A 59,321-nucleotide genomic window follows, 5' to 3' on the forward strand; every position below is an offset into this window, starting at 1 on the left:
AAGGCCCAGAGTGCTGATATTGGGCCTGTAGGATGCTGGCATATAGGCTACCAACTTTGTTAAAATGAATGACCTTGACCCACAGGGGTCAAATGTGCTGAAATCTTTTAACAACTTCGCAATAACGAAAAGGCCGAAAGTGTTGATATTGGGCCTGTATTATGCTGGCATGAAGGGCTACCAGGTTTGTTCATGTTATTGACCTACTAGACCTACTTTCAAGGTCTTTTGTTTCAAAAATGCCAGACTCTCTTAAATGATTTCTTGATAACCAAAAGACCAAGAGTGTTAATATTTGGCCTGTAGCATACTAAAATGAAGGGCTATCAATAATAATATGTTCATATCATTGGCCTTAACCGTTTTTCAAGGTCACATATGTCAAATACGTCAAAATCTTTAACCAATTCTTTTAAATAACCACAAGGTGTAGGACGCTTACCAATTTTGCCCCTATGGTTGACCATTTCTCTTTTTGAAGGTCACAAGTGTTAAAATCTTCAAACGACTTCTTCTCAATAATTAAGTGGTCCAGGCAGTTTAAATTGGTTCTTTAAAATAGGTGTACATGAAGGGCTTGCAAATTTATTAAAATAATTGACCTTGACCTATATTCAAGGTATCTTGTGCCAAATAAGTTGATATCTTAAAAGTATCTTTTTCAACAAGCAATGATATTTGAGAATATATGAACCAACAATGCCATCTTTGTTAACTGTAGAGTAGTTGAGCATTTTAGACCTGTTTGGACTCTTGCAAATATAAATATATATATTTCAATGTTTTCAAAACTTTAAATGTTATCCTCAGGTCCTTGATACCAGAAGATCACTGAATGAACACTTCAGCTGGAGTGTAACAGAAAGATATTTAACTTTCAATGAGGATTGAAAATTCTGTTGACAATACCTCGCCTAAGGGATTAAGGAGTTCCAGTTCTTGAAATAAGAAAGATTTTCATATAGAAAAGATGCTTTGAAAATTTTCATTCGGAGATGTGAAACTACTCAGCTGTCAATGCTGAATAACTCCCTCCACTACCTCATGAATGCAGCAAACGGGTGTTCAATCAGATGTAGTTTATCGTAAACCAGATTGGTGTTGAGCCCAATCCAATATATCATCTCTGTGCCATTGGACTGAACTGAACTGACTAATATCTATGAAATTAAAAAAAGACCTTTTAAATTGTTCAATTAATGTAAACAACAGAAACCAGAGAAACATTAATATCGCGATGTAAAAGAATTCAACTTTAAATTTCAAAAGGAGGCCTGCGTGATGTCTTAATATTATACGATGTAGTAGTGCCCACATAGTCGGGAACGGATGAATATCGAAATCTCGACCCAGTGGGACAAAGCCGAGTGCCGTAACTAAACACGTTTGAACATTTAAAGAGGCTTTATGGTTTATTAGTACTATCTATATAGCATATTTATTTAATATGGAGACCTAGATCGATAAATGGAACATTTCTCGTGGTAAACGTGTTCACACTATAAACGACAGTGCGGTTTTCACCTGGGGCCGAGGATGACAGAGTTCCGTGCGATGACGCCGCAGTGCCGTTTACCTTGCATTTGTCATACCCGTCACTGATTTTGATACAACTGAAATTGACTTCAACGTCCTTTATCGTGGAATAAAAATGAATGAACAGTTTTCAGTGATCGACTACTTCATACGATCATAATTGATCAGGATGTATAAGGAGAGTGATTAATTAATCGTAACACAAAGTATTGTTATCGTTCTTCATTGGTTTTATTTTATATGGAATCAACACAGAAACATTCTTTGTAAATATATGCTGTATACGTTCCCGCTGAAGTCAGTGGAGCGATGATAAAGATCGTCACGTACAAAAGGTTCCGTTTTATATGTAGAGAACGTGTCTAGCCTTGACATGATGAATCTAAGACGGCCAAAGAATCGGAGTAAACCGGTTTGATCTAGTAAGGCTAGTGGTTTAATGTGATACACTGTATGTATGTTTATGTATGATGTCAAGTAAATCGTTTTCATGGTCATTACCGAGTTCAAACCATGATCCTCCGTGACTTTGAAAGTATTTAGACCGGGAGCGCGATGTATAATACGTATGTCTGCTTTCTATTGGGCAGCAAATACTTTAGAGGTTTACATTCATTTTATGAATTAACAAATTGACAAAAGTAGCGTATGATTTAGGATTTTTGCTGCTTGCAAAACAATGCTTTTTTCGCATGACTTATAATAAAACAGTTGTCACGTGTTTATCTAATATGATTACCGTAAACAGTCACATGCGTTGTCAAGCTCCTGGTTAATATACGTGTCAACTGGTTTAAACTGGTCACCACTGGATCCAACATACAACCTTGATATTATGTAAATTAGCTACAGTACATAACAATAGGACATAAGTGATTCGGTTCTTGTTTAATCTCGGACATTGTATAAGATACAGTACTGGAACTTTATGTACCATGGTATGTACCCGGATGTCAACGAATTACTCTTAATAGAAGTGTGTTCCATTATTTCCTCTCTGGTCCGTTAAAAGGTACATTCCTTGACATTTTATACAGTTTACAATCTACGAGCTTCAAATCAAAGAGAGCTTCCAACATTCTTAGATGAAGAAATGGCCGCGGATGAGGTAAAACCGTTACTGCAAGCGAAGCCGAGGACGTACGCCCGTCGCTGGTGGGTTCTCTGTTACGTCAGTTTGGCAAGCATGTTTGTTACATGCAGCTGGAATGCCTGGGGCCCAATCACTGCATCTGTTGAATATGGCTTCGGTTGGAACGACTCGGTCATAGCGGATATTCTCAATGTGGGACGACTTGCAATGTTCGCAAGCATAGTTCCCCTCAGTTACTTAGTAGATAAAAAAGGTAAGTCCTTCTTAACCTGTATAGGATGTATATAAAAGCTGAATTATCAAGTATACCCAAAGACGATACATTACCCGGCTTTCAAATACTTTTCATTCTTCACTTGATAACGAATATGTTGTTTAAAATTCTAGACCTTTTCGTACATACAACTCTTGCAATTATAAGCAGTAAACTTCGTGATGAATGTTTCGATTTCATATTTTTGTTTTATTTATTCTTTACCCTTACATATCTTTTCGTATATTCGTTTCCCCGGCTAATATATATTTATGTTTATTCTTTTCCCTGGCTTACATATATATTCGTTTATTCTTTACCCAATGAAATACAAGATAATTCGGAGGTATTTTTGTGACAAGCGTAGTATAAATGATTGCAATATATAAATTTGTATTTAACTTATCAGTCTGACGTATAGAAATACATTCCATGACGACAATAATTTTGTTATGAATAGGGATCCGTATTGCTATGATAACGAGCAATACTCTGCTACTAGTGGGATATATACTGCGCTGCTTAACTAACCTAACGACTTCCACATGGTACGTATATATATATTTCCATAGAAATCGAATTAAATGTATGCGCTATTTTGTTAAATGGTCAATACTGCTTTCATTCATACAATATATTATATGGAATTCTAAATATTGTAGACCATCTGTAGAATATACCGAATCATGCACACATCACAAATCAGAGAAACAGAGTTGCCACTTGCTGAAATTTGAAAACATATACAGTACAACTTAGTCAGAGGCTGTCCCTGGTGGTTAGTTGTAAGTGTGGTGATCCAGGAAGAAGGCTGATATGTTCTTCAATGTAAATTCAGATGAATATACATGTATATAATAAAACAGTGTGTCAGTTGTTACTTTGCTATATTCAGAACGTATCTGTTGTTGGTTTATAATGAGGATTCATCGTGTTATGAATATGATTTATGAAGATTTGGAGGCCAAAATTTCTAACATTAAACTTCTGTTCTTGTGGCGGTTAGTGAAATGATTCAGATTCGAAAACTATGGTAACATATTGATACATGCCAACTTAAGCTGGTATCGTGACTTAATCAGCTGAAGCTGTTGTGTGACATTATTACTATGGTAACATATTGATACAAGCCAATTTAAGCTGGTATCGTGACTTAATCAGCTGAAGCTGTTGTGTGACATTATTACTATGGTAACATATTGATACATGCCAACTTAAGCTGGTATCGTGACTTAATCAGCTGAAGCTGTTGTGTGACATTATTACTATGGTAACATATTGATACAAGCCAATTTAAGCTGGTATCGTGACTTAATCAGCTGAAGCTGTTGTGTGACATTATTACTATGATAACATATTGATACAAGCCAACTTAAGCTGGTATCGTGACTTAATCAGCTGAAGCTGTTGTGTGACTTTATTACTATGGTAATATATTGATGCAAGTCAGCTTTAGCTGGTATCGTGACTTTATCGGCTGAAGCTGTTGTGTGATATTATTAATGTGACAATAAATTTGATATTTGATCAATATCAAATTTATAATTTTTATAATTTTATTCAATACAATGACAATATTACACAAATATCCATTATATTTGGGATGGGAAAACAAGCTTAAAGCGTATATTATTCCCGTCCAGAAATGATCGCCGATCTGTCAAATTAGATGATAATCTATTGTTAACTCGTTAAGTTACTTTTTCATTACTTAGGCCGCCCTTGCTGGGACAATTGTTTATCGGTTTCGGCAATGTCGTCGCTTACAACGGACCAGCTGCAATGTCAGTGGCGTGGTTTCCACAAAACGAGCGTGCTACAGCCACGTCTATAGGAGTTATGAGTACATACATCGGTTTGGGGATCGCTTACGTCATCAGTATGTATCATAGTTTAATGTTTAAAACTGAAATCAAATGATTTTGATTTTTAATGTGACCTATTGCCTTATTGTACTAACGTTTTGGAATGTGTTGTATACCTTAACAGAAGTTAAAAAACCTGGCCAACATGGATGATTGTTCTGTTTTAATCGTGATAGAAAAAATAACGTTTTTCGTTTAAACGTCACCGACTAATCAGATTACGCTTACGTTGTACCTTTTCAGGGGAATCCGTTTAAATCTTCCTTCATATTTTGTCCTCACCTCATCGATTTTGAGTTTGAAATAAGATTATGTTGACAAGTTTATCATATCATTATATCTCGAAGTAGCATGTGTTATTCATGGTTTTTCTTAAAACATACTTGCGTATCAACAAAGACGTTTACAGCATTTCTGTTTGGTACTAATGTTATAGTGACATTTTTCAAACTTTAAACCTTCCGTTCTTAGATCCGCTCACGGTGTCAACACCTATGTTTGGCAAGGAGTCGACCTCGTACGAATATTTTAATGAAAGGTAAGTAATTAAATACAGTAAACTACTTTATATTGTTATTACACAAAAAAGAAAACAAAATACAACAGGGCGTCTCAAACCTTGAACCAGTCGATACTTTGTGTTTGCTACGACGTTTTTGATTGGATGAACTGAAGCTGAAATAAACGAAGGTCGTATACCAAATTTCGTATATACAAGTGTTAGCAGTGGACCATTAGAGTTTGATTTGTTCTAATAATAAAGAAACACATCCGATTATTGTTTTCTGTTTTGAAGGCTGACCACTTTGATTTATTCCTAGATTTTTATGTCGTGTGTTGCGTCATAGACTAAGGTGCATACTGATATTACGTAATCCTTAATGTGTTTGGAGATCAGAGACCTTTAGTTAAAATGGCTATCTCTGCAGCATGAATGTAAGGGAGAAAGGATGTATGTACGTGTACATTTCAGCAAAAGGATTTTTGAATATTGATCCTTGGTGCAAACATTTCTGGTGACTTGAAAGACCATGACGATACAAAATGTAAGGACATAGGGTAAATGACAGTAAGGGTGTGTGAATGTCTTTCTTTATTCTGTACCAGATAAAAATTCTGAAAAATAAAGTATAAGAAAAAAACCCCCAAAAAACGCAAACGCCCTACCAAAGTTTTCTGGCTCTGTTGCTCCCAAGAAAATTGGAAGCAACAATAGTTTACAAGGGTTAACTACTCTTTGAACAGAAAAAAATGGACTTACCAAGCACCTACGTAACATCGTATTTTCTTATTGACTCTGCTTGCAATTGAATCTTGGACATCTGGTTTAACAGACTAACGCTAAAAGGAAATTCTGCTTTAACAAGTCGGTAGGAAGCGGCTAGCATGTTACTAGTGTTATAGATACTCATTTATATGAAGAATCCGCCCAAAACAAAAAGGTAGTAGCCTAAATTGGGAAAACAAAATTAGAGATTTGGTATGCTATATCACAGAGATTTATGTGTGAAGCGAGTTGATATAGTATTCCTGCTTCGGTAGAAGTTTATATATTACACGGATTCACATGAACTACTTCTCACTTCAGGTAACACCATAAGCGCTACAGAGAAAGGAAGAAACGTTTAATGTAAATGCACTATTTATACCCGTGACGCAACACTTGTTTGTAAACAAACGAGAAGAAAATGTAGTAAATTTGAATGGTGTAGATCTTTAGAGTATTTTTCTTCAATACAGAAACAAAATAGCTTACTTTTGTTATCATGTTTCATCTCTACGGTGCGCACTAAATGTATATCAAATGAAAAAAAAAGATGATGATTGATGATAATCATGTTCTACATTAAAAAGAGTACAATGAATATATAATGACAGTGGTATCAATCGTTACAATTTCGTCATTTTTATCGGTTTGCTTTTCATTATGAGGCTCGCGACACTATTACAACTGCTTCAGTTCATTCAATCAAAGGCGCCGTTATGAATACTATCCAGCTTTGCACATACTTACTCCACATAATCGATTATGTATTTCCATATTATACCCTATACATAGATTTATATAGAAATGATAGAACATGAATTTACAATTAGTTATCGTACTTTGTATTTACGATTATTCATTAATGGTAATAAACTGATATAAAGTGATTAAATATAAACGAGAAATAATTACAACATTTGTTATGTCATAGAGTTAATATACAGAAAGTTTAGATTTCTCCTTCTGCCCAACGGTTTTTTTATTCTTTAATGTAAGAGACAAGACAATTTGTTTGAAGAACAAAAAATGAATCATTCACACTAAAAGATAGTATTAGAAACTGTGATATGAATAAAACACTATTGTTAAGTATGTCCCACTTTGAATGAAAGGAGACCAGTTGCTGTTGTCGTTCTTTTCCTTATCTAATACAATCTTGCATATGATATACACCATTGGTTAAGATTGTGGATCTTACATCAAAGTTGAATCGTTTCTCTCTTTTATTGGTCAGTATCTTGTAAAGAACAGGGGCTATGTTCTTTACCAATGCGGGGAGACAAATGTTTTTATCAAAAAGATATATAAAATAAAACAAATATTCTTGTTACATTCTGAATAACTCTTCACTGATATTTTCTTTTTACTTATTCATATTTCTCCACAAACTGTAAATAAGTTTTCAAACGATATTCATTTTGAACAATATTTGAATACACTAGTACTTTAACGTAACTATTGATGTAATAACCTAAGGCTATTACTAGATGTTATGTCCATCTGAATTACAGCAATCTCGCCAACTATACCGATCATGATTTTAATCTGGCTGCTAATATGACCAATGGTAGTGCAGGTAATATTGGTATGTATCCGTATTAAGTTTGACACGAATACGTTAAGTTATCAAATATGTTATACATTACATCACGCTTTTCGAATAATTTTGCGTGTTTAAAGACAATGATTATATAACATGTGGTGGGTTTTAGTGAGACAAAAATGATGAAAGGAATAGGTTATCGAACCAGCCAACCAGAAATAATGGAAACATGATATTGGATAAAGCACAAAACTGTATAATGAAAGAAGTGAATCTTTCTGTTTCTTCCTGTTTCCTGTCCTGGAATTAAATAATTGTTTAGGTAGACTGTGTTTTCCTCAGTCGCCTCCTAGGCTTCAAAATTTAAGCCCTTAACTGATGAATCCTAGAAGGACTAAACAGTTTCCTCAGTCGTCTTCCTAGGCTTCGAAATTTAGCATTCCGGACGAGTCCTAGAAAGACGAAACAATTGTATGTTGCAGTGTAATACATTGTTTGGCTCTACTGTACTTTAAATTTGTATTAAAAGGTGATATTAACGTGTGCTTCTTTTATACAATCTTAGATGACATAAAAGGCGATCATGGAATAGGGAAAGGTATCAATTTTATAAAGAAAATCGAGCAACGTTGTAGTTCTATGTCACATCATTTTGTGAACAATACTCCGGTGTGATTTGCGTCGTGTTATCTTGTGTACAACCACTCAGTGTCGTATCGCCAACGAATAAAGCTCTTTCGTTACTGCTGACGATAAGAATAGGCAATGGTAAAAACCCGAAGGAATTATCAATTTAATTTACTGACTTCAGTTTATGTATATTTTTACCATATTTGCGTTTTCCCCTATTATTTGTGCTGATGAACCTTCATTATAATGATCTGAAAAGAGAGAGAGAGAGAGAGAGAGAGAGAGAGAGAGAGAGAGAGAGAGAGAGAGAGAGAGAGAGAGAGAGAGAGAGAGAGAGAGAGAGAGAGAGAGAGAGAGAGAGAGAGAGATTGGAATACATAAAAAATATGATTATAACTTCGGAAGAAGAGCAGAAAATCAGCCATGCTTTGAAAGTTTCACATTACACGTATGCGTGTTTATTACATCATTCTCGATCAAAAATATCCAGCATGCGTTTAAGCGTTTGGATTTCAATGAGTCCTAGAAAGTAATTTTTATTACGGGATCTTCTTGTACCAAGCTATAGTCTGATCCCCATTTTATTATTGATAGTACAGTACAGTACTATATATTTAAGTACTGTGCGTAGACTCTCGATAACAAAATGACCTTAAACGTTTTTGAGAACCTAGAATATCAGTTTCCGGAGAAATTCAATATGAACGATTGTCTTTCCCACTCTTTACACAGCTTAATTTGATGCCGATAGAAAGGAGAATTTCGTTCTAATTTATTATTAGATTCGGGACTTACAGATTTTACTGAGTTTTATGGCAATAATTAAACGAGACTAGCGTTGATCATTGATCAAGGGAACAGAGTGTAAGGTGTTTCTTGCTCTGACACATGTTTAATGTTAAAACAAATTAATGTTATCGACTACTTTGACGTGATACCAGTCCTATATCCGACGTGCAGCACAGACAGCTTAAAACGACTTCAATTTTTGTGGCATTTTATTTCCTTGTTTTGATTTTGGTAATCCAATTGCTGTAAATTGTCTTATAATAATAATAAGTATCCCATCATCGTGGTCGACTGATATCCGATAAAACCCGCGGTGGCATGTCATATACATTGTATGTTGAGTTTTGTACCATAAAGATGCTCTCTTAATTCTCTAGTGCACCTGGTATTCATTTCGATTTCCTTCTTGTTTTGGATCTAATATTTATTCTAATATAATATGGCTTGTATTTGGCAATGCTTAATTATTTTTCAGTTTTGAACAAAGACATCATGCAAGAGGAGATAATGACCTTGTTTTATATAGGTAAATATTTGTTTACAAATAACCAAGAAATACATTAAAACACATTCATACTAGTTTTTTTGGAAATAGACTTATATACATATGTTTAACTTTCAGCGCAAATTAGTCTCACTGCCTAATACAAGTGATAGTATGAAATCACCACAGAAATGTAAATGTATCTTTTGTACGATTTTTGAAAAGTTTGCCTTTTACCTTCAGTACGACTTGCCTAATCACATTATGAAGTCGGCAAATTGAAGATTCCATTTTATCATAACAAGATTTCGAAGACGTAAATCAATCCATTTGATTAAATTTTATATGTCCCTGTTATGGGAACTTTTTTTTATTTCTTAAACAGGTATATATGTATACATGCATACCCTATACACTAGAGAGTATATCGTCTTTATATTTATTATGTACAGATAACACGGATATCTTCAGCATCATAATTTATCTCAAAAGATATGATGAGTATTGAGATTTACTTGGACATGGTTGTATATTTGTTTATAGAGACAGGGATTACTGCAGCCTTTGTGATAGTGGGCGTAGCTCTTGTTCCAAACTCCCCGCCTACACCTCCATCTCATAGTGCCGTCGCTATCAGGATGGGATACACCCGGGTATTTCTACATCTCGTAAGGTAACGAAGAAAGATTACGATTTAAACCTATCAATATTAAACTATGTTTTTTCTGTGACTTTTTAAAAAGTCTGTTCTGCCTTTTTCCTGATTTTACTGAAGTGTTTGGGAATGTTTCTAACCTCGAAAACTTTCTTTCAATCTTGCATAGACATGGCAACATAATCATAATTAAACACAAATTCCATAAAACTAGGGCAACCCATGAACAAAAAAAAAGATTTACACGGAGACTACTGGAAAAAAGGTCATGGAGAATAGGACCATGTGCTCCGGAAGATTAAGCATCTTCTGCTTCATCGACAACACCCGCAATGTAAAACTTGGTCAATCCGTCTAAGTAATGTCACGTTCTCAAAAGAGAACAAGGTATACAACAACGGATCCAATGGGCAAACTAACGAGCATCAAATACTTCTTGTCACACAAAGAAATGAAACATTTCTCAATGAGATCTCTATGGCGACCATAAAACTTCCCTATAATGTTCATCAACCTGCATCGTTTGAAACCGTGTGTTACAAGTTTGTCAGTCAGTTGACGACTTCTTGCCCGAAAATAACGGTACATTTAGAACAGACCCTTCGATATCGAATTAACTATGACATGTAAATTCCATAGGCTGGAGATGCTATCAAGAAATTTGAAATTGACAATAGGGAAATTGAGTCATCACGTTTATCATACAGCTTGATGGAAAGCTTTCCATTGTAGTTTCGTTACAGGAAAGGATAGAGATAAGCAACTAGTGTAGAAGAGTCTGTCTTCTATCTGAAGGTGAAAGTAAACTTCACCGTCTAAGCATGACAAGAAGCATCTTTGATCTTACTTCCGTGCAGATTGCTAGCTCTGGTTAAGCATGAATCATCTGCTATTATTTAATGGAATTGAGTTTAAATTCCTCGTATATGCTTGACCTTTAACCTGATTCATACTTATTATTATTATTAAGGAATGGATTCTTGTGTCTACTTGTTCTGTTTACCGGAGTAATGATTGGCATGTATTCCACATGGGTTACCATATTTGGAATAACGTTCGAACATCTCGGTATTGCTCAGGTAAGGTACTTTTATATATTAAACTGTGTTGGTCATGTTCTTCACACTTGGTTCATCTCCTTTCAAGTGTCGTGCATCAATGACAGTTCCTTCTTAATCATTTCAATAAGCCATTCTAGGTACGTTATGTGAATTAAAATATCATTTCATCGAAACATCGGTTGATGTAACGGATTCTTTTATTTCTATGACTTTATGCTGTGAAGTATTTGTTGTGTAAAAAGTGTCAATGCTTTCATACATACGGACAAATCATGAAAGTAAAACAAATAAGACTTCTTATAAAATGTATCAAGTGATAAATTATGTTATATTTAAGGCAGTTGCTACCCTTTGCAGTTGATCATGATTTTAGCACCCACTAAACTTTCCTGTGATGCATACAGTATGTGATTTATTCAATGGGTAGGTTTCTGAATGTTGATACTAGATTCAACAGTAGACAACATGACTCTGGTACGGTAGAATGTACTATTGTTTTTGTGGCTATAGATCTTACTTAATTTGTTAAATACTTTGCAGACAGAAGCTGGATGGCTTGGGTTTTCTTGTCTGATAGCCAGCAGTGTTGTGGGATTTATATCTGCAAGGTAATGTAGAGCTTATCTGTAACTTACTATGTATCACTTTAACATGCAACATGATATAACTAGTAATGTCAGTTAGCCCAGCTATCATTCGATCAATGTTACATTAGATTCATGGAAGCATTTATTTGTAATTCCTTACGTATGCTATATGTTATATCTCCAGGTTTTCTGATATCTGCGCTCGGAGATTGAAGACCATCTTGATGATAATGTTGATTATTGCCAGTCTTATGTTCCTGTGGGTTTCCTTGTTATGTAGTCAGTACATTGAATACAGTGAAGGTATGATTATAACCCCCATGTAGTATAAATCACAGTTGGTGTGCAAAACAAGTAGCAGATACTTGTGAAACGAGTTCAGTAATATGAAATTATTATTACTTAATATGATTTCAAGAGCATAAGTAACAAATAACGTATAGGGACAGGCGCTTGATATCATTCCGTTAAACATCTTTTAAATGATACTCATCGTCATTTAAATGAAGACTACTCATATCCCAATCAGCTTGAATTTTCTTTGATATAAAAAACATTTTGTTAAGTGTATCTACAAATAAGTTGTTCCTACAAGTTCTTATAGTTTTCGTTGATCACATACGCTTGAATGATCATTATTTTCTTTTTAAATTATTTCACTCGATACCAAACCTTTGGTCGTCCACATTTACAGGTATTTAGTTGGATATGGAACTGCAAGAGTAGAAAAAAACAAGGTCTCCAATGAAGGTTTTCCTCTAAATTTCACGAAACCACTAACTCTTGGCAATTACAAAGGTCGAAAACATTTGAAATCATCTCTTTCATAAAGCTTAGTTTTTATCACGATCAAAGCTATTTTTCTAACATTAATAAACTTTTCGTATTTTGCTATAGATAGGTAATATGTTATTTAAGTGAGTCCTATTTTTGTTTTAGAACAACTGTATGCATCGACAGTTATTGCCTGTGCCTTCCTCAACGGTTGTGTACCGTTACTATATGAACAGATGTGTGATGCCGCTTTTCCTATTCCAGAGGGTATCATTGTTGGAATATCTGGACTTATAACAATGCTAGGAGGCATATTTTACATACTGCCAATCTCCCTCGTCGAGTTTGAAGGCACGTGTATTTTAATTGACCAGGTTTGACTGACGCCTTTCAATGTATCCTTAAAACCAATCCCATATGAAATGGATGAAGTATGATACTTTATTGAAATATACGGTAATGCGCTCTATTTGCCCAATCTGTTATTAGATTCGTGGTTAGCGATTGTAATTAAAACCAAACAATAGGTCCAAATCCAGAAACATTTGCTAAGAGGAAACTGTGTACATGAAACTGATTATAAGTTAAACAAGTAACATATGTACATCAGTAACAAAAATTATAAACATAAGGTCATTGCCTTTCGCTCATTTAACACTATGAACGTGTACACACTGAACTCACATAGTTATGAAAAATGTTGCCAGATATTAGCAGAAATGCTTGAACAAGATATGATGTGTAGTACATGTTTCACATTTGCTGATTGGTTTTGAAAATTCAAAAATATTGGAATTTACATGTACCGAACTACAAAGATACACGTTTTGAGAGAGGCTATTGATATATATCGTCGAAAGGTTCAATGACCAGGTGATAGTAGTGTGAGTCTTCAGATTTAAGTAGACCCCCACTCCACCAAGAAAAAAAAATAAAATAATAATAAAAAAAAAAAACAAACAAACAAATAAAAAAAAAACAAAAAACAAAAAAACCAAAAAAACCAAAAAAAAAAAAAAAACCAAAACACTCAAAACTTTTCTTTTTGGTAATCTATTCAGAGGACAAATTATAAAAGATATTTACTTTTGCTGTTTTCAGATAACTCATGGTTGGAATGGTCAATACTAGTGATATGTGTGATTGGTTGTCTCGTAGTGCTGATCACCCCCCAGAGGAATGGACGGAGCGATCTCGATTTGTCCATTCATGTGACTAAGACCACTCACTATAAAAGATTCGGAGAAGATCAGAATAACTTCCTTGTTACAGAGAAAAAAGATACTGAAAATGCCTGATAAAAGCTAAAATTTTGTTCTCTGTTGATAAGTAGGACATTAGACATTTATATTGAAATAGACCCTACATCATTATGTGTTGAGCCGTAAAATATGTTATATTTCGAAGTAAGAATTAGTAATTTATGTAACTCATTTTTTCTCATGCTATGTTTTAAGACATTGTTGTAATTGGTTGCTATGATTGTTTTGTTAATGTTTTTGTTAAATTACTTTTTTTTTCATTATCATACGTGTATTTTCATAGTTTTTATTGCTATCTTTTTTAAATTGTTTGCGTCAATATGTTGAACTACATGCTATTTGTTTTACTTGTTATTTTGTAAACTTTCGTCAAAGTGTTTAAATACATGATGTGTTGTTGTCAGAGATCTTGTCTATGTTTTCATTGCATGATTCTAATTCCGACGAAGAAACTTTAGAACGAATTATTGGTTATTAATTAATGTTCTGTAATTTAGCATTTACTTCAACTCACCTGGACAATATGTAGCGACGCACGTTTAAATTAGTACTACTTTACAATTTTGATGCTTTGCCTGTTTTTCACAACCTCTACGTGTAATCTTGTCACACTTAACTTTACATGACAACTAAAAGATACACTGACCAGGAACCTGTTTGACAAACGTTTTCGTTCCGTCAGTCGAGAAGAATAACTGGTTTGTGGAAAAGAGGTAAGGAGGTATCGCTATATCAGAAACATACAACTGAAAAAAAAACGTTGGCATATTACCACGTTACGTTGATAAATTGATACTACTGCACTATAGTGCTATTGCTAGTTTGAAGTTGACCAAGCAATGACAGGAGGAAAGATATGTTCCACTAGGGCATTAACGCGCTCTAAACATTTGGATAGATATGTGTTATTCACAAACTAGTCATACGAAACCTGATGAATATTCCACACCAACTACAACAAACGTGAATTGCGTAAATATATGATAAACAGGTTTTCAGCGCCTTTTGTATTTCTTGTCTCTGATATCTTAATCAATTAAACCCGTTTACTTAAATCACATATGAGTCACCATGATCGTTTGTCTGCTTATTCAAATTCCGTTTCAAATTGTCATACTGCACTGTTAGCATGTAAACAAAGATGACCTTGGCTTTTGTGCCAATAAACTGAGCCTTTCAACAGATGACTGTTGACATTTTATTCTTTCATTCATTCATTTAACTTTCAATTTGTTTAGGACACTTCTCAAACCTACATACTTATACTGATTTATAGTGTTTAACAGTTCACTATTTATAAATGAATTTTGTTCGATTACGAAACTCACATCTGCAAATCACATGATAAAAGGAACCCTCCCCCCTTTACAAAACCTTGAATGGCCAATTAAATAAATAGAAATGATAAATATCGACAAACGAGATATACAAGGAATACATTAATAAACGTAATAAACAATCACTTCATCGACATTCAAATTCTGTCGCCTTAAGAGTTTTATATACCTGAGCTACGCAGGTCAGCTTAGTTAAAACATATAGTCATATGCAATATGTGTAAGAGTATACAAAAAGGAAAATAGGAAGAACATTGTCGGCAACATTTTCTCCCTCAATGTCCATTCAAAGACAGTCATTATAATAGATAAAGATAACATATTCTTCCCTTAGTGGTTGGAAGCATACACGCTCAAGCGGTGAAGCACTATCAACTATTTGACCCTGTCTCTTTGCTCTGATCTTCATTTCTGTATTTTTTTGTTTACAGTTCACTGTTCCTCTTTTGATATTTTGTTTCAATATATATATGGATATATGGAACAACACTAACCGTGACTTAAGCATGATATATACACCGGTATCTATACGCACGTGTGTAATTATAAATATAAATAAAAGGTTCAGTATTAACCTGTTTTGCCGCAACATGCCAGGATGAACACAATTTTTTTCCACTCTTTCATGTGACTTCAGTGAAAATCTTTATATTTCTGAAAGATGTCTTCATATAAGATTGACCAAGAATCAAGATACTATGCCTGCAACGAGTGCTTTCAAATGAATGACACTGATACCCTTTCACAGAGTAACGTCAGCTATCTTTTTAAACATCAAATTATTTCTCTGTAAATAAGAGACAAAGATAAAAGATATTTATTTACGATTGTAGCATGCTTGGTTAAAGAGCTGAAAAGCTTGCGCAAATGAATTACATTAACCACTTTCACTCATAGTATAATCTTTAAACAACTAAATCATTTAAAATCCAAGTGTCTTGCTATTATAATGAGATGGCAAAATGAAGGTTTTTCAAATGTTGTTCAAACTTTATTTGTCATTTGTGGTAAACATTTTTTCATACAAGTTGGTCTACTATTGACATGTTTGTTCAGCAGCGTGTTTGAATGGATTAAAGTAAAAGTTCTTGCAAGCTTGTATGGCCAGATGCTAAAAGTATGTATGAGTTGTACCTTTTTTGATATAGCACACCTGTGCCTTCATGTAAAGTAAAACACGTTTATAACGAACACGCTTATAACGAATTAACGGTTATAAAGTAGTCTTTTTCATTCCCCGTCAATCGCCCTATCATTTATATGTTATAACCAACATATGTAACGATTTTCACATAGCGAATTAATGTCTATAAAGTAGCAGCTTTTGGGTCTGCTCAGGTGAATATCAGTGCTAATTAATAACCATATAACGTAGCGGCCTCGGCCAGTCGTGACACCTGAGTGAAGTAAGTCGTGTGTCCTGTATCGACACCCGTGTCCAGGTAAGTTTCAATTACGTACATGTAAGATTGACGAATAAAGTGAGTTGTTATTATACGTACCAGCGTTCTATTGTTTTTTGAGTTTTGAGTTACTGAACTGATTTTTTTTATTCAAGTTTTTCTCCATAATCACATACAACTATACAATCTCACCTCACAATGATCCAAATTTGTGTACACACATACTTTGTAATAGTGTTAAAAATTGGAACCAAATACCAAATTATTTGTGAAGTAGACAATAGAGAAAAGGCTAAAAAGGATATTGCAGATAGCTTCGAAATTCCAGCAACAAAACTGAGCACAATTTTAATTGAATGCATTACATACCATTCAAAAGACCCTTAACAAGATCTCAGACAGTAACAAAAAACAAACTGTTATTTGTGATTTTTTCAAGTAACTATTCGAGTTTTTCCGAAGAAATGTGAATTGTTGTTTATGTGGACATAGTATACATGTAATGAAATATAATAATGAAATAAGACTCCTTTATTTTTATTGCATGTACAATTCCTATAACGAATTATGCGTGACTGTTTGCCAAAGTTCGTTATATGTGTCCCTAGAGGTTCGTTATAAACGTGTTGTAGTTTGACAAGGTAAGGGTCGGACAGAACCAACGGAAATAACCGATTACTTAAAAGAATGGCAAAGTTGTAGGAACAAAAGAGAAGAAGACAATTGAATCATTTTAGTGAAGCGGTAGCCTACAGGAATAATTATTTGTTTGTTTTGTTTATTTGTTTTTGGTGTTTTGCTTTTATAGTAAACTTTCTCTTATAATTCTTACTCTGTTAAAAACATTCCCGTTACAAGAACATATGATTTTCCTACCCTACTATCATACTCCATTCTTTGCTGAAAGAACACATTCGTTCTGTCTGTTGTAATATATCGAAAATATAATCAAAACATGTCACAACGACTTGAAAAGTGGTTTACTATCAATTTCAGATATATTGATGACGTCTTGTCTTTAATAGGAAGGAATGTATTGACCACACCTGTCGTATATATCCACTAGAACTTGAAATCATCCGCTTATCGCGATCTTTTCCTACAAGGAACCAAAATGGACAGCTTTCCACCAAGCTGTATGAGAAGCGTGATGATTTCAATTTCCTTATTGTAATTTTTTCATGTCGGAATAACATTATCCCTACGCCTCCAACCTATGGTATTTACATGTCACTGTTCATTCTGTATTCAAGGGCCTGTCCCCATTATCACGATTATCACGGTCGTCATAGTAATCGCATTAAGAAATATTATATTTCTTTGAGCGATATGAAGTTGGACGTGCTTGATGCGCGTTAGTTTGTCTGTTGGTTCTGTTGTATACCTTGTTCCAATTTAAGAACGTTGAATTACTAACTTGGATTGATCGAGGTTTATAGGGCAGGTTTCATCGAAGAAAACGCTTACTTTTCGGAACTCCTGGTTTCATTCTCCTTGTACTTTTTTCGGGAGTCTCCATGTCTTTCTTTTGTTCATGTTTTGCCCCGGTTTTGTTGAATTTGAGTTTGGATTGTGGTTGTGTTGACATGTTGGTTTTTTCTTGTTTTTCTTAAACGATAAGTAAGAATTTATGTTTATGATATGGGGAGCACAGAAGACACAAAACTGAATTGCACCTTTTTTTATACAAGTTTATATTTAGGTACAGCAGAGCCAAAAAAGGAATAAAATTTCATCACACAACTGTTTCGTCCCTCTAGAACTCATCAATGATGCTTATGGTCTAAATTATGAAGCCTTAAAGATATGACTTACAATAATCCCAAAATGATAAAAAAATGTCAATATCTAGATTGGGATTAATAGATTTATATTATGGAATTAATATTTTTCCTCTTGTTTTAACGAAACCACGACGATAATGATTGGATGATTATTCTAAGCACCCTCGATCATTTTGTATCAAGAAATATAACGTGACAACTAATATTAAAAAAAAAGCATCCGAACTGAAGGTTAAACTATACATGCAATCACTTGTAAGATGTCATTTGACGCAATGTCACGTGGCTAGATGCGGGAGATATCATGGTACTAGAACGAACGTGCCATACAATATGTATAGGGGCACGATTCTCATCATTACATGAAGGATAGGCCACAAATCTTGACGAATCAAAACATATTCGGTATAAACCAGTTTCGTCTGGACCTTGGTAAATGCAAAGCGGGTTGTAGGCACAACCTATATTTAGGGTTAAACCCCGTGACTTTGAAAGTCATTAAAACTACATGGATGTATTTGTTCAAATAAGAGCTGTGATTGGAAAACATTTGCGTTGGCTGTAAAATTTTATTCGAGCAGTATGTCTATATAAGTAATGCTTGTCAAGACTGCAAATGCTACTGTTTTATTCACGTGTTTGTACAAACGCGAATATAGAAAAGACTATCGTTTTGATAAATATACACACAAGTACATGACATGGAACTATTTAAACATCGTATTAGGGGTTTTGGCTGAAAGCAAATATTTCAGTCAATATGTGTTGTCCTCTAATTTGTAAAAAAAAAAACCACTTAATAAAATAAAATCCAAATTTCTATTTTCAGTGTGCCTTAAGACCCAATATGTATCTGTATATCATATCTCACACTGGCATGTATTTTATGCTACAGCGCAGTTGATGTGCGCTTCAAAACCAGAAACTTATTGAACTTTATCTACACCTTTCATGCAATCACACTTGATAACATATTTCAGAACGTCTAAGAAAAGCAAGGTGTTTCTTTTGAAAACGCTTAAGCGTGATAGACCACTTCTCAGGAACAGATTATGTACATTACGTTGGTTCTTGTTCTCATCCTTATTGTTTTAAGCAATCGAAAAAAATCAATTGCCCTGCGGGCTTGCATATCAATCATTTGTTCACCTCGATGAAACAACTTAACACTTACAAATGCACCATTATAAAAATGATTGGGTGGTTTTAAGGCTATTAAAAGAGAGGAAACCATCCTCTGATATTCATTAAGTAAAATAGATGGGCAAGGCATTTCTATAATTTCCAGGAACCAATATTTATATATAATATTCAGGATATTTTCCGACCAGTTTCAGACAAAACACTTAATAACGTAGACTTACTTGTTAATACATCTCAAAAAGAAATTATTGGCCAGAATACGACGAAAACCTTAATAAAATGCACGTACTTAATATTTTTCACTTCAACGATATCAGCAAATGGGTTAAATTTGAGATGACATGATACTTGTACTTTTGCTTTACAATTTTATTATCTTTAATATTGTTTCTCCAATATGGAACTTAACTAACAACGTTTAGGAGATTTTAACATGAAAAGTCTTCTTTTTTCAGTATAATTAATATCTTAACATTGCCTTAATTATCGAATCCATACTCCATATATGATGAATCTATTTATGCACTTGTAAAAAGAAGTTTTAAGTAATCCCAAAACAGAGAATTGTATCTCTAGAGAGCTACCACATCACGCAGTATCAAGGTCACATGTTCAGATGTCTGATTACAGATAAAACAACCTCATATACATAATCTCTCATTGTTATTGTTGAGGTATATGGCTATCCTGTTTTTGCGTAACCAGTTATAACTGCTCTTCTCCTGTTCCAGCAAAGACTTGGGCTAATAATAACTAACACTATTCTGTAGAGAAGTCTTAGTATAAATAGATCCACGAAAAATCAGTTGAGTAGTTTTTAAGTAACTTGTCATTCAAATAACCACGTTTGTACCTGAGGGATAAATCAGAGTAAGTATTTCGACAAGGTACATGTTTATCATTGTAAAGACCATTGATGTCATGCAAATAGAATACTGCCAGGTTGATTTGACAACGTTACTGTTAACATATTTACTTATTTTAAAACGATAGAACAAACGTCAGTTGTCAACGATGTCCTTTAGGCTTGTCGATTAAAGCATAAGTCATTTACATGTCTTACGCCTTAATATCGAATAATTCATTCTTGCATTAGTTACAATAGAATACTTCAATTTGATTGTCTCAATCTTATCCTCCCTTTAATTGATTTGAAATTTCACATTTCACCCCGACCGATGATTCATAGTTACAACAATGTAACAATAACATGGTAAATAACCGAAAGTAATCTACGTTTTTCAGAATTCATAGCAATGGATGAGGTGAAGCCATTACTGCTCCTGAAACCAAAGGCGTACGCCCGCCGTTGGTGGGTTCTTATGTACGTCAGCCTGGTGATGGTATTCATCGTACTCAGTTGGAATACATGGGGCCCTATCAGTCAGTCAGTAGAGTATGGTTTTGGCTGGGACAATTCCATTATAGCAGATATCCTCACGGTTGGACGAATAGGGGCTTTTTGTAGTATCATTCCATTAAGTTACCTGGCAGATATGAAAGGTAAGTGGAACTTGTAGTAATACTGATTAATTCATCACAATTTTCTCATTTTTTTCAGTCAAAACATGGAGAGTTGCTTTCTACGATAGTTCTTTTTGGCATTAATGTTTAGGTCATCCTGACCCATTGTGTTTCGTCCATCGTCGTGCGCTGTTCGCCATGCGTAAACTTTTCATTAAAATGATTTCTTTTAATAACCAAAAGGGCAAGGGTGCTGATATTGCGCTAATAAATGATATTGATCCACTTTCAAGGTCAAAGGGACTAAATGTTTTTTAAAAGTTTTTTAAACGATTTCTTTTCAATGACCAGTAGTCCCAGTGTGCTGAACATGTAGAATTCTGAGATGAAGTTCTACCAAGGTTTTTCTTATTGTCGACCCTAACCCACAAGAGATATGCACATATTAAAAACAAATATGTTTTCATTTATAAATTCCGGTTGACCTGTATGTTTGAAATCTACATCTATCTTATATCATTATGTTTACTTACTACCTGATTTCACCAACTTCGTACAATGCTTAGCATAAGTTGGATATAAGATCTGCTCACTACTGGAATAATCATGATACATGAAATTAATTATTTGGTGTGATAATATGTCTGTGTAACGTTTCCTCATTATTGAAAGTCTCCCACGTACGCAATTATCTTTCTTGTTTAACTTTTGACGTGGAATTTTATTCGCTTGACCTAAAATTCCAAATTATATATACCAGTGATGGGTCTTAAGTGGACAGCGTCATCACATTGTCTTGCATTTACACAAAGAAATATCTTGCGATGTCAATGAAACAAAGGGCAAATATTTCACACTAAAATATTTCATCATCGCAAAAAAAGCAGTTAGAAACATCATGAATTAAGAACGAATTCCTAATAAGGAACGAAATCGAAATTTTGTTAATTTCTAGGAAGATTCTATGACAGCTACCGTTCTTTTTGTTTCCTAAAGGGATCCGTTATGCTATGATTACAAGCACGACTATGGTACTCGCTGGATATGGATTTCGTTGCGCCATAAATCAATCAACTTCAACGTGGTTTGTATATTTTTTTCTTATTTAAATCTGACATGATGATGTTACTTAACTGAATTGTCATTGCTTTGTTAAAATATTGAATCTAAAGTTGTGATGTGAATTACGAGCTCACCGAAACATATTGGTACTCGACATGTGATCGATGTGATTCTACAAACCGTGTCATTTTGTTAGTATATTGTCAATTAACAGCATTTTGTCCGAGTGAGCTATGTTGATAAATGTTCTGCATCCATTCATAAGCGACAATTACCACTATTAATGTTACAGCTAATTTTGTATCCACTAATTACTATGATGTGTTATAAATTGATATATCAGTCCTATAGTTAAGTCTTCTTTCCTGATATATTTCTCTGTATAGGCCAGCATTGTTAGGGCAGATATTTGTCGGTAGTGGGATGGGGATTGCATACAGTGGTCCAGTCGCCATGTCAGCAGCGTGGTTTCCACCAAAAGAACGTGCCACGGCCACATCTATTACCGTTATGTGTACATATTTTGGATATGGGATGGCCTACATTATCCGTACGTATTTAATTCCCTGTCTCATCTGACTTTGTCGAGGGAGCTCTTTTGAGACCACTTCTCTTAACATATATTTATAACGTATATGTTATAAACTAAAATGTCTTAAACTTAATTCTATAACTTTAGATAGCTACTTATAATTGGGAAATAGTTTAAACATATCTTATTCAATATGACATTGTGGAATGGGCAAGTATCATGATATATCTTCTGATCACTGCATATTAAAAACACATTTAATGAATTGAGCATGTGATAACAGCAATGTTATCTATCATTAGTACAAAATAAGTGCTTATGGCTTCTCCTGAAGCCACAACTATGTTTGAACCGTAGACGTTTCGATATTTTTCTGAAAACTGATATCGTGCATTTTCTTCATAGATCCACTACTTGTATCAACACCCGTATTTGGTGAGGATGTCTCCTCTTACTGGAATACTAACCAAACGTAAGTCTTTCATATAAACTTCTTGTCACTTCTTGTGCTAAAGCAGACAGAATGTTTGAATCGAAATTTATTACAGAAAACTCATAATGTCCTCTATTAACATTTCCCAAAGCAATAAATTATTTCATGTCTAAAATACCCCGAAACAGCTATCGTGAAAATAATGAACTATTTGAAAATCTCGGGAATTCCTGTTTGGTGCTGGTATATACGTAATGAATGGTTGTAATATAATATGTCAAAATGTATCAATTGCATTTACTTTTTGATAGGAATTTTCTTTTGGGTGCAACTATTTACAGGCTATAAAAAAGATACATTTACAAAGTTATCCAGATTAATGAATGAACGTCTCATGTACATTTAAATTGCAGGGAGCGCATTAACTATACCGATCACAATCTTAGTACCGCTGCCACCCTGACCAATGGTAGCTCTGGTAAAATTGGTATGTATTCGTATGCTATATTTTACCATTTAAATAATAGAAATAAGAAAGCTGTACGAGCAGTAAATTTGAAGAAACAACCCATCAGAATTAGACTTCCTCTTCGACATATCAAAATCTATCGATTGTTATCAGTATGTGACTTTGTATTATCGATTTTTATCAGTATGTGACTTTGTATTTGTAACATTGATATCTTTCGTCTTTCAAAATTTAACTTTAAGTAGACAAGTTTCATGAATCTCATATGAAGTGGAAACAAATGTAGCGTGATGTTTATAAATTATTCATAAATACTTTCTCAAATTCCATGACACAAAGAAGTTATGATGTTACAATGGAAACGATGGGAACTTTTAGTCAATTACAGCTAGGTTAAATGACACGTATGTCATGGCAAAAAATATGTAACTGATGATTAACGTGGTAGTGATATGATGAACCAAGATCTCCGTAGAATACTGCGTGGTACAGCCCGTTCAAATAAGTACCAATTTGTTGTTAATTATTAAATGCTTATAACACGACGTCAAAGATTATTCTACAAATGCCGTTGGTTTTTCGTTTTAATTTCAAACAGTTCAGACATACTTTCATAGTTTAACAATTGATCATAACATTGCTATATCAAGCTATATCTATAAACTAGATTGTTGTTTACAATTCATTCAAAGAATTTGTTCGGACATGTAACAAAATGCAGAATAGTGTAAAAGTAGAATTCACAAAGTTAGATATACAATTAAAATACTTTTTCAATGTGACATGACCAGGCATACAGTACATGTGGAAATGTAAGGGGCTCGAATTCCTTGTAAATGCGTTTCCATAGCACAGAAATGTTTCCAGTGTAAACATTGGTATTATCTGCCAGCTAACATTCTGCAGTGGAGAGTAATTGTTTTAATTTGGATGTTTTCCATTGCACGCAATATATGATTATCGACCATATATCACTGATTGTTACGTCTGATGATACATATTAAACCTGAAGGACTATATAGATGATAACTTTACACTGGTATACAATGGCTATTAACCTTGTCTGCCTCTTTACATAACTAATCAGATAAACAAATTATTGTTTAACTATGCTTTATAAAGCGTCATTCATTTCTGGTGATTTTTCTGAAACAGAATATGATTTCATAACAATATTTCTGATTGAATCACTCAATAAAGCTAGCCTCGTTTTTTCAGTACTGAACAAAGACAAGATTCAAGAAGAAACAATGACAATGACGTACATAGGTAAACAATGATTACACTAATATCTGTTAAACGCATGTGATTGTCTGTAATAATATCATTAAAAGGTTTGCAGCTGTTGATATTACTTTTTGGCGTTAAGTAAGTGTGAGGGTTTATGTCTGTACATGGCACGGATGCACTTTCAACAGCTGTGCCAATACTGACTCGTTTTGTCTGATTAATTAATGTGAAAAATACCTTTATTAACAAAATGGTGCATTCTAAATGCATACTTTTTATTTTATTTTCAACAACATTTCAATAGTGTTAGAATTTGTTGTATTACTGTTTCAGAGACGGTGATTGCAGCAGTTCTCGTGGTAGTTGGAGTAACTCTGCTTCCGAACGTTCCACCCTCACCTCCTTCCTATAGTGCAAACGCAGTTAAGATGGGATATACCAGAGTATTTTTACACGTCAAAAGGTAGAATAGAAGAAAGGATTGCTATTTTCTGCATCATATCAAATTGAAAAGTCATCTCAAAGGGGTTGAAAGTCTGTCGAAAATTTAAGTACGTCATTGCACTCCTATAAGTAAATCATACATAGATATCTCTATATTTATCTCCAAGATGCAAGAAATGCGACTATAATGTATTGTTAATGTCATACAGAACATTTAAGTGTGACTGTTTTTTTTTTATTTCGTCGCCTATTGATGGAATAACCTTTATGTATTAGGTTTGTTATACTTAATTTCGAACTGATATATTTTATTGTTTAGTTAGATAACATCAGATTATAAATGAATGCAATTGGTGAGCTTTTTTAGTAGTGATAACATATAGATGTGTACTTATGTATTTCTTTGAAAGTTAGAAATTTTCTGATTAAACATAAATGTTTCGATTAGATACACACCTGAATCAACGAACGAATTTGAATCTAGGCTATTTCTGAGCATGTATCTATTAAATGGAATATGACAACTAACAATAACAATACACATGCAAACCAACGGCAAGTTTTTACAGTTTTATTTCTTATGAAAGGAAAGCCGGCATTAATTCTCAATAAAAAAAAAAAACCCCAAAAAACAAAAAAACACAAACAGCAACATCCAGTCCCGTAACTCTGCTAACATTAGCAATTAGATTTATATCCAACGAATCGAAAACATAAAATAGAAATGAAATAACGTGATGCACTACACAACATCTCACTGGCGATTTGTTTTGATTACATTATAAAACGAATGAATTCAGACCTCGGCTGGGCGTCCAGAAACGGTACAAAGTGACATACATTAGAAAGACCTTGTAATTAATACATTTTTGATATGTTTAAATGTAAATGTACATGGTAGTAATAAAAATACACATTTATTTTGGGAACCATTGGATTATGTAGCTGTTCCTTTATTGTAGAAATGACATTATATTCAAAGACAACAGTAGAAATTGTTCCTGATTGTATTTCATCAGTTTGCTGTAGATATGTTTTGTGATTATTTTAAACACAAACAAGATTGAGAACTTTCTGTGAGCATTTTTTTTTATCAAAGCGATATCTCTCTGGTAAACCGACGAACGTATGAAGTCGGCTTTAAAGATGACGTAAACATTAATAAATCATTGATTTTTGATAGCCAGGATACCGAGGTTGTTTTATCAATACCTCTAAAGAATGATTCATAAATAACATCATTGACTATTATTATGAATGGATTCCTCTCGTCATGCCTAACATTCCATCCTCGCTATATTTTCTCAAACACTCGAAAATGTGATTAAAAGTTCACAAATACATTGTCGTTGTTACATCATATGTATTCCAAATAAGATATCAATGCGAAACTCAAATAGAAATCACGGGCAAATGTTGGGTCATCTGCATTTAAAAAATGAATATCGTACTATTTTCATTTGTTTTGACTGTTTACCATTTATGTTTTATTTCTAATAAGGAATGGTTTCCTGTGTTTGCTAATACTTTTTACTGGTGCCGTGGTCGGGATGTATTCCACATGGATTGCCATATTTGAAATAGCGTTTGGCCATCTCGGTGTCTCCCAGGTAACAAGCCTCGATATACACAAGTATGATATTCATAATCATTTTAGAGCAACCTTATGGTCTAACAGTACCTTACTGCCATGGTGATAACTGTTTGTTTTAAGTATTTCCTAATCCTGTGATCTAATTAAATAGTAGTCATAGAATGAACCAATAACACTGGTAACATGGGCTATATGTCTACCATCCAATGTTTCATAAGAGTACGATCGGTACAGTGTTCATTTTCTCTCATTTCGATAGCCCTAACTTTTAATAAAAGAGAATGTACTACATCCCCGGATATCGGAAAATACATGATATTTAAATTAGGTTAAAATGGTGTATCATTCTAAAGCCATCAGGGAGTATAATTGCCTTTCACTTCGAATGTTGTATTCAATACAGAAAGAAGCTGGATGGCTTGGATTTTCTAGTCTCATAGCAAGCAGTGTTATAGGATTTATATGTGCAAGGTAAGATTGCTCTTTAATATATTCGGGTAGTTGTTTTGATTTTTGTTATTATTTCATTTGTTATTATTGTATTGATAAATAAGCATTTATCAGATATGAAGTTACCTTATTAGCATTATTTTGTATTTCTATAGTTTGAATTGAGTTACCCATGTTTGATTGTATGCACTAATATGCATACTCATTATTTCACTTCGGGAACTATAAATTGTCAATTGCACCGTTTATCTAATTCCATTTTGATTACCCATGCGAACTCTTGAAAATGTGTATTATATGGAATAAAAATAACCTTTGGATGCAATATTTAGGTTTTCAGACATGTGCGCTCGAAAGTCGAAGACGATCCTAATGTTTATGTTAGTAATTGCCACTGTTATGTACCTTTGGTTGTCGCTGCTGTGTAGTCAGTACATCGCCTTTAGCAGAGGTAGGTGATACTGGGAATACATATCGTCAACTCGTTACATATGCCCTACCTCACCCCTATACATCACATATAACACTTGGCCATAGGTAAGGGACAATCAATTTCAGTTTGAAAATTTTGATGAAAACTAATTTTTCCTTTTGTTAAAATAAGCCTTCTCGTACTCAGTGCAGTGTCTCGTTTTGGTTTGGTGCCGTTTGCCACAAAGCGATACAACAAATTTAGTGATAACCGGGATTAAACTCGGGTACCCTTTACTCCAAAAAATACAAGTTTGTTTTGCCATCAAAAGTAGCATTTGCACATAAAGTACTGGTAAATCATACACGTGATCAAATTGTGTTTAGAAATGGTACGTTGAAAATTGACAAAGGATGAAAGTTGGCAGACTTCTGAAATGGTTTATTATGGTATGACGTACAGGCAAGTTACTCCACCTCGAAAGACTACAACTAGAGAAAATATAGATAGGCAAGATGAGCCCCATTCTCCCATGCGTAAGCTTGTGTTTACCGACCAGTAAAACGCCTTCTGCTGACTAGAGGGCACAAACAAGCAAATACTGCAACTGACACGTGATCACCAGCGTGCAATATTAGGTCTTGGTTTAGAGCGCCATGGTCTGATGAAAGCCGCTTTTTACATAGTACACAGACAGCAGGTTCTTGTTTTGTAATACGACATACCATCAGAATCACATTATGGGATGCTTTTCTCTGAACAGTAAGCTTCTCTTGTATGTCCTTATCATGTCGAAAATGAAATGGGCAGAATACCGTGATAAGACCCTTCGAAATTTAGCTGCATTGATTGAGTAGTAACAGAGGTTTCCTCCGAATAAGCTTCGGCGTCTGGTCAATAGTATGAGATTACGGACACAAGAACTGTACCAAAGGCATGGTGGCTATTCCCGTTATCGTCATTTTTATATCAACTAGAACTCGTTGATAAATTAATCTTCTTGGTTCAGTAACATATTGATGTGATTCGATGATGTATCTTGAATAAGAGACAGGTACAGTCATTTTCCCTATAGGCCTGACTTTTGAGAATAAATTGTATATAGACGATGTGAACATTCCTATGTATCCTGTTGAGAAAATAAAGTTCAATATTTTTCCTGAATACATAAAAAAAAAAAAAAAAAAAAAAAAAAAAAAAAAAAAAAAAAAAACAAACAAACAAAATTAAGCCCAAACTAAAATACAGATTGTCTTTAACATATGGCCAATGTTTTAGATAAATGTCATTTATCATATACGCATGTACATATACTAAATTTACTTACATTTACTAAATAAATAGACATAAATTGCATGGACATTGTAAGTGACACGAGTAACAATACAGAAATTGTTAATATTTATCATAGAAGTTGGTTATAGGCAATGATAAATACTGCTTAATTTTCCATATTTGAAAAGAGATGATTTAAAACCATGTAGGGAAAATACAAGAATGTACAGAACATTCTGATTTTCTGTTTTTAGAACAGCTGTACGTATCGACGATCCTTGCCTGTGCCTTCCTCAACGGTTGTGTACCGTTACTTTACGAACAAATATGTAACGCTGCTTTTCCAATCCCAGAGGGTATCATTGTTGGAATATCTGCCATTGTGACAACGTTGGCTGGCATTCTGTATACATTACCGTTGTCTCTCTTCGTGTTTGAAGGTAATTTAATATACAATTGCATCCATGTATCAATATATCATGGCACACATTACATTTTAACATAGTTTTACGCACTGAACACGAGAGGATTACATCCCTTGTAAATTTATTGAGTTGTAAATGACACTTTAAATAATAAGAATCACAAACTATCATACAGCTGTTCCGTCCTTCCAGGACGCGTCAGTGATGTTAAGGGCCCAAAAACTGAAACCTACGAAGCGATAATTTCAGTAGAATATGTATATGCTGAACTGTGTTTCTATTGTAATGAACTAAAACATTGGATGCAGGTTTCGTCACACCCACTAACTGCAATCTCGAAGATTTGATACACAAACAAATGAATTACACTTTTCAATACCAGTTTAGAGTTCGAAATGAAGTAAATTTCATTATATAGATGTTTTGTCCTTCAAGGACTCGTCAGTAAAATAATCTGTTAATATGTTAATACAACAAATCAGTGAGAGCGGGCAAGCTTTCACACTTACAAATGTATCCGTATTGCGCTGTAATTGAACATACTATCCACAGATTGATCTTTGATGTGCTTCCAATAGCTTGTTCTATTAAAATGAAAGCAGATTTTCAGTATTAGTTCAATCGCTGCGTATAATGTATTAGTTAATCTATTTTTCAAAAATTGAAACGGATTAAACTTCACAGCCGGAGGACAGTCTGTTGAGAAAATGATTTCCAATAAAATGTTAGTTACAATAAGCAGTACTTTGAAATTTAATGCATTGTTATTGAAAAAAGACTCATCCGTATTTGTTATAGTAATATATTAATTTACATTTAGATGGTAAATTGCCACTTAACTGTAAGAAAGTGATTTCGTTACTATGTATATCAGGATATATTGTTATGGGATGTTTATTAGATATTCAAATAACGTTCAACATGTATATATATTTCAGGTAACACGTGGTTAGAATGGTCATTACTCGTGGCGTGTGTGCTTGGTTGTATTGTCATATTGGTCACTCCCCAGAGAAACGGGCGAGAAGATATGGATTTGTCTATTCGCGTGACTAAACCTGTGCCTTATGAAAGATTCGGAAAGGAGCACAAAGTCTTGTTTGTGGAGTCTGAAACGAAAGTTCCAGAGAACGCTTGATACATCAATATGTGTTATATTCTGCTAGAAATGACGAAAAATAGCATTTTGTGACTGATTGTCTAGATAAATATGATAAATGTCGTCTGTATACATGTACGAAATGTAAATTGATAACCGTTTGTTTCAACATGATTAATTGTTATTTGTTTTATTTTATTTAATTGTTGGTCTTTTGCCGCCTGTAATAAATGTTTTTTGTAACATTTGTTTTTGTTTGTTTGCTATTTACAATGGTTTACATTTAGATATACTTTAATGACGTTCGCAGATGTCTCCTGCACCATAACAAGTATGAAACTCTTTCTTGCAAACTTGACGCATAGAAGGATGTAATATGAATTAATATATAAAGAGTATTATCATATATGGAGTAGTAAAATATACAGAATATATATATATGTAGATATGATGATCGTGGTTAATTGGTTCCAGTATTGTCAAATGTAGAAAAAAAACAAGTGAAAATCTCAACAAAGAAAGATATTTGTGTGTACAAAAGACATCACTGGAATCATTGACGTCTATACATTTATAGCGAACACAGCGAGCGCTTTATGGTATTGTGTGTGATAATTCAAAACCACCAGGCTTAAGCTACCCATACTATTAACTTTAAACAATGTATTTTAACAGGCAAAATATCTTCAAGCTTTCATGTGGGAATGAAAACTTACTAAAAATCTTAAATGATTAAAATACATTTAACTAACGTATATGTTAATGGTTTGAAACTCACATGACCAAAATTTCGTTAAAAAATTACAATTTATACCATTCAAGATAAGTACGTTTGTTCTCCGGTATACCTGATTTCCGATATAAGCTTCGGGAAATACATCGTCTCTTATACGGATGCAGCCGAAAGGTCCGGATTTGACGTGAAATATGTCCCGTGTCCTTATTGCATCAAAATTACAACATTTTGATGTACTTACAATAAGTGTTTGAATGTGAGGCACAATAATCGGAAAACCATATATATATGTTTTATCTTCTTCGTTTTCAGAAAATGGCAGTTCATGTAATATTAGTAACTTTCTCTTTGCAATTTATTTGAAAATACAATATTTATACTGATTTACAATTTATTTTTACTGAATGACAGTTTATAGTAGAATTATCTCAATATTACTATATCTCAGATCGTGAACCAAGGTTAGTCAACATTGCGTAAAAACTGGAAGTTCTAAGGTACTTTATGATTTGTTAAACAGAAAGGGATTTCTCAATAGTAAAGAGAAAAGAAAACGGTGGGGAGAACACTCGATTTTAATAATAAAAACTGGTTTAACATATAAGCACTGCCTTTACAAATCTGGCTAAAACTATATTTGTATTCAAACCTGTTTTAACTACTATCTCATTTCTTTTTAAAGCAAAACTAAAGATAATCCACTCTGTAACTCTTAAAGGGAAAAATTGTACATTTATTTTGAAGTTTTTATTTATTTTTAGAGTCTAGATGTATTTTAGAAGGCTTCATTCATACATTTTTTTCTTTAAAGAAACATCTGCCTTTGGTAGTAACATTGAAAACAAAAACCAAGATTCCAATATGTCGCTTTCTTTGTTCATTTATTTAACAGGTTTAGCGTCCGCTTTTACGGCCTTTCGGCATTTCAGCTTTTCAGCAGAAGAGACAATGTTGTCAGTCCGGTTATTCTTCTTATAAAACAGTGTCTATACACAACTTACACAAGTTACTAAATATCAATTCATTAAAAACTAGACATGTCGACCACATTAGTGAAAGACACAACACTGCTACAGGCGATACGCATATATATATATATATATATATATATATATATATATATATATATATACACTCTATCTGCCTACAATCATCTAATTGAATCTCCTTCCTGTAGTAGCAATACAATTCACTACACTAAGGGCCTTTAAGGCACATATCCCTTATGTCCTTGAGGCCCTTACCCACTAAACACCGCAAGGTTTTACCTTTTTTTATTCCTCCATTTTGTTTTATTTGTACCTCAACATAAATAACGTCTTTCCACTCTCTTAGAAGAAAAAATGCCAACAGAATTTGGACAAATCAATAAAGTATAATGAATCCAATAACATAATGAATAGATATTATATATAAGCGGCAAAATATAGAATAAAATACAGCATGATTTATATATTTGTAAATTCATTACGTTAGTTTTCAGAGTCTGACATGGCCACACACACACACACACACACACACACACACACACACACACACACACACACACACACACACACACACACACACAAACTCTCTCACTCTCACTCTCTCTCTCTCTCTCTCTCTCTCTCTCTCTCTCTCTCTCTCTCTCTCTCTCTCATGTGTAAAAAAAAAAAAAAAAATAATGATAAAAAAAAAACCCCGCTGCAGTGCAGACATGAATCAGGCTGTTAAAATGTGTATCTTGTTGATCAACTTGCGCTCGCTTTTAGGTAGTGCCAATTTCATATTATGTGCTTTGCAGATGTCAAACTTCAAGAAGCTTTTGCAGCAATGTGAAATGTGTTTCTTTTTCTTTGAAGCAATTTCACAGGCGGTGAAATTATCATCGTTTAACGTACCTTTTAAAAATAATTCGTTTTATAACAACATGAATATCTATTACACGAATACCACATAAATCGTGAAAACTAGAATGCTTTGTATTATTCTGAATATTTTACTGTCAAAATCTTATTGACAAAATACAAAGAAAAGAAAAGAAAGGGGCCACAATCATTACCTATGAAAGCCTTCTTCTTAAAATAACAAACAGTTATGCAGACACATCAATCAAATGGTCGGTAGCTTATGGAATGATATTATATGAATAACATGGAGACTGGAATCTAGAGCACAGTTTTACATAAATTTTAACAAAATGCCACCATCAGTTATCATCAACGGATGATTAAGTTTTATAATTATGTCAAAATTAAGTGCAACATTTCCCTTAAATGGAGGCAGGCACAGACTCAACCAGTCAGTACACTAACAATCCTGTGGCTGGTCCATACAGTTAATAAGCATACCCAATCTTGAAACAGTATTTAAAGATTGAGTGAATGGAAAATCTGAATTAACATATTAACAGGTTTACACGTTGTCATCATGTGTTATCAAATTTTTGAGTATTTCGATGTAGATAATCATTTAGACTAGAAAGGGAGATAAAGAGGGACTGTCTGTGAATAGTAAATAGAGGATAATGGAGGCAAAAGTGTGTACATTCATCTACAGGCTGACTTACAGCAATTACAGCCTATCAGCAAAGTGGGAACGGAATAAACTAAGTTTAAATTACTAGCAGAGATTCTTAGTTGACATAACTATTAAAATCAACCTGGTGTTTTTCGAAGAGTTCTTGTTAGAGGTACACCAAAGGTTTTATTTTGTCGTAGAGGATAATGATTAGTATCATCATTATTGATAAAAGGTTGAATTCAATTAGTAACATTAGGAGGACATCTGAAGTCTCAGATCTTAAAAAAAGTTGATGTTTTGATGCAAGTATTTTCGTTGAACTATTGGAATTAGGACAGACCCATTATATAGTATGAATGTATGACTCGTGCCCCTTTGTAACGAGCATTATAACGTGTGAAAATTATGTCTCCCGATTACATATGTTTACTGCGCATGATGTAAATCGCTGATCATTTTTAACGTGTTATTTGCGGGTTGTTCTAAAATTATTTTCTTTCACTCTGTACCAGCTTCGATAAGCACCTGAGGAAAGATGTCGAATTTCCAGAATTTCACGCCTGCTACAATTGCATCTTAGATGTTAGATGGATTATACCTTCTTTTTCCTCCTTGACATACCTCCATTTTCACATATCACTAATCAAAATTCAACATAACCAGCAGTTGTGGTCTAAATATAAGCACCATATACCAGCAAGATAATGAAAAGTTTGAGGTAAAACCTACACCACGTTTATCACCAGGGCGCTATGGGACTTTTAATCAAAACGTCTTTGATATAAGTTCCGTAATCATTAAATCAGTGAATGAAAGCTGCAAGCAGGGAAAGTCAAATGGCCTGTACTGATCTCTTGTATAAATTGTTAAAATCTGAATGGGTAATATCGCTTGTGACAAGAATTGAAGTTTTGATGTTAGCATTGAGCTACGCCCAACGGCATTTGACAAGCTAAGCTACACAAAGAAGTGTTGAAAATCATTCTTGTGTGAAATTGTACACCGGCATGTTTAAAGCAACACCAGTGTTCTGGTCAAATCAGGCAAACAACAAATAGTTGAACTTAAATTCAAAACTAATATGAATGTGTGACAATATGACCCCAAGTTAAACCGATACGATTAACAATGTATCAACAACGAATGCGACATAAATGGAATTAAAAGTAGTCTAATATGTTATATATACAGTGTTTGAGGAATGTTTTTCATATTTCAATACATGAAATGGCCAACAGGACAGTAAAGATCATATTGTTACTTGTTATGTCGCTTCGATATCTTCCATTTGATACTAGTGAAGCTCTAACCAGGTTGTTGGTTTGCTTTTGTTTTTAAAGGAATCTGGCTGTAAATAGGACGTAATTCAACATTACAAAAACAATCTTTCCAGTCGATAACAAGATCAAAATGCCGATGTGATCATTATGGCCACCATAAAACTACTACATAATCTGTATCATTACGCATCTCTGGAATCCCGTATTTTGGGTTTGTATGTCAGTTGCCGACATCTTTGGCAAAAATGAAGATCTTGGGAATTTGGAATCACCAGAGGCATATAAACCCTTCAGGTTTTGAAATATTGGGTTATTTTCCAGATATGGAACATTCACAATAGCGAAATTGAAATCGTCACGTTTATCAGCTGGATGGAAAGCTGTCCGTGTTCGTTTCATTGTAGGAAAAAGAGTCTGCCGTTTGCTTAATTTCCAATACCATTGGGTATATACCATCGACATTGTAAATAGGTCAATATGTCATCAGACGTCATCAATATATCTTAAAATGAAGAAGAAGGATTTGCAGGCTCTTTGTGATTTGATAGGCATTTGGATATATTCATATTAGTATGAAATTAAAAACTAGTAAGTAAAAGAAAGTGGGATAATTTTTCTCTTAGATATACATATAGTCGTATGGGAGATACTGCGAACCAGATAATCAATCATATTAGGAATTTTTTCTGTGTATATTTTCTCTTTGATTTGAACATAATTTTAACGAAATACACTTCAGTTTAATTTGAAAGCATGGCTATTGATCACCGTTCATCATTCGTTGAAAGTGAATGTTTATAACACAATTGTTTCGTCCTTTTGAGACTCAACAGTAATACTATGGGCCTATGCACATTTAGTTAGACATATGTAGATAATACACAGATAAACTAATGCATTTACAATGGCATTGCGATATAGACACCAAGACGGAGAATGTGACAAATTGACATTCGAAATTAAAAAACCTGGAGTATTGTGAGAACGGTTGCTTTGTACTTGATGTTTTGAGTTGAGCGACCCGGCTAGGTAATCTAATATTTATACTGTCATGCACAAGTACACAGACTTAAAAGGACATCAACAATGTGTATTTGAAAGTCGAAATGTGTTTTTCATATCGTAGGTCTTCTACTTGATGTTAGAGCGAGGGTATGTAAGAGTGCGGGAGTGTGACGGAGACATTCATTCACTTAGACTAGGTTCATATATTGAGTTGATATGAGGAACGAGTTCAAAAACTCTACCGTATATCACCACGTGTACGCTTAACTGATTGGTTTGTATACCGCTACAGGATCATTAGTATTTGTAACATTTATGAAATGTGCCCGACAGAGTTAACTGGACGTTGCAAGACAACCGGAAACATTAAAGTAAGTAACATATAAATTTTCTAGGTAACATATAACTTTTCTAAGTACATATCAATTTATTTACGTTTCCCGTAAAAAAGAAAATATGAAAATCGAGAAAAAGAAATTGATTTGCTGCAGCTGTTGTCACACTTTCCACAGGACTATTAAATACAGTCCTTGTGCTTATTTTACGACCCTCAAAAAGTTAAGTGTATTGATATGTCTATCGTAAAATTTTGATGTTAAATGACAATATTTTTCTAAATAAAGAAATACATGATGTGAGTACTGAATTCACACCAACACATACTAAACAATGTAACATTCTGATGGTGATCTTTTTAAGGGGACATTTATTCCCAGATTAAATTAAACCGTCACTATTCATTTGGATGAATTCTCCCTTACTTTTTTATTACATGATAGACTAAACATTGTTGTTCATTGACTATCAATATTTCCGGAGGATCACTACCCTCACCGAACAAAAACAATTATGAAAGATTTTACAACTTCTAGTACCACCATAGTTTTGGGGACAAGGGGAAAACCTGGGCCATTTTATCTACGCAGAAGACCATTTGGAATAACTAAACTCTATGAAATATAAAACAAATTGAAAATATTTTGTGTCGTCACTGTTAAGACATCATTGAGATCACCTTACTAAAAAGTTAAGTAATAAAAGTCCCAGAAGACTAAACAGACTATTGACCAGTAATAAAAAAACTCGCACCACAGTTACCTGATGTGTATTCCATAATGACCATCGGTCAAGTGTTAGGTTGGTTTGGTATATGCAGGAGTTAAAATGTCTTCTCAGATACAACTACTATATGTTTATCAAAGAAAACCAGATCATTAGTTCAATGACGAGATCGAGCACCCGTGTTCTTTGAAGTAAGGTTTCACTGTATATAAATCGCAAATAACACACGTATCATTGTAATTTAAAGATGATTTACTGTGCCTCTGGTTTTGTAGATGACGGGCAATACGAATTGACCTATTATTATTCAAGTCGGAAAATAAATAACTTGAAATATTACCAGAACAAACAACTCTATATGCGTTTTACACATACACATATCATGTGTCTCTTAACTACTTTTTCTCAACACAATACACAGGTACGTTCTCCGACATACAATAAATTCTTCGCGGTATTCACATGTATATCAGATATATCGTAGATATAATATTTCAAATATAGGCAGCCTTATGTTCCAAGAATCCTTTTTATGTCCATTATGAAAACCAGAATTAGCAGTATGATGACAGACATATGTTTGTGACACTGTCTGTTTTTATTTCCTGAAAGAATTGAATGGTATTACATTAATGTAAATACTTCTCGGTAGACGACGCGTTTACTTTAAACTGTTCCATTTTTACAGTAACTCTTGCTATGATGAACGTAAACTAGATTCGGGGGCAATTATGAACGAGGAGAACCAGTTACTTGAGTCGCCCAGTCGGATCTATCGTGCACGCTGGTGGATGCTTTTGTTGTCGTCTCTTCATTTCCTTCACCAGAATGTCGGCCTTAACACCTGGGGACCAATAGCACAGTCAGTCAAAAGAGCATTTGACTGGGAAGATACCACTGTAGTTTTTATTCTCAATATGGGTCGAGTGGGAAGCATCCTTTACATGTGCGTTGGATCATACGTGTTGGACAAAGCGGGTATGCATGATTACCATATGTGTCGTTAAAATAAGAACCAAAGTAAGATATTCCAGAAATACATCGAAGAAGGTTTAACTGATAAAGGATTTATTCTACGAAACTGATTGAACAAAACATTCTAAAATAGCATAACTGGTGTCTTCACTTAGATGGTATAAAAGACAAACATTGTGTTAAACTGCATCATACAGCTATTTCACCCTTCTAGGTCTCGTTAGTAATATTAAAGACCTACATTTAGAAGCCTTGAAGACGACAGAAGAAAACTCAGGGTGATCGAAAGGAAAGAAAAGAAAAGCCTCTAGGTTAAGCTTTTGAAAGAGAGGGAATGTATTCTATCAATAATGGACTATTATGTTCTCAACGAATCTCCGTTAGTTAAAGCACAATTGCCCATGCAAGTTCGTTGGAAAGTATCAAGCGAAACAAATGAGCGCGTGGATTTTAAGTGGTTGGCACTTTGATGTACTTTAATGTATCGTTTTTGTGATGATCATTTGAATCCACATTAAAGCAGAGATTAGATACATCAAGAAAAGGATAACTGCTATTGTTAAAACATATTTTATCATTGAAATAAGAAACATTCACTTGAAATAGGAATCATTTTCGAAAAGGCATCATCTCGGTTGATAATGCTAATTTTAGTAAACTTTATTTTCCCCGAAATTAAAATTTTGTTTCAGGTTTACGAGTAGCAATGCTTATCTATTCTGTTACTATGCTATTAAGTAACGGTTTACGATCACTAAGTACAGACAAAGACGTAGCGGTGATGTAAGTATATATATCATATTGTTTATTTAGGAGAGAAAGTGTTATTGATTTCCGTTCAGAAATCATGTTTCAGTTGTTTTGTTCTTGCTAACATTTTGTAATTCTAACTTGAGATTGATTCACTCCATCATTGTCCAATCCAGTTCTCAATCATCTTGTTTAGCAATTATGGATACTAATATGGTATTTTTTTCATTTAAAGACTTATTACGATCGGAGAATTTCTAAACGGGTGTAATGGCGTAATAACATTTGCAGCGCCACCAATTATAGCAGACAGGTGGTTTCCACCAGGTGAGAGAATTACCGCATCAGCCATCATGGTGCTAGCTGCATATCTTGGTGAAGGGCTGTCCAGTATAATTGGTAAGTAAAAGAACTTACATAATAAAATCGACAGTCTTGCAAATCTCATCTTAAAAGGGTTTTTTTAAGTAGCCCGCAAGGATACACACATTTACATACCTGAATCGTTTACGTTTGCTTGTGTGATTGCTAAAGTACATCTCCCTCACGGAGTGAGCCAGATGGTGTAAGTAAACAAAGAATGCTGTAAAACTACTTAGATCATGTATACTGATGAGTTTTGTATCATGTTAATTAAAAACAGGTAGAATATAACAATAAGTCTACCCTCCACGTCGAAATCCGTCTTAAAACGTTAATTTACATATTATCTCGATTTGCTTTACCCTGTTGATAAGTCAAACGTATTGAGTGATCGTCACTGCCTGACAAACTCATAACGCGAGGGTTCAAAAGATGCAAGTTGATGAAAATAATTGGGAAGTTTTATGATTGCCATAGTGATCTCGTTGAGAAATATTCAATTTCTTTGTGTGAAATGAAACTGGACGTATGTGATGCTCGTTATTTTGCATATTGGTTCCGTTGTTTTATATCCTGTTCTCATCTGAAAGCGTGAGATTACTTAATTGGTTGACCAAGGTTTACATGTCGTCGTTGAAGCAGAAGACGCTTACTCATCCGGAACACATGGTCTGATTTTCATTGTCTCTTTTCAGGAATATCTCCTTTCATTTGTTTATATTTTGCCCTCATTTTATGGAATTTTAGTTTGAATTATTATTATGTTGCCATGTTGGTATTAGGTATGTTTCTTCTAATATCAATTGATTGATTAGAAACAAACATCCTCATGAATTGTTAATGCAATATTATACAGAAACTGCAGAACTACGGACCTTTCAACATGTACAAACCGAACAGTCACGAACAACTTCAAGTCATGCAAACGATGCAAGCTTGAATACGGAGTTTCAAATATCTGTTTTAGTATCCGTTCAATGGCCTCTGGTTATGTATAGTTGGTGTTGAACAATCATGATGGAGACGGATATCGTGTTTAGTCTGAACATTGAATAGATGGACGTAAATAATGCTATTACGAAGGTTCGTCTGTTTTCTGTCATGGAAAGATCTTTATCGTTAAAAGCGCATTAAATTTGTCCTTGAAATGTACCTATAACTCCACCTTTTAACATGAAAATGATGAACAGGTATTAAGTAAAGTAAAGCGTCGATTGTTTAGATTCGAACATGCGAACACTTTTTTATGAAACACAATTCGTTGAAACAATGTGAAATGTACGACTAAAAACACGGTTTACACAGTGACCATTCAAAATATCAAAGCATGAGAAAACAGGGGGCCCCGGAAAGATAATCGTCCTCGTGCTTCATGGAGGTCACCCGCCATTTTAGTGAACACAAAAAGGTCATTTAAAAGAGAACTACGTTTACAATAACAAAGCCACCAGGCATTTCTGTAATGTTCCGATAATATCATCGCAAATTTCAATATCATATAAATAATATTTACATGAATTATCTAATGTAAATATACAAGCAAGAAATAACACACCCGATACTTTACTCGAACATTCGATGTCAAAAACAATAATAATGCGTCTGTGCTGTCTTCGATTTTGGCTCGCTATTGGATTACTTTTTAGAGTCATATTATACCAATTTATGTAATAAGAAGACAAATTTTAATCAAACACCTATGTAAGTGTTTTATAAATACACTTACGTACAGTAATTTCTGCTTAAACAACAGCAGTTGAGATATAAATGTCAGTTTGGTTATAAAATTGAACGTAATTGGCATCACCTATTGCGTGAACATATAAAACAGATAACCAGATGTACATGTAATGACTTTAAACTTCATCAGATTTCTTGAATTTTTTCAGGGCCGAAGGTGTTGGAGAAACCAATTTTCGCCAACGACAGGTATGGTCAAACATTTATATTTACTTTTTAAAGAATCATACCACTTTTTCTAGTCTCATGCTATGCCAAGCGAAGCTCAACTACCAGAAGCTTATTTTAAGGAGTAAAATATAGTTATGCTGACTTTCTTGTATTACAACAAGCTTACGAAATTCATCAACGTTGAAATGTGAAGTGTTTTTTATACGCTACATATTCGCTGGGGATTATCATATATTTCCGTTATGTTTCAGTGTCCTACAAAACTCAACAGTAACTACAGGATCGACGACAGGTTGTTCTCTAACATTTCATTTTTTTCCTTATGTTTATATCTATTGACATAAATTTGTACATGAAGATCATTTACTAAATCTAAATCAGCTTTTTTTCTGTTTTATTTAGCGCTTAATGATGTACCTTCTTTTGTATATCGTGATTAAACACAATTTGAGTAGTGCAAATTCCTTTCTATATAACACATGTCTGTATTGTTATAGATATACGTATGTGTGTTTATATATTCTCTGTCCTTCCCTTTGTTAGTTATCAATGGCGAGGAAATTTTGGATGGACTGATGGCCTATCTTTATGTTCGTAAGTACATGTTTATTTCGTTTCTAGGTCAATAGTTGTTATCCTTTGTAATCGCCATTGAAAAGTAGTGACGGTTTTCATGTCTGTTAAGACGGTATATTTGGGTTTTGTTTGACTGGTATCACTGGCCATGATGTCTGATGATATCGGAGGGCGTACACGCACAGATTGTATCTAAAATTGTCGACATTTCAGGAATACTTAGAAATTCACAGTGAGCATGAATAGAACCCCGAAGTATTTTTGTTCTCATGTTGAAAAATATCTATCAATATAAAAGTCATAACAGAACAGTTTAACCGGTGAACACGCATATTAATGCAATGAGGTTATAAACAAAATATTAATATAAAATATAATTAATTTGATATGGTCCAATTTCATTTTCAATTATGTTAACAACAACCTTGGCATATCTTTAATGCAAATCAGGTCAGCAGTGATAAATTCCGAACATCACCTCCACCCACATCTTCACATTAGATTTTATACGGCTGAGTGATGAACAGTCTTTTTGAATAGAAACACACCCATTAATTTTCACATCCTCACACACACCCAAACACACATACCCTACCACCCTCACCCACCCACACACACACACACACACACACACACACACACACACACACACACGCACGCACGCACGCACGCACACCCTCACACACATACAAAAATTCACATGACGGTCACTATTATTATACCTATATAATCTACATATAATATGTTTTATCTATCTTATAAGATAGCACTTAGAGAGAGATACATTATCAATAAATCGATGTCAGTTATACAGATGAAATAACGAGCGATGGCAGGGTGTGAGACTTTTTTTTGGAATTGTTCCGAAGGCTTCATCTTACCTTGGATGATCTAAAAAAACAATAATGTAATAAATGTAAGCATTATAGCGTAGGTAAAGTATTAGGAAATAAACGAAAGATTACTTTATCACTTGACTTGAGGAAAAGATAGCTCGGTATTTCGAATATGATCGTATCGGTATATAATACATAACGAACAATATGCAAGTATTCAAATATATATGCACTTCAATATGCATGTTACAAATCACATTATAAAAACTGATTCGTAATTTTGTTTTAAAGGACCTGTGTGTCATGTGTTAGTCTTTAATTCCGTTTTCTGGCGATTAGTGATCAGTGAACATTATAACTCCTGACTATATCATGAAAGTACGTTTCCAGCTATGAAGGTTTTCTTTTTATGTTTGAAATCGTTTACTATGACCAAAGTTATGATGAATGACCATCTTTTAATGTCATCTTCTATTTCAAACGCCATATATACTTCCCATTAGTTTTATACCTGAGGTTTTCCCGGCGATAAAACACACAGATAAAAGTTTTGCTTACTTTAATTCATATTATAGTAAGATAAACCATCCTTTCATATCAAACAATGATCGAGTGCGACGATTCGAAACCTAAACAGGAAGACCAATTCGCTGTGAAAAAATAAAACAAAGCACACCTGTCTTATTTATGCAATCGTTAAGTAGACGTGATATATACACAGACAGATTGTTGCCATTTCGATATGGTTGCTAGATATGAGAAAATATAATTACCTAACAACTGCATTTAACACCGTTTTTAAAATACAATTATCTGAATACATTCTCAACATGCCTCAGTTCGACGATTGTTTGCATCGCTGCGGATTTTTAAGATGAAACTTTTATTGATTGCTACTAGTACACAAGGCATAGAAATATACTCATAGCACGGAAATTAAAAGGATCTTTCAGTGTTTATCTGAATTACTTGTTAAAAAAAGCAACAAGATGCAAACATGTCAACATAATCATAATCCAAACTAAACTCCAATAAAACTACGGCAAAATAATAACAAACGAAAGAAGAGAATCCTGAAAAGAGCGAAAATAAATAAGACCATGCGTTTCGGGACAGTAAGCGTTTTCCTCTTCATCGACAACACCCGCCATGTAAGCCTTGGTCAATCCAAGTAAGTAATGCAATGTTTCTGAAATCAGAACAAGGTATACAACAACGGAACCAAAAGGGCAAATTAACAATCATAAAAATATGTCCAGCTTCATTTTACTAATACCATCTTACTGGCAAGTCAACAACAGTTATCGGTTAACAAGTCAAACTTGTTTGTCTTGTTCACATGGTATATTATGTTACTTTAAGTATGGTTAAGCTATTTCATTTTTGAAGTTTTTTAAGACACTGACTGAGTTATAATTCTCAGCAGTTCTGCTGTCAACGATCCTGCATGTATAGTGATATGTAAATACAATGTTATGGGCGTTTGATTTGGTGATTTTAAAATGAATAGAAGTGCATCTGTATATCGATCAAGAGAATGGTGAATTGGCATATCAATTAACAGGGGCCTGAATACCAGAAATATGTCAATGATTGATTAGCATTGCGCAGTACAATATGATATGTGTTACTTCCAATAGTGTACGGTGTTTCGGAATGATTCTTGTAATCCATTTTATCTTTATATCCTCAGAGTGTGGAGTATCGGTAGTGTTGTTCATTATGACCGTTGCTTACTATCCTAATAAACCGTCCTCAGCTCCAAGTACCTCTGCTGGTATGTCCCGCCTTAGCTACCTGGAATCCTTCCGGAAATTTGTCAGGTAGCTATTCATTTAACGTTTTATCGACCTCACAAATATCAACCCAGTGTCTAGGACATCGGTTAAGTTTAAGATTTTAGCGTGAATTAACATGAATCATATGGTTCTTTATGTTTAAATCTGAACACATGTATGTTGACTTTCCCATAATGAGTCAAGTTCGGTGAAGGAGACCAATTTAACTTTTAAGAAATACTGATCAAAACTGAATGTAAAACATAGCAAAATACTTGAAGACAAAATTAGTCATTAAAATATACTTTCTTTGCAAATCAACAAGGCTTTGTCATTATATCAATTAATCATATTCTTTTGTACGTTTTAACAAGGTTACTTTAATTGGTAAATCAAGATCTATGTTATATAATATATATAATATATAATGCAACATACATTGCAGAAACAAGCATCTGATCTTACTGGTACTGGTTTTCGGTGTGATGATTGGCGTCTACACGTCCTGGGTTCAAGTGATAGACATAATATACAACCCTATCGGCGTTTCACAGGTAATGGTATTGGTTTTCACTTCCTAATATACTAGTGGTTTTTAGTTCCATATATACCAAAACGAGATAATGGACATATTGGTTATCCAATTACATATTATTCGACATTGAAAAAGATATATTACAAATTACACGTTTTCGAAATATGGTTGCCGATGCTTCATTAAATGTAGTTTTGGAGAAAAAAACAACAACAAATGAACGTGGTGTTGTTTATATATACTTATATATTTAGCTTACGCAATCGATGTATTGTATGGATACCCCTCAAAATCCGATACTTTCATCCTCTGCAGATTCGTTTATCCACATAAAACAATATTGACATATGTTCTGCTATGTCTTCAGCTGAGCGCTGGGTGGATAGCTTTTTATACTATAATCATAGGCAGTGCACTTGGGTTCGTTATAGCAAGGTAAGTCTTCAAAAATGTAATCTAGTTCTTTGTGTGACAATCGATTTTTGTCTTTGTGTTATCTTTTGATGTTTTTTACGAGCTCTTTTTCCTTAAATGTAGCTATTCATTGATAAATACCATTCCTTGTATGTTATGAAAGTTGTTCAGAAAACTCCATTCGTTCATCTTTTCCGTTTGGTAATTGAAGGTTTTGTTAAATTTATTTTTAACTGCTCAGACAATGATGTACTAACCACAACTACTTTAAAACATCTATTTTAATTGTTATAGCCAGTAAATACCTATCGATTCAAAACTTATCATTGTCACATTTTATAAACAAATTTATCACTATTTAATCTCCAAATCGAAAGTGATCAATATTTGAATTATTTCATTATTACAGGTACCAACTAAGTGATTCTTCCGTTTTATTACATGGTTTAGGCATGTACCTATGAAGCAACATTTAGTGATTATTTCGTTTTGTTGTAGGTTTTCTGATATATTTATGAAGCGACTGAAGTCAGTTCTTTTAGCTATGTTTGTACTCACCATAGCAACATCCCTATGGACGGCTTTAATTGCTAATGGATTACTTCCTTACTCTAAATGTAAGATTTTTTATGCATTTCTAACAGTTAGTTCAGCGATTGTCAAAGTTTCATTGTGCATATGGCAAAGCTGTCTTCTATAATAACATATGAATAACCATGTTAAGTCATTTTGTCGGCAAGTTTAGTCATAAGTTAATAAAAAGGGAGACGACTTTATTTACATCGATCGGATTAAGGTAAATGCTGAAGTACATCCGCTGAAGTAACAGTCATTACATTCCATGAGCAATGCTATCTAGTATTCACCTTATATATCTGTGCGATTGTGTCCCGTGTATGAGAGCTCTCTACTGAATCACTATAGTAATAACATGTTTATTTATAAGACGTCAGATGAAGAAATGAATACCTAGTACAAGTAGAAGTAACTAAGTATTGAAAAATGAAAGTCTCAGATATTACGTAGGAAGATTGTACAAAAGGCACAGAAGCACATTTATAAGAATTAGATAAAGAATATTCAAATAAAGAATTAAACTGGATCTACAGAGCTGTCTACGATTTGTGTTCTGGAAGATTTTCGTTAAAGTTAATAATGGAATGATCAAACATGACAATTATACGTCCTTGAGTATATATAGACAAGATTTCCTTATCGAGATGGACTTTTCTTGTGTTTCCAGGCTCCTTTATCGATCTGGGTGTATTTCTGTTCCCTATGTATAAGTGAAAATTAGAAAAAATCAAGGAAGCCCAAAACACGTTATATGATTATACGAAAAAGCATTAGGAAAAAAAAGGTTCAGCGCACGACTATTTTTGTAAAATTCTTTGAATGATTCTATAATATGTCAGTAACTAAGATAAAGATTTATGAAAATGTTTCATGTGGCCAATTCGAATTTACGAATTCTTATTAAACAGAAAAGTAAGTTTATCATATATACAGCATAAAAAGTCTTCAGTTTAAATACTAGGAGGGATTTATAAGATTTAAAACTGAAATGAACACCTTTTCACAAAAGAATACAAGAATACAAATGTATTAATTTTTCTAAAATACTGTACGTGGTAATTTGGTGATCGAAGATCCTCAAGTAACTTAATTCTTAAGTCTTAATTTTTTTTCCTCTTTGTTAAGTATGATGTTTAAAAATTCCGTATATTCAGTAAAAGTAGATATTAAATCATTGCCTATTTGTGATTCCAGGGCAGTTGTATGTATCTGCCATCGTGAGTGGTGCTATGATAAATGCCTCCTTCCCTCTGTGGTACGAGCTTATTTGTGAAATGTCCTTCCCTATACCTGGTGGAATCATTAACGGAATGTCTAACTTTTTCTTCCTCGTCTTCGCCAATGTTTTTTTCGCTCTCATGTATATTCCTGTATCCGGTAAGTATTTCATACAAATTTACTTCGGAAGTCGTAACATGTATGTATCAAAGTAAATGTAAGTAGTAGAATACAGTTTGCAATTAAGTTATATCACACGATGAAATTATAAGAGTAGCTTTAAAGAGGAGGTTTATTCTTTCGGAATACCATGCCAGAGGTCACCATACATCTAATGGGATGGGGATTTGAATTTTCTTTTGTTGTTGTTGTTGTTTATATATAATGTTGAAATCTATTTTTGTCAAACAGTTTTATTTATAAAAGTAAGCGATGATGTTTATAATGACATAAAGAAAAATGAACTTTGAAAACATTGTTTGATTTTTATTTTCTGAGTTGTCTCCCTTTCGCAGATCACCGATGGTTGACGTGGACTATGTTCGTTTGTTCCTTGCTTGGTTTTGTGACGTTGTTGTTATTACCGGTGACGTACGTTAGGACAGATATCGATATGGAGGCTAAGGAAGTGGATGGCAGTCATAGTAACAAGGCCGACAATATCATGATGGAAACCTGTTCTCAGGAAAACGTTAAGAACGAAAATGAATAAGTGGTCTGTTTAATTCATCATAGCTGGCTTTTTATCTTAATGCATTTTCGACAATAGTATGACAAGTATCAGTGTAACGTTGTCAAGACGATAGTGATAATCATTCTTATTCATTCGATTTTTGGCTCAAATATTCCCTCAATGACAGCTATCTATGAAAAAGCGCTGTAACGCAGGGCGCCATATTATTGAAAGCTGACGTTGATTGAAACAAATTTCGTGTGAATTTCATCAAGTCCAGTATTAGTTGTTTATATGTGATGACACCGTATATGCGTGGATAAATGATTTTTGCACGTTCGATGCATGTCACATTAATGAGGCTTTAAATATGTTTGGTGATTTTATATTAATAGAGTATAGGCTGTCTTCGGTACGTTATGTTGATAGTGTATGAAATAAACACACACACACACACACACACACACACACACACACACACACACACACACACACACACACACACACACACACACACACACACACACACACACACACACACACACACACAATATGTAATTGATGTATGCAATTTTAATGGAATCTACGATATGTTTCAGAGTGTGTAAAGCTTATAGGGAAGAAACTTGTTTCAGTGATGTTAAAGGGACATAGGATTTGTATAGTGTATGCAGTGTTGATCGAGAATTAAATATGATCGTTATATACAATGTTCATGGGTTATAAGATATTTACTGATTATAAGATATGTGTGGTGTATATAATGATAATGGAGTGAAAGATATTTCTGGTATATGTCATTATAATGGAGTATAAGCTATGTTTGGTGTATGTAATTATAATGGAGTAATAGATACGTTCTAGTTTCTGATCGAGTATGACCAACAGGCTATTTACATCCCTATGATAACTAGCTGCGCCCCTCGGTTTGCTGACTTATTTTTGTTGCCATACGAGGCAGAATTTATTAAAGATCTTATCAAAACAGGTTACAAACAACACATTGCAAAGCCATTTGATTTCACTTTCAGATATATTGGTGACGTCTTTAAACAGCAAAATTTTATTGACAAAGTCCATCGTATATACCAATCTTAATATTGCAAATCTAAAACACGACATACTCTTCCAAATCACCTTCTTATCTCGATCTTTTCCTACAACGAAACCATCACGGACAGCTTTCCACCAATCTGTATGATGATAAACGAGATGATTTCAATTTCCCTATTGTGTATTTTCCATTTAATAGAAATATTCTTCTTCTTTGTGTGATATGAAACTGGACGTGTTTAATGCTCGTTAATTTGCTTGTTGTTTCCGTTGTTGTGTGCCTTGTACTCATTTGAGAACGTTACATTACATAGCTGGATTGACCAAGGTTTACATGGCGGGTGTCGGTAGAAGACACTTACTCTTCCGGAACACGTGGTCTTATTATCCTGGTATTTTTTCAGGAGTCTCGGTCTTTCTTTTGTTCATATTTTGCCAATGTTTCCTTAATAGGTTGATATGTGGTGGTTTCCCGTTCAACATGTCTGTATTAAATGAAGAATTTAGCAGAAATTCCTCTCGTCCAATCTGTGGCACCATTAATATATCAGGTAAGGTATGATGTCCTTCTTTGGTGATATAGACGGTGGAATTGCTTGGAAGTTCCAGCATTGTTGATATGAATCCTTGTCGATAGGTTAGATCCTGATTTTCATGACTGTTGTATGATTCAAATGATGAAATCTTGTAATGCGACCATGATCATAAAATAATCTCACATCATCGCAAATTTCACCATGAATCATAGTATTTCACGTAACGATGTTATCTAGATGGTTTTTAAATGTGCGCTTCGAATATTGGTAGTTCAAGAATGAATAAATCGATGTTTGAAATTATGAATCAATTAACACATTTGTTTATATCGAAGCTTGATAAGCCGCAATGTTTATAACGAATTAAGGATGTTACCGTCTGCAAGATTAAGAAAACCGGTCATTTCAACATTCCAATGATGTTTCTATTGATTTGCACAATGATATTTCATGGCGGGTTCTTTAATTTTGCTTAGGTGAGTATTTATAAAAAATCAAAATCGTCAATGACATTTATGCAATAAAAAATATGGCTTTTGATCACTGGCGGCTTTAATGAAACCAGGATTCCAAATGCTGTCGCAGCTGTTGTTGCTTCATTGTCATGGAATAGCTTGTTAACTGTAGCGGTGCTGAAAGTCAGGGAATTGTTTGTTCACTGCAGTGATGCTAGGTTGTCAAGAAATTTGTTGTTCACTCAGGGCATGCTGGGTGGTCAGAGGAATATTCTTGCTAGTGTGCTGGATAGTAAGGTAATTATGATTTACCACTTTTGTATTTCTTGATTGTAACGGGTTATTTGTTCACTTTGGCGGTAGTGGGTTGTTCACTTACCATTAGGTGTTCATCATGTTCGACCTACCTTATACTCGCGCGCGCGCTCTCTCTCCAGGTTAGTTTATCGATGTGCCAAGTTAATACTTTGCGTCATATTACAGCGTGTCAGCCGCTCACGGCGTAGTGATCTGTTTGTTTATCGTGTCGGCGTTATCATGGAAATGCAATCGGAGTGATACTTACAATATTAAGAGGAAATAGTCCAGGTGTGTAAGAATTCTTTCCTTTGTAAATGACGAGAAAGATATAAAATGTTTAAGGGAAGACGTTCATTGAAGAGAAAATAATGGCTATGTTTTCAATTTTCCTATAATTAGTGACCAAGCTGACAGAATATAAGCGAAACTGTGAGCGGGAGAAACATCGTTTATTCACATAGCAGTGATATTTATTGTATATAGAGATCCAAAGTGCATAATAACATTAACCACTGTATACGTTTGAAAGGTGTGTCTTTTGTGATCGTAATAGCGGGATGATCTGAATAGTATCTCCGACTAAGCAAGCCGACTTTCGTAACGAACCCTTTCACATGTTAAACACAGTAACTGCAGTTGCGAAGACAGTTTCACAACAAACTATTGTTAACTGATCTAAGTACACGGCCTAATGCACACCTGTAACCTCTAGAGTTGACTGTTCAATGTTCTGATTAGTGAGTCGAAACTTAAAACAAAATTAGTTTTTATGACTTTTTAAGAACTTTCAGCAGGATTGTTTATTGATGAGGTAATCATTAAAGAGAGGTGTCTTTATGATGAGCTTACAATACAAAACATGTCATGGATTCAACTGAGGTGATCTTTAAGTATTACAAAAAAAAAAAAAAAAATGTAGACATCACTTCTATCTGATGAACAGTAAAGTTGCTTATTCTTGTTAATTACAAGTACATTATGTAGTATGTATACAAGTGGAAGACGGCTCTGGATACATGGTAGAAGAACTACAGCTTGTCTCGCTTGTCTCATCATATAAGACAGATACAACAGTTCCAAGAAAAGAAGATTAAATTTGTGTGCTTTCTGTTTGCAATTACATATTTAATGTAACATTTCATACCTTACATGGCTCCTCACATTTATACCATATTTATATAAAATTTGCTGATGTAAGTAAATATCGTACATTTCCAATCAATGTATCGATAATGTTAAGACTGTAATCTTTGTGCAGGCCTAATCCTAAAGCATAACTATCGATTAGTACTAACTATGGAGTTGGAATACCTCGACCTATGCAACAACAAATTCCGACATCATTAAATAATATAAGACACGCAATATACACGGACATTTTCATAACACCATTTAGATAATCATGATTAACATGAGGTCTCATGTGTCTCTGACAACTTGTTTACGTCTCAATGCAGAATGCACAATTATATATACAGCATAAGTAAAAGGTTTTGTTGGTCTCTTCAGATAAACAGGATGTTGTTAAGCGAACACAATATTATGTCTGCACCAACAATACAAATGCAAAATACATGAACAGGATATTTAACAGACAACAGCCATTACGCAACTGCGGTGACCGGGAGTAACACGAGTATATATATAAACATATATACACTATAACGTATTAACACTACACATCTGACGTGTTTGCAACATAATCATTTGACCTGTGGACGCATTTGGCTCATCTCTTCAATGTAAATTAACAGATAGCTGTGAAGCTGCTGTGAGTGGAGCCGAGAAACAAAAGACACAAACCTAATATCACAGGTACATGGGAGCTCAATTTTTATAGCACTTGAAAACCATGCAATAGCCTTATAAAAAACTAAAAGGTTGTCAACTTCTCACATTATCTAGCTCTCCGCCTACCCTCTCGCAGGACGTCTTAATCCTTCTCAACACACGAAATATTCTTGCTACAGGCCTACATGTGGGTTGGTTAACAAATTACCTTCTTCACAACAAGCCATGACTTGTGTTTCGGTATGTTCGCAAGATTCAAATGTTGGTAATATTTTCTTTCGTTGACTAGAAGTGATACCATTTGATAATGAAAAAGCACCATAAAGCCAGTGTAAACTACGTCAAACATAAATATATGTATCGTTTTAATAGAACGTAGCATAACTGTTAGATTGGTTTTAATTCATATTGTTTATTGTCCTTTTAACAGTTCATGCCATTTAAAGACAATCTTCCTCCTCAATGAATGCGAGATGAGTGCATGTAATGGGTTCGAATGACTGCAGACGTCACAACAACGCTGCAACCAGGTTAAAGTGTGAACTTTACAATTTAGAGTTGAAACGTTTGAATTGCACCTGTTAAAATTTTGTCATAACATTGCACGCATATGTTATGGGGAAGTTACATGGAAACGTTTTAAGAATCCATAAAGTTTTGTTATATTTTTGGGGATGATGAATAATAGGAATGAATACATCCAGTAACAGACTAAATGTCTGTCGGTTTTTTAAATTTCTTAAATGTCTGTTAATCATTGTTCACTTTTATTTTTCTTCTCGCGACTTTTATAAGCCATGAAACCGTCCCCAAGGGCCGCAACTCCGCCGATCGCCGCAGTGTATGTCAAGGCAGTGTCTACCTGGAATGAAATAAAACGAGGAGTAGCATCATTTCGCCCTTTCGATGTGTGATAGGGGGATGTAAAGTTGGCAAACACTAGGCTTGCCCAATGTTTGCAACTACATAACCTTTCTGCTAGGACTGAAATCCAACTTTCTCATCTACAAAAAGTGGATTGTTATTTTTGTATACCCCTGTTGGTCTTTGTATTGTTATCACAATTCTTGGGATAATCAGTGTCACCTTGTTGTAAGTAAAGAGGAAATCCTCCGTCTGAACCTTTGGTTACGACAAAAAAGTCTCTTTTGTTGGACAGGTGTATACATACTTTTGGAATATGTTTCATAATTAATAAGTGATAAGACAAAGGCTCGCCACTTTTGTCTTTTTTCGCCTCCGCCAAAATACAACTTACATTTTAAGACACTGACCATGAATTATATTTATCCTGCAACATTGATTGAAAATCAGACTATTGGAATAAACAGAGTTGCTGTTTAACCTGACATTGACGTTACGCTGAATTTTGCCTGATGACGGACGCCAAAATGATTGCTTCGCGACGAAGCGTAGTTCCAAACATCATCAAATATTACAGCGATTTTTTTAAAATTTTCATCAATCAACTTGTTCATTACAACATGTAAAATCGCCTATTTCAACAACTATTTATATTTCTAAACGTAACATTATAGTAAATTCAGAAAGGGATTCTGTCGAATTACCGCATGTGATAAAAATACTGCTGTTTTACGTCACTGCCGAATACATAAAAAATATATGTAGGAGGCGTACTGCGATAACGGCAGTGTTTTATACCGCCCTTGTTGAATACAAGCTATTCTGTATAATTCTTTGACTCCATTCACTATATAGATTAGTTTAAGTTCATCTACAATGTATATGTAGGAGAATTTCATTTTTTAATTTCTTTTTTACATTACTCTTGTTATCATCAATATTGACTGCTTTCGTGGCGATTGAGAGATATTTACTCCAATAACCTTTTTATTCAATACTGCGTACTCAATAATCGCAAATATCGCTAGGCTCCTTGTTATGTCATATCATACTTGTTCTAATCGGTGCAATCAAGTGCATAATTAACTTCTTTCACATTACCAATTTAAATGCGGAACATCCCTATTATTGTATGAAGTTGGTTTGTTTTTCTCGATTAAATGTCATTTTCCATATTTTAGAATTGACATTTTAATTAAAAACATTCATGTGGACCCAGTTGTCATCATAATGTGTGGTGATTGTATTTCATGTAAAATGACCGGTTAATTTCTACATAAATTCTTTCTACTAGAATTCCTTGATTAAACAGTTTCCATGTCGTTAATGGCAATATCGAACATCATTCCCAAATAATCTTCAATTTTGAATTATCTGATGTACATGGTTACTAAGTAGCCCCGCTTCATTGTAAGTGATTTACAGCTTTTCAGCTGAAATAAATATCCATATAACAAAACTGGTCACTGGTCAGTACTAATTGAACCATATATGCTAATTATGACTTACTTTTATAAAATTTCGTGTGTCTCACTTCCAATCAATAAAAACAGGTACATTATTTTTCAATGAATTATCTGCTTGTGTACATGCAGATATATATGCTAATAGATTTATTTCTCATTTCATGCTATATAGAGGTATTATTACTAGTGCTAGCAACATTTTAATTATCGACACTGTAATTCAGCTGAATAATGGGAGTATAAAATTTCAAGTCATTACCGTCACCTGACTGGAATATTAGACTACAATTATCGGTAGTTTTAACGAACTAAAGTAGCTACTAAAGGTTTTAAGTATATGCCTGGTATTATGATGTCGCACTCTCATTCAATAAATAGAATGGGTATTTACCTGTTTTGAACTTCTTTTATCATATCTAAGGTAGGATGCAAAGTGTTCACAGTTATTCCATAGAATATTGTAGCCAATGACGCCAACCATTTCGTATGCTTTCTTTACAATTTCCTCTGCTTTTAAAGGTCTAAAATTGAAAAAAAGACATAACAATGAATTTTTTAAATTTATAAAATATATGTTTGTCAATTAAGTGGTGTTATTCAAATAAGTATATTATTATTGCTCATTCGTCGCGTGTCTTTATAGTATGCGATATCTACTAATGGGGTCTGAGGTAGATTTAGGTCATTTTTGTTACAGTACATAATCGTATAGCATATTCCTAATAAAATGCCGACGTCTTAAACCATATTGAAACATTTCTGTGGTATGAATTGCAAAACGATTCCCACACTTAAGAGATGGTAGTTGATCTCTCCATAATATTCAATCAACTTTACATTTACAAAGCAAACAAATTATGATGCTTTCTAATATGCAACATAAAGTAGTAGGTTCTTGAGATTGCAAAACTAGTAAACAAATACTTGCTCCCAAGGAGACGTTTAATGATCCCCAATTCAGTCCCCTCACTGAATTAATCATGCCATGTTGAAAGTATATATGAGATATGATATTTACATACGTGGAATCCCGGTCCCTTGTTATTTATTCTTGTTTTACGTCCACTGGCAACTTTCCAAAAGTCGTCAATCCTTACAAAGGCTTTGTTAAACATCTTTCCACCAACAGAAAACATGCTACCTGGTGTAAAAGCATCAACACTATCCGCATCGTCAGCTCCGGATAAATGCACGTTCTTTTCGTCACCTTATCAAAAATAATAGAAAAAAAATAAACAATATTTTTCCTCATGCTAATCATTTGTCACATTATCTTTCCGTAAAAGGTATCAATTTCAATATGGTAATTTGGGTAATGTTACACTATATATTTGACATTGACATGTAACGTAATATGTCATTAATGGTCTATATAACAGACAAACCTTTACAGCCATCACACTGGATGTTATTTATCGCACCATAACCAGAATTCTTTCTGGTTAGTTTAAATCGTGAGATTACGATGTAAATGTTTATATAAAATGCAATGTCCGCCTATTTCATACCAAATAAGGTTACATAGCAGCGCATCACTTACCTATATATACACCCCAGTGTGCATATAATGTTCTGGGAAATTCTGTTTCATACATTTTAATTTTGTTTTCGCTATTTCGAAACGTTATTTCGTTGTATCGATGATTATTTAGTTTCATCGAAAAAACAATTTCGTTGTTTTCAAATTAAATAAACTGAACATTTCTTCATTTGGAAATAATTTTTCGTTCCATCGAAACAATATGTCATTATAACGGAATTATATTTCCATATTTGATGGCGGATATGCGAGGATCATTCTGCTTTGAAACTTACAAATACTTATTTTAACCACAGATGAGCTGGAGACTACGTACAAAACATTTACTTTATTGACTGGTTCACCAAGTTATACCCTAACCCCCAACCCATCCAAAGGTTGGGATTTGTGGTATATAGTTATTACTTTTGGTTCTGTCATCACCTCGTGTACAGTATATGTAATTCGCACTTAACACCAAAAAATGAAACCACCAAGGCCTACACCTAAGGTTTGAATTCATAGGTTGCTCTTGAAAACTTTTGAAATAAAGAACATGTCAACAGAACATAGCTCTCAAATGAATTATAAAAGGAAAAAGGTCAAGATCTGAGGGGGTATATGTATAAATCCCCTAACTCACTTTAAACATTCCGTTCTGTAAAATAGAGGTCACAAACAGTAAGTTGTGAAAGTCAAAATCTAAGATGACATTCCGATGTTTATTTTGCTAGTGTGTGAAGTCGATAAACTGTATATGTCCTAGTAAAAGCACTTCTTAAATATGAGAAGTTTTTCGTTCGGTTTTCATTAAAACTTGTCATAATAATATTGTCAAACAACTGGGAAAAGGCGATTTGAACAGTCTACCCAATGTCTTTCTTCAATTGCAAAATAGTACACCTCAGTGGCGACAGTGTAACGAACTACTCAATTAATGCTATTATTTCATTAGATCATTTGTCGAAATGATGTAAAACTATTTCAAAATAATGAAAGAACAATTCGTAAAAAATAGAATAAAAAAAGTGTGAAGGATGTCAGTAATTGGTTTCGTAGTTACAATATAAACGTCTCACTGGTGACTTGTTCTGATCACTGAGTAAAATAAATGATTTTCAGACCTCGACCGGGCGTTAAGAAACGGTACAAAGTGTCAGACATTACGGAGATCATGTAATTAATGTACAAGATGCGTTTATATATGTTTGAATGTAGATAATGACCACAAAGATATGTGTGGAGAATTAAAGTATTGGTATTCATAGACAAAATAGGATTTATTCCGGATTGAATTTGGAATTGAAATATTTTGAAATATGTTTATCTTTAACAGAAAACATTCTGTATTCTGTATATGGCGAATGTATTATATTGTAAAGTAACCTCCCGAATTGTAATGATGCTTATCATCTGTGTGTCGTTTGTACAACCGTTGAGATAGCAGGTAGTAGACACTGCTGGTAAACTATGAGTCCCGGAGTTTACTTTATCTGAATGGTGACACGTTTCAGAATATACATATGCACTTGACTTTTTTTCTTAAATCATCAAATATAGAAATGTTACGAAATTTACTGAATTATTTGTCTAGTGCACTTTCCTAGCTCTGGCATTTATTCGGTCACTTTAGATTTTACCATGCGCCGCCCAGTAGGTTCTTAGAATCATTGGCGAGTCCTAGAATAACGAAACGGATATATAATGCAGTTTAAGTCATTGCTTGGATTTGCTGCATCTTATCCAATCTTGTTTTATTAAATGTTGCGATAATTTTGTGGATACTTCTGTACAATCTTTGAAGTATTGGAGAAGTAAAACCAATCCAAACAACCATTAAGTACAAGAGCTCTCAACATGGGATGTTTTTGTTCTATATCGTACAATTATCATTAATATATTTTGACATTTTGGATTTTCCTCAATCGTCATCAGGAGTTTTAGCATCAGTGAGGATTCCTAGAAGGATGGGACCTACAATATAGAGAAAGCTCGCGCGACGTTTATACTAGGACGCATTCGGACGTTAACCGAAGTGTCTTTGTCATAAGTTCCGAAATCATCATCAATATATCATCATATAAGGAACTGAGCTTGTGTATGAACCATTTTGAAGTTTGAATGAGCAATACTGCTTGTGACTGAGAATGTTTGATAATAGTATCAAAAATCGTTATTTACCCAGCTTGGCTTCACAAATAAGTGTTGGAACTCAGCTTACTGTGAATGTATACGCCAGTACGTTTAAAGCGACACTAGAGTTCTGGTTAAAACAGGCAAACAACGAAAAGTTTCAAGACAAATTTGATATAAACATACGACACTGGCATCCTGCAATGTATCCACAAGAGATATAAGTTGGTGTTTTTTCAGTACATCAAATTGTCAAGAGGAAAGATCAGAATAATATTATTGCTTGGGACAAGTCGTATGTTGCTTTGATAAATTCTTGTAAAAAACTTGTCAACTTCAATACTTCCCAGTAAAACATCTGTTACATTTTGTCAGCTTCGATACTCCTAGTAAAACATCTATTACATTATGTCATCTTCAATACATACCGATATCTTTAGTGTTCGTTTGTATCAAAAGCAACTTATGAAGTTCAGAAGATTAAAATCCCAGTGAGATAAGTATGACCATCAGAAAAGTCCATGAACCTGTAACTCTTAAAATCCTGTGTTGAGAGTGTGTCAATTGCATGATATTGATAATAAGCCCTTGAATATAAAATCAACTGCGCCGGTGTGAATTTCCAGAAATGGAAAATTCAATCAATAGAGAGATGAAGATTTTTCCTCTTATTAATTAAATAATTGACTTTACAATGTAATAAAATGAATAATAATACTTCGATGGTCGGGAGGCACAGTGGTAACGTTATCGCCTTTCACCTAGCCGCGGGAGTTCGATTTCTGGAATGGACGTGAAAAAGTATGGGTCACCTGCCCGACCACGTGGGTTTTCCTTGGGTAGTCCGGTTGCCTCCCACAGGAAAACCCCCGCACAGTTTCACCTGAGAGTTATCAATGATTAGCGTAAAACCTGTTTCGCAATGGTTGTAATATAAATAAAGTTCATTTATCTATTATCAGTACTTCCGAAGAATCCCGACCCGTACCAAACGAAATCGATTGATATAAGAGACAAAATGTTATATGACTTATTGCAATAATACCCTGGAGTTCATGGATAAAACTGTGATCAACACTGCAGACGACTTGGAATAACTGATCTTACATCAAAACTATAGGAAATGAAAGACTCGCTGTGTCTTTGTATTGCAAATTAATCTTAAAACAGTTAAGACTGCTATTTCTCAAGAAATAAATTACAAATACACAAGGGTCCACGCATGTAATGTGATAAGTCCCTGATAGATAATAGATAAAGCCTTCTGATGGTATGGCCCACAGACTATACAACCCAATGCTACCTTTACCCGTACAGCTGTGTCTTTTCAAAAACAACAATCTAAAATGAGTGTTGTATCTCAGTAATGATAATAATGATAATAATAGTAAAGTAGTTGTACATCTGTATGTAGTGTATAGTTGTGTAAGCCCTCCGTTTGTTTCTAGACAAATGACCTTCCTAAAAGTCTCCTTTGCCTGGATTGCCACATTATCAATATCAATGATTTCCTTCCTTCGTTTTTGGATTACTGACTTATCGCCATCTATACTTACCTGGATCCATCTCCCCTGCAGTAACAGGTAGTTTGTTCTGATTAAAGTTTCTTCTACATGATAAATTCTGATTCCTGCCTCCATCACTGTATCATTAAAA

The 59,321-nt window shown here is 34.0% G+C and overlaps 6 protein-coding genes across 6 annotated transcripts; 5 read left to right on the forward strand and 1 right to left on the reverse strand.

Annotated features, from left to right (window-relative positions):
* The first annotated feature begins 2,629 nt into the window (after nucleotides 1-2,629).
* On the forward strand, nucleotides 2,630-11,750 carry LOC132550127 (solute carrier family 49 member 4-like). The gene is made up of 8 exons (XM_060214144.1): nucleotides 2,630-2,882; nucleotides 3,343-3,430; nucleotides 4,598-4,761; nucleotides 5,219-5,285; nucleotides 7,526-7,599; nucleotides 9,452-9,502; nucleotides 10,004-10,133; nucleotides 11,717-11,750. Exons 1-8 carry the CDS (start codon nucleotides 2,630-2,632, stop codon nucleotides 11,748-11,750), a joined length of 861 nt encoding a protein of 286 aa, XP_060070127.1.
* Nucleotides 11,751-11,987: 237 nt separating this feature from the next.
* Nucleotides 11,988-13,835, forward strand: LOC132550067 (solute carrier family 49 member 4-like). The gene is made up of 3 exons (XM_060214077.1): nucleotides 11,988-12,066; nucleotides 12,703-12,888; nucleotides 13,639-13,835. The coding sequence occupies exons 1-3, from the start codon at nucleotides 11,988-11,990 to the stop codon at nucleotides 13,833-13,835; spliced, it is 462 nt and encodes a 153-aa protein (XP_060070060.1).
* A 6,887-nt stretch (nucleotides 13,836-20,722) lies between these two features.
* LOC132550064 (solute carrier family 49 member 4 homolog) lies at nucleotides 20,723-27,134 on the forward strand. The gene is made up of 8 exons (XM_060214074.1): nucleotides 20,723-20,969; nucleotides 21,927-22,014; nucleotides 22,379-22,542; nucleotides 22,930-22,996; nucleotides 23,371-23,444; nucleotides 24,645-24,695; nucleotides 24,990-25,119; nucleotides 27,098-27,134. Exons 1-8 carry the CDS (start codon nucleotides 20,723-20,725, stop codon nucleotides 27,132-27,134), a joined length of 858 nt encoding a protein of 285 aa, XP_060070057.1.
* Nucleotides 27,135-27,516: 382 nt separating this feature from the next.
* On the forward strand, nucleotides 27,517-30,394 carry LOC132550070 (solute carrier family 49 member 4 homolog). The gene is made up of 3 exons (XM_060214079.1): nucleotides 27,517-27,595; nucleotides 29,086-29,271; nucleotides 30,195-30,394. Exons 1-3 carry the CDS (start codon nucleotides 27,517-27,519, stop codon nucleotides 30,392-30,394), a joined length of 465 nt encoding a protein of 154 aa, XP_060070062.1.
* Nucleotides 30,395-37,674: 7,280 nt separating this feature from the next.
* Nucleotides 37,675-47,587, forward strand: LOC132550129 (solute carrier family 49 member 4-like). Its single transcript, XM_060214145.1, has 12 exons — nucleotides 37,675-37,921; nucleotides 38,611-38,701; nucleotides 38,904-39,067; nucleotides 40,921-40,960; nucleotides 41,194-41,234; nucleotides 41,486-41,536; nucleotides 44,048-44,177; nucleotides 44,578-44,686; nucleotides 45,035-45,102; nucleotides 45,580-45,698; nucleotides 46,852-47,034; nucleotides 47,391-47,587. Exons 1-12 carry the CDS (start codon nucleotides 37,675-37,677, stop codon nucleotides 47,585-47,587), a joined length of 1,440 nt encoding a protein of 479 aa, XP_060070128.1.
* A 4,850-nt stretch (nucleotides 47,588-52,437) lies between these two features.
* On the reverse strand, nucleotides 52,438-55,671 carry LOC132550130 (phospholipase A and acyltransferase 2-like). Its single transcript, XM_060214146.1, is given in 5 exon segments — nucleotides 52,438-52,545; nucleotides 54,405-54,534; nucleotides 55,036-55,053; nucleotides 55,055-55,220; nucleotides 55,554-55,671. Coding segments are annotated over 5 exon segments (540 nt in total).
* Between the last annotated feature and the right edge of the window lie 3,650 nt (nucleotides 55,672-59,321).

The sequence above is a fragment of the Ylistrum balloti genome, unplaced genomic scaffold (assembly GCF_031769215.1).
Source record: "Ylistrum balloti isolate Yb309-2 unplaced genomic scaffold, AGI_CSIRO_Ybal_v1 Utg370104, whole genome shotgun sequence".
Lineage (NCBI taxonomy): Eukaryota > Metazoa > Mollusca > Bivalvia > Pectinida > Pectinidae > Ylistrum > Ylistrum balloti.

Excerpts from the sequence above, each read along its gene's own strand:
- LOC132550127 (XM_060214144.1), top strand. The coding sequence starts at position 2,630 with ATGGCCGCGGATGAGGTAAAACCGTTACTGCAAGCGAAGCCGAGGACG. Across the intron at positions 2,883-3,342 it reads TTACTTAGTAGATAAAAAAG|GGATCCGTATTGCTATGATA; the intron begins GTAAGTCCTTCT and ends TGTTATGAATAG. Across the intron at positions 4,762-5,218 it reads GGGGATCGCTTACGTCATCA|ATCCGCTCACGGTGTCAACA; the intron begins GTATGTATCATA and ends TTCCGTTCTTAG.
- LOC132550067 (XM_060214077.1), top strand. The coding sequence starts at position 11,988 with ATGATAATGTTGATTATTGCCAGTCTTATGTTCCTGTGGGTTTCCTTG. Across the intron at positions 12,067-12,702 it reads GTACATTGAATACAGTGAAG|AACAACTGTATGCATCGACA; the intron begins GTATGATTATAA and ends TTTTTGTTTTAG. Across the intron at positions 12,889-13,638 it reads CTCCCTCGTCGAGTTTGAAG|ATAACTCATGGTTGGAATGG; the intron begins GCACGTGTATTT and ends TGCTGTTTTCAG.
- LOC132550064 (XM_060214074.1), top strand. The coding sequence starts at position 20,723 with ATGGATGAGGTGAAGCCATTACTGCTCCTGAAACCAAAGGCGTACGCC. Across the intron at positions 24,696-24,989 it reads AATGACAATGACGTACATAG|AGACGGTGATTGCAGCAGTT; the intron begins GTAAACAATGAT and ends TTACTGTTTCAG. Across the intron at positions 25,120-27,097 it reads GTATTTTTACACGTCAAAAG|AAAGAAGCTGGATGGCTTGG; the intron begins GTAGAATAGAAG and ends TATTCAATACAG.
- LOC132550070 (XM_060214079.1), top strand. The coding sequence starts at position 27,517 with ATGTTTATGTTAGTAATTGCCACTGTTATGTACCTTTGGTTGTCGCTG. Across the intron at positions 27,596-29,085 it reads GTACATCGCCTTTAGCAGAG|AACAGCTGTACGTATCGACG; the intron begins GTAGGTGATACT and ends TTCTGTTTTTAG. Across the intron at positions 29,272-30,194 it reads GTCTCTCTTCGTGTTTGAAG|GTAACACGTGGTTAGAATGG; the intron begins GTAATTTAATAT and ends TATATATTTCAG.
- LOC132550129 (XM_060214145.1), top strand. The coding sequence starts at position 37,675 with ATGAACGAGGAGAACCAGTTACTTGAGTCGCCCAGTCGGATCTATCGT. Across the intron at positions 44,178-44,577 it reads TCCTTCCGGAAATTTGTCAG|AAACAAGCATCTGATCTTAC; the intron begins GTAGCTATTCAT and ends CATACATTGCAG. Across the intron at positions 45,699-46,851 it reads ATTACTTCCTTACTCTAAAT|GGCAGTTGTATGTATCTGCC; the intron begins GTAAGATTTTTT and ends TTGTGATTCCAG.